The following is a 56836-nucleotide window of genomic DNA, read 5'->3' on the forward strand; positions in this document are numbered from 1 at the left end:
AGTTAAGTATAATATTTTTGCTTATCATGCCTTACTTGCTTTTGGCAAATACTCTGGTGAATTTGTCTCGTTGGTTTTATGCAAAAGTTCTAGGAGTTTGCGTGTCTATCAATCTCAAAATTGTGGTTGGGTTACTTATTCGATAGTGGAAAAACCAGGGAGGGTTGTTGACTTTATGGTTTTACATAATATAATATATGTTGTCACTGACAAGGCCAACATAGGGGTACTTAGCTTGAATTCTGCAGATATTAAATTTCTAAAACTGAAGAGTGTTCCCAACGTCCGATACCTTAGATTGGTCAACTGTGATGAGCAACTTTTGGTGGTTGATTCATCGTTGAAGGAAACAAGGAATGTATACAAGATAGACTTCTCAACCATGAATTATGTCAAACTGGAAAGTTTGGGCGACATTTCATTATTTCATGCTGCTAACAGAAACTATTATGCATTAAGCAACCCAAATAGGTGGGGATATGAAAGCAACTCTGTGCATGTCATCAATCGTCTGTATACATAATGCAGTGTGTATTCAGGCGATGATAAAAAAATTACAAAAATGTATCACGTTTCCAGCTCCTCCTTATGGAACAGATTCTCACATGTTGGATTGGTGTTTTAGACATCTACAATATGAGGTAGATTATTCTCTAGTTGAGTAACTTGCATGTTGTACACCGTGTTTTGTGTTAATTAGGAAAAACTTGCAATGTTTTGTAGTTTCATTAAGGAAGTATTGAGATTGAAGAAAGAATTGAATTCAGATGTGTATCAGAAGTGTATGTGTTGGCCATTAGTAGTTTGTTTACTTTTGATGTTTTTTATTTTTATTTTTACCGATAAAATAAATATCAGAAAATGCACTGGGGAAAACTTTGAAGCTATTAGTAGTAGAGGTGGCTCTGGTCCAACAGGTTATCAACCGTTCACATTAGAAATGGAAAGTAAACGCCATTCTTCTAATCATTCTAGGTAAGAAAGAAACTCTGCCTCTAGGATTTTGAGTTTGGATTAGGATCAGTGACGGCATGATTTGTTTGTACATTTAGATTATAGATTGTATATTTATTGAAGCTAGCATTTTCTATATTGTCATATCAAATGTACAGATTTTGATTCTTTTTTTTCTTCTTCTTGGATTTTACTTATTAGGAAGGAGAGTATCATCGTGTTTTGCCGATTTGAGTGCAGGGGTATTGTATCATTTTAAGATTCTTACGCAACAAGTGATGTTTTCACTTGTTGCAATAGTTAGCCGAGTTATGCTGGCGCTTATCTTACTATACGTTGCAACTACCGAAAAATAAACAGCATTGGTATTGTAGTTTGGTTTCGATGCTGAATGCAGTTTGGTATTGTCGAGTTAGTAGGCCATGATAGGATACGGGAAAGATAATGCATGTAAGAGTGAAACAGGTACGAATCATAGCTTATAAAGCACTGATACAAACACAAACATCGGACACGACACCATGTAGGACACTAGACAGGCCTTTAGTTTGAAGTTTCAATGTTACATAGCCATAAAACAAGAGAAATTGACGTATATTTCTGTGAAGCAAAGTGTGCATACTCACATGTTAGCTTGCGTTGTACACAAGTCCAGGCTGCCATCATTTACTATGATTGGATGCTCGTGTTCTTGATAATGTGGCATGTATAGTGACTTGATTTATTTTATAATTTTAGTATTACTAGTATTATCATGCAACTGCAACTGAACTTCTCCACTGCCATAACAAAGCTAGTTGGATTATTAATATATCAGACAGATACACAGATTACTTAAGAGATGTAGTAACAGGTAAGATTTGCATAACTCAAGACTTCTTTAATAATCCAACAATTGAAGTCTATGAAGTATTCTCGAACCAACAATTGAAGTCAACAAAACCTTAAGTGTTGTGGCTGAATTTTTTTCTTAAATTTCCAGAAATTGTAATACATCTTGTTTCAGTTGAAGTACCGGATATACTACCAGTTGTACCAGGCCTTGCCTTTGAATGGAGGGTCCTCACACTGAACTTTGTGTATCCAAAAAAAGCTCTGGACTGTGTCACAATCTTTCTCATTGAAGGTGTGTTTGATGTCCGGCATGTGTCAGTCTTGGACATTGACGCGACACCAACACATGTGATTACATTGGATTATATCATTTTCCAAATTATTATTGGTGTCGGTGTTCATGTCATGTCTGTGTTTGTCTTAGAGCTTGATAGCTCATACTTTATCCATGTTGCATCTTGTGGATAGCGGAGAAGTTTGGCCAATATCGACCAATTATCAGTCACATCATCTATATATACAAAAAGGTTTCTACACATAAAAGCAAGGTGGTGTGCTCTACCCATGCGGTCTCTCTGCCATGCAAATTAACAAATCAACTGTAAAACACCATAGAACTCAGCTTTGACAGACCCTGCCTTGATACAATCAATTGAAACAAAGTTATTGATATCACATATGGTGGCTCATATTACAGTAATTAAAGCAGTTTTATTTGTTGGTATGTTGGCTTATCTTTTTGAGTTTGTTAGTTAATTTTTTTTCCTTCTGTTTTCCTTCTCTGCTTTGTATATAAGAGGTGTTCTCGTTAATTAATATTTGTAATCAGCAATCTCAACATTTGATGAATAATAGATGTATATTCAGAAATTCCTCTCTTGGTATGGTATTCAATAGCTCATTCCATTTTTTTCACACGCCATAAAATGACAGGAACTATTTAGCTCTTTGCTTTCGATATGTATGTTGGTTTTGTCCAATCCTTTTATGGCTATGCCAGCTTTGGAACAAATTTGAAAGAGGTGACCAAACAGCACTCTAAGAAAGATAGTAACCCATAGCCATGTAACTTTTTCTATAATCATACTTCTAATGAAGCTACAGTGCAGTCATATAGTTAGTTCAACTCGCACGAGAGTCTTATAGTCGTGAAATTTGAGGTCATTGTCAAAGAAGGGTAAGTAAATCAATCTTTAGATTCTGAAATCAGTTAATCAAAACTTAAAAGCTATACATTGTCAAAGAAGGGTAAGTAAATCAATCTGTAGATTCTGAAATCAGGTAATCAAAACTTAAAAGCTATACAAATTAAAAAGAAAAGTGTCATACACATCATACTCACCCTTTTCTTTTATATTATTCTAAATCAATTTGAAGAATGCTTTATAAGATTAGGAAGCATGAACAAAACAAATACACTCATCATCTAAACTTATTTGGAACAAACTCAATATACTTCTCTGTTGTGTGTTTTCCAGATGCCTTTTGACGGATTTGAATGTGTTACTTTTACAATTTTCTGTCTATGTTGTTGTGGTTTCTTTGTCGCATTTTCTTGAGAATCGTTATTTACCTTGATCATCACATCAACTTTCACAATGTGATGATCTGATGTACCTTTGGAAGAAAGAACTGAATAGGAACCAGGAACAAACTTATACGGTGAATACGATGATGATAATATGTAATCTACCCGAGTTCCATACTTGCATGTCCCTTGCACACCTGCATAATATTAAGATTTTAGAATAAATAGTATGATACCAAAAAGTTGAAGTTCAAAATTAATAGATTATGAAGTTTCAAAATTGTATTTGTACTTTGGCCTTTGGCAATCATGACAACTGATTCATATTCCCCTGCATAGTTCTTAGCATCTGTATAGTCTTTACTCTTCAGGTGTTTCATCACTTCAACCTTTGGTGTTGGCTTTCCCATCTCTTCATAGTACTAAACACAAATGAACCAATACAAAGAAAATTGATTTCTTCTTTGTTACTTTTAAGACCAAAGAGAAAAATAAAATGAGACAAATAGGAACTGAGAATCTGTTGCGTGATGGATATATATACCTTGACAATATCTGTCCATCTTTCTTGTGAGTAATCTGATTCGTCGAGTGAATTAAGTCCCCCAGCTAAGATGTGAGGCTCGTCGTTTGATTGGATTATTGCATTTATCTGCTTCATTCGCCAATTCTCATCAAGGTGATCGAGGTGAGTGCAGTAAAAGTTTAGTTCACCTGCTTCAGGTACATCGATAGTTGCCTTCAGAACATTCCTAGGCCAAGAAATAACAAATTTTTCATGTCACATTCACTCTTGTTGTTTTCAAATGTTGAATTTTCATTAACATTTTGTTAGTTTTCTAATGGATGTTCATTACCATGAGATACCTTTGAAGTAAAGTAAGAAACTCCTTCTCAATTTAATTATTATAAACATAAAAATAAATAAAACAAGCTTTACCTGAATTACATTATACTCTTATCATTTTCAAATTATTATGGTTTATTTGTTCTTTTCAAATTTTAATGTTGTATCAACTATTTTTGGTCAATTATACTACTCCCTCAATCTCTAAATAATAGTCGTTCAAGATTGATGCACAGTTATTAAGAAAATGATTAATTGTGTTGATTTTGATGGTAAAATTAATATCATTTACTAAAACACCCTTATTAATTGTAGTTAATGGAGTAGTTAAGTTGGATGAAGTTCAATAAATAAGGGTATTATAATGGGAAAAAATAATAAATGTTGCATTGATATTCTAAAGTGACAATTATTTTGAAAAAAAGAAGAAGGTAAAAAGACAATTATTGTGAGACGGAGGGAGTATTATCTTATATATTTTCTACACATACAATAATGAAGAGATATAGAGTGAATGAAGGAATGAACCAGCAAAAAAGTTGGAAATCTTGTGTAGTATGCCACTGAAGTTGATATGTTCATCATTGAAATATTTGGGTGAGTTTTTCTTGAAATAATTAAGTTGTTAATTGCACTATAAAAAAAATAAAAATAGTATCAGTCTCAACACAAGGGAACATTTGATGAGTAAGGACAAGAAAAAATCCTTAAGGATGAGTAGGTGGTGGGGATCAATCCTGTCTCGTGGTGTACAGCTATTAGTATAGTTGGCAAGCCGTGTATCTATCATTCATTATCAATGGCATGTAGAAGAAAACAAGCAAAGAGCAAAAATATATACGTAGTAGTTTCAGGATTTCTACACTTTTGAGTAAAGTTATGCATAAAACAACATGGAAAGAACGTCATTCCTTAATCATTTTGTTTGGACTAATTAAAATAAAATTTCAATGTGACAGTTCAAAAGATATTTTTATATGGAAAAAGTTTTTCAATAATTTGTGGCTTTATGAACAGAAAAGCAATTATATTCTTCTCTTTCTCATGCAATGGATCAAGCTCAAGCACGAAGAAGCTTCCACAAGAGCAAAAAGATTTTCTCTCACGACTAAATGGAATCTAAGATGTGTAGGAAATTAAAAAGTAGACAGAAATAATGGATGTAAAAAAAGTAGACAGAAATAATGGATGTAAAAAAAGTAGACAGAAAGAAATAAGGTTCATGATTTTTTTTTTTAAATCACAAAGGTTAGTTTTTTTTTTTTAAAAAAAACTCGTATCCGATCCAAGAATCGACTAATCCGAGGGGACCAAACTCACCACCCACTTGTGGTTGTGGGGGCCCATTTAAAGTCAGAGCAAGCTCTGTATGGACTTAGCCCACATAAATTGGCACTAGAGGAAATCGAACCTGACTGAAGGAGCAAACTTCAAGATCACAAATCAACCACTAGGTCAACTCCAAATAGGTCACAAAGATAGTATGTTAATCGTTCTTTTAAAGAAAGTTAGTATATTAACTGTTTTTCGAAGGAATTCGTAAGTTAATGGTTATGTTGGTATTCATTTTCATACGAATGCGTATTCTAATATATGAATTGTTGGCTTGAGACAATGACACAAAAAAATAACTATTCAGGATAATATAAAGTGACAAAATAAACAAAATAATAAAGATGTAGCTCTATGCGAAAATAAAGAAGAGAGTAGGTGAATTATTGGCACATTTATATAAGATTAAAAGAAATTATTTGCACATTCATATAAGATTAAATAAAAGTGATTCTACTTATGAAATAAATTAATAAAAGTGATTATGAGATAAAATAATCTAAGAGATTTTTATATGAAGTAGAAGTTGACTCATGTTTGTCTACAATATTAAAAATTATTTTCTAATATTCTCTTTCATCTACCACAATGATTAAAATTCAGAAATTTCTCAAAAGCTACTACAAAAAGTTTTATTTCTTTTTCTTTCTCTAGAATAACTTGTAATAATTTGCAACAAACATGCTCATATCAAGTCCAATACATTATTTTCTTTTTACCTTTCATAAAAATGTTATTCAAACCATAATAATTAAGATATCTCACCTCAGAATTAAAATCTTTCTCCTATCTCAAATATAAACAACAATTCATTGATAAGTTATGTGAATAATATAGATGGAAACTAACCTGATATCGGTGTGATCAAAGATTTTGTTGACATTCCAACGTTTGATAGGCCATTTAGAGAAAACAGCATTACCATACTCCGGCGCCCAGCTTTCTGCAAACACATAATTCATCCCTAACGCCGCCGCTAAATCCGACAATGGTTTCATTCCATTTTCTTCTTCAGCTTTCACATCTTGCAATCCCAATATATCTGCATCAACCTCTCTCAACACTTCCACCAATGTTCTTCCACTCTTCACATGCTTATAATAATGGACCCCACTCGTTGACGCTCTTTCCTTCTCGTGTTCCGAGAAACTTGATTGTCTGCTTCTTAACATCGATATCTCGTTATCCGGTAAATTTATTGAAACCCTCGTTTTCGATTTTGTTAACTGTACGAGGTTTATGTTTTTTTGTGATTGAGTTTGTTTCAGTATGCTTTTTGGGGGTCTGTCGTTTGTTGACTTCGACCGTGAGTTTATGTCGAATGTGTTGGTTTTTCCGACAACGTTGTTTTCGTCTTCAAATGTTGTTGTTGTTGGAAGTGCTGGTGCCATTGAGAAAAGTGCGGCGTTGAAAGTTGCGACCCGGATTTGTTTTTGAGTACCCAATTGAGTGTTTGGATGAACCGTTGATGAAAAATTTGAGCTTGTTTCGTTTTGAGATTTTGGGTTGTTGATTATTGTTACTTTGGATTTTGATCGGCGATAATTTGGACACCGGAGATGGGAGAGGAGACGACGGAGGTTTTTGTTGAGGAGTTTGAGCATGATGGAGAAATGAGGGTCTTGGTTTGTGGAGATCATAAGAAAATGGTGATAATTGATTAGATTGTGAAGATGAAGAAATTGCAGAGTTGTTTTCAACTCTATTTTTGGTTTGTGTTTGGCATGGATTTTTTGTGTGTTAATTGAATAGTAGTGTGGCTTGTAAGGAAAATGTAAATTGAAATGAGATGGATTTATTGATTAGATTAGGGACTAGTTGAAAGATTGCTTTGTCTAATAAGGTAGAGTAGAAAAGGGGAAGGATCCTTCTTGGAAATGAGTTGGTGAAATTTGATATTCCTTTTTTTCTTTCTCTTGTTTGGCTTGTGAAATACTAGAATAGATTAGTGAGATTTTGAAGAAGATGCCTTATTCAATCAAAAGACAAGAAGAAAAAAATAAATAAAAGAGATGAGAGATGCTTATATGGCTAATGACATGCTCCTCAACTGCTCCCAAAAAACAAATAGTAGATGATTGCCTTCCTTTTTGGTTGTTTAATGGACAATTCTTTAAGGTTATGTATAATTAGAACTTAAAAAAGATTAAGTTAGACAAATAAAGGCAAGTGAGTGATTTGAGCTAAATTGGATGGAGAGATATTCTAGTTCTAGTTGGAAATGGAGACAAAGCAATCACATCACATAAGTGATTTGTGTTAAGTTTATAGCATTGTAGGTAAAAAAATATTCTTAATTGTTTTCCTTGTTTGACTAAAATACATAAGAAATTAAACTAATAATATTAATAGCAATAAATGAGCCAACAACTTGAGGTCCACCAAGTGAAAGTAAGATACTTGTTTGGAACTCAACATCACAAGAAATCCGCCGTACCAATCTCCAATGAACCTAACCCAGCTGCAATTACCGTTTTACTAGTTTTTGTACTACCAAATAATCTATACACTTATGAATGTTGACTGTAGAGAAATGAGAGCTTCAATTATTTATAATTTATTTATTTGATAAAAATACAATCCTATCTAAGTTGGAGTTAGGACCACATATGATATATATATATCATCAATTTGGTAAGGTGTGGAATGGATTATGGATGCAATGCTAATGCCTTGGTGAAGAGTAGGTACTAATTGTGGTGGCATGGTGGTGGGTATCTACCTCTTTTTTGTTTTGTAGTTAAAATAAAAATGTTTTATATTTATAGATTGTAAGTTTTCATAAAAAGGTGAAATAGATATTCTAGTCTATTTTCATGATAAATTATTTGACTTGTGTGTGCCTATGAATAAAAAAAGTTCATATAGTAAAACAAGAGGTATGTGCTCAAAATGTACCCTACGCACTCAACAATGAACGATCGCACCAGCTAAGGAATGTATATTTGTCAATGATAGAATTTAATAAAACATTTATTCATTACGAATTGTCACTTTCTATATGAAAAAATTCACGATAGAAAGTAAGATGAATAGTGGAAGAGAAAGACACAAGGAATGGTCTCTTCACATTGTGAGCCTAGGTCATGGCTTGTTGTATATATAATAATTGTGTGAAAATGAGTTTTTTGCTATAGAAATTAGAAAAGGGGGTAGACTTGAAGTCAAAAATTAGGTATGCACTAAATTCGACTATCTAAAAATAAACTATTTTTCACCGATTGACTAATGGTTGAATCACACGATATGAAGTAGTAGATAATTAAGGTTCAAACTCATACTTTAATATATCTGTAATTATCTTTTTAATTGTACTATGTGTTTATTTATATTAATCTTATTTTTAAGGGGGTGTTTATTTATAAAGTAATGATATTTATTCAACTATTTTGTGATAACTTATATGATAACTCTCTTTCATAATCGCATTGTATTATTACTTTCTCTCTATTGGTTCTTCGAATCAAACACAAAATTCACATGTATGGAAAAAACCACTTGAGAGCCGGAAAAAAGAAAGAAAAAGGTCATGTTTGGATTGACTTATTTTGAGCTTATCTACTCCCATAAGCTTTTTTAAAGGTGTTTGGGTAAATAAATAAAAATAATTTATCATAGTTTTATAAGCTGCTTATGTCATATTTTAATAAGCCTAAATTTTCAGTTTACCCTCCGACTTAACAAGGAGCTTATGAATTTATGTAACCTCCTTCGATTCTCTCTGAATCCACTTTTTCAAAACATATATATTAATTATAATGTTGGTTATCTTTGGCAGTACATGAGTAACAAAATTGATATATACTTATCTTATTAAATTAACACACGTAACTAAGATTTTTTTTTAAGATTTTTATTATTTTTTTGTTACGTAACAAAATGAAACTGAATATTAATATTTTTTCCTATATAAATATTTTTTTTGTTACGTAACTATATACTTATCTAATGTTAATTTTGTCTTATATGAATATTGATTTTTTTTAAGGATGAACATTGATTATACTATATATATAATTATAATTAATATATTATAATATTTTTTTTACATCTTGATTAATTTTATAAAAAAATCTTGATATTGTGGTTCGAGTCTTTGATTTTTTTGTTAAATTAAAAATATTTAAAATTTTGATAATTGCTTATGTAATGTCACTTCCAAACACTTCAATTTATGTAAGTACTTTTTTTGTGTACATATCCAAACATAAATAGCTTATCAAGTATAAGAGCTTATGATGTAAGCTCTAATGTTATAAGCCCTAATATTATAAGCATTTATATAAGTTGTTTATCCAAACGGAACCTAAATCCAAGAGCATTATCAATATAAGCACTGCTCAACACACTTAGGATGAAATTATTCGTCAATAAAATGATAAGTTACAAGTTCAAACACTATTCAAAATATTCTCTAAAAAAAATAAGTTATAAACTACTAAAATAAATTATAAGATCGTGATGAAACGACAGTTATCAAACATATCATTTTAATCATCAAATCTATTAATTATAAACCGGTCACTCTTCAACTCAATATATATTTATATGTGTATATGGTCATACACTCATTCTAGACTTGAAGATTTAGTGTTTGAGATATACCAAGTTTAAAAAAATAAATAGTTGATAAAACAAGGGATAAAATGGAAAGAAGGAGTATCGTCAAAAAAGAAAGGAATGTGAGAGAGAGAAAAAAAAACTAAGACGTCGACAGCAGGGTTCGAACCTGCGCGGGCGAAGCCCAACAGATTTCAAGTCTGTCTCCTTAACCACTCGGACATATCGACTTGATGTTATAATTCGCATACTATTATTATATATTTCGTTTTGTGTCTAATGTCTCACATTTCTAACTTTGCCGGTGGATTATCAAAACAGGATAAATTGTTCAATATTTCTTTGCATAGAAAGAAAGAAAAAAAACTTGTACATTGAATGTTTGAGGTCCCTTTAATCGTTATGAGATGATATATATTACTATGATTCAATGGTGTGAGATCGGAGAGTGAGTTTGGTTAGTGAAATACCCCTTAAAATCTAATGTAATATTAATTATGTAATATTCAACTTTACATTTATAATAAATAATAATATACTTGAATTTGTTGACTCTGAACCGGAAAAGGAGGGTTTTGTTCAAGTTGGGGAGAAACAAGTTGGTTTTACAAATTGAAAAATCAACTGAGAAAAAGTAACATGAAATTTGGTGATTGTAGCTATAAACAAAAAGTTAAATGCGTGCTTAACAAAAAAAAAAAAGAATTTTGAAAAGAGAAAAGTCATCAAGAGACCAAATCATGATATAGGAACATGTGTTCATTGAAGAGATCATCCTTAGAAACATAGATATGATCACCAGAGGCCTAACATTTGTGTCTCTTATGATAGGAGGAATACGCAAGAAAGACACACTCATGATACCTAAAATGAAGTTTATTTTAGTTGTAAGAAGAATTGAGAATATGTAAACAAAAGCAACCAAATAATTTGAGAAAGTTATAGTCAGGTTGATGAGAAAATATGTCGGTACATCAAATGAAATGTTGTAACAGGAATAGCAACCTATTTGTCTTTTCCATGCAATAGGCTTAACAAACACCAAGCTCGGTTTATTGACAAAGGGTATTTTACATTGATTTAGCACAAGTCTTTGAAGATCCATGTAACTTGTTTCTCAATTGAGCCTAAAAAAGTGGTTCTAGAAAAGGACATATTGATCCATGTAACTTAATAGGTGGAAATTGACACAAAGTGGTTCTACTTGAAGATCATCTTCTGGGAGTTTTAATATGAATACTAATAAAAGCTCTGATCTTGGAGGTGCTTCAATATGAAAGTGGTGTTGGTGTTGTTGCATTTGGTAGTGGAATTTTGATTAGTTAACAAAACAAAAATTATTTTAATCATTGACTTGTTTTGGATCCAATCAATCTTCTAGTCTTGATTCAGTTGCTAAACCTCAAAAGACTGATTCAAAAATATGATGGTTTTAGAGGTTTTTAAAATACTTCCTAACTAATCTCTGCTACATTTTCATCAAGTGATAATGAAATTGGTGTTGATTACATTAGTTCTTTGATTGAAGGTAATATTAATAATTCTAGTGTAGGAGAGACATGATAGGATTCAATAGAATTAAAAAAATTCAATTGTTGATATGGCGTGATCTATCATGAATAAGTTTAATATCAATCTATTTATGTTAAAAGTCATACTTAGTCTTGTTTTTTTTTCTTTTCTTTCTTTTCTTTCTTTGTAAGAAAAAGAAAAGAAAATATTAAATGTCTTGACATTTTTGGGATGACTCAACTCATAGTGGACCGAGTCAATGTCGGTGTTTCGCAAAAGATTTTTACGTGTATACCCTTATATTTAATAAGCATACCCCTTACATTTCCCATGTCGCCCTAAATAAATTTTGATTTCATATTTCTCTCTCTATCTCTCTCTCATCCCTAGATTCCCATCCCAATCTCACACCCTTTCCGATTTTAGTTTCTTTGCGTTTTCTTCCACTTCTCATCTTCATCTATGTTGTTCCTTCTGTATTACTCGTTTATATGTAAGTATCATCTGTCTCCTTTTATTTTTTTAGTTTTCAATGAGTGGTGTCTTCTTTCCCTATTATTCGAGATACCATGAATATATTACTCATTTTGAATTCACAAATTCATCTTAAATGTGGTTTGAAAACGAGATAGGGTTTGGAAAAAATTCAATTCTTCACCATAAATGGCTTTTTTTCTTTAGAAGAATGTTGTTCACACATTGTGTTCGGTTGAAAAACATCAGTAATTTACCAATATGACCCACCGACAGTTAACTGCCGATGAATTTTTAACCGGCTGCATTTAACTGCCAAGGGTATTTTCTTCTTTTACTTGTGTTTTTCAGCCAAACCTAAAGTGTCAACAACAATCTTCTTTCTTCAATCAAGAGGGTATAAGCCCATAAAAAAGAGATGAAAAAACGACTACCCAATAATACCAATAAGATTAGCGAAAAATAATAAACTAGTATGAGCACGAATTTGCTTGCTCGCATCACAAATTAGCCAAAATATCTATAAAACTATTCGCTTCACGAAACGAGTGACAAACCAAAGTTTCCCATGTTAGTTTACGAATATGTTGCACCAAACTTCACCCATCTAAACAAATTTTGGATCAAGATTGGTGAAGAAAAACTAAAACATCATCTTAACAATTTACCATGCATAAATTGAGCTTATTCACGATCAACAATATCATCTACAATGAAATACTTTGGAAATGTTAACTTGTGCCCATAAGACACATGTTAAGGTTCCAACGATATAAATTATGCATCGTAAATTGTGCCAATTTATTTCTCATAGAATTAAAATTTAATATTTCTCAATAAATACTTACTCTTTGTAGAAACTTTAACATGTGCCTTTTAACAATACCCAAATACTTTTTGTTTTTATTGGTATGAGTGAAGAAAAAAAATATTGGTTTCTTCACAGTAAGTAGGTCTATTTATGGTGAATAATTTCAATATTTTTACTATAAATAGATCCATCAATGATATAGAAGTTTTTTAATTTGTTTGTTATAAAACTTTACTGTTAATTTGTTCGCTATAAATTGAGCCTATCTCCAGTGTATTTATTTTAAAAATAAAACGTTTCAATGAAACTTTACCAGTATTATTTGTTTATTAATTCATATAATTTATTTTCAGTGATGAAACGAACTGCAGGAGTTGTGATTGATGATGCATCTTCTGGGCTTTGACGTCCTCTTACTGCCTCGCCACGTAAGGAGCGTGCAACTAGACATGGTCTTAAAGCAAAGTAACAAGGAGAGGAGGACAACAACGTTGATATGGAAGAGGAGGTCGTCATGACGATGGAGAATGTTGTTGCCCCTCCACCCGACATGCATGTCGCGAGAGATTCTTTTTCCAGAAGACCATAGAACTTGCCATCCCTTAGACCTTTGAGGATCATGTTGCTCATCAGCTATGACGGAAAGAGGTATGGCTAGCAATATTTTATTATGATATAGGGGGAGATTAGTGGGAAATGGGTGGGAGATAAGTAAGAAAGAGAGGTGAAAAATGCAAATGGAAGAATGAAAAATGAGAGTGAAGGTGAAGAAAGAAGAAAATAAAACTAATGGTATTTTGGGTTTAAAATGTGGGGGTATACCCGTTAAAAGTCCTCATGAAAATTAGACAAACCCACATTGGGGCCACAAATATAGGCACACTTCCTAAAACGCTGAGCCAATATCATCTATAGGATGTAGCGTGTGTTTGGTGTGGAGTTTGAAATCTGCGACAGCTGAAAAAATCACATCTCAATGCACTTTTTGGCCGTGAAATGAGAAGCTGAGAAATTCCAGCTTCACTCCAACGTGTGTTAAGCCCTTCCCACCACTAAACCAAACAGGAACGTAGTTGATTGATATCTTCTCTAATAGAACCTTTACTAAGTTGATCATCATAATATATTTCGCATGCATCCACTCATCATTCCTAGATCTGGAAGAATGTACACAAAACATCATAGAAAGACAGAAATAGATGACCACATATAAAATATTATTACTATGCACTTCAAGGTTAAGTAATATGGATCGTGGATGTCCTTGAGCCTCACATAACAACCTGAAAAGCCTGCAGAAACAAAACAGGTATAAATAGCTATTGAAAAATTAAAGAGGGTGTGAGTGTGACCCAAACAACCCAGCGAGTAAAAAGAAACAAGTTAAATATAACGGTCAAACTTGCATAATGCACTCATTTGTACATTTGCAAACATAGTATACAAAAACTAGATCCATCAAGTTTCTCTGTGCTATTGAAATCCGCTGTGATGAAATTTACACATAACTGTCTCTAAGGTCAGTTATTTCTCTGTCTATGTTGTTTCTCTTTCTGTTTTATTTCCTATTTTGGGGAGAGGGTGGGGGAATATGGACTAGGAACTGATTCAGTCTCAAAACAAACATCTTCCAAAATAAAATGTAGCAGCCATAATGGTGTAAATGACCTTCAAAATGAACCTCCTTGGAGAATCCTCTGAACTAACTGCACCACTTCACGATTCCTATCCATCAAGGAAAGTCTATATCTACTGCTGCCCAAGAAATTTGGCATGAATCCTAAATTCGATGGTGGTCCTACATGAAGGGCATTCCTTCATCCCTTGCTTCTCATGGAGCTCATTGCAATTCGGACACAAAACCTGATGCGCACATGGCAGAAAAACAACCGACCTCTCCTCTGATAGGCACATGACACACTCATGCTCCCGCTTCAATCTTCCACCAGCTGGTTTGTCTTGGGAGCCCCCTGTCATCACCGTCTCAGATTTCTTGTTTTCTTTCACCACGGATGAAGTACTTATTTTGGAACCAGATTTTAGTCTTAGCACAGCGATCTCCTTCTCTAGCTTTACCATGCTGTCCACATATTCCTGCAGTTGACTAGCTGCCTTCTTTCTGACGGCATCCTCCTCAGCTTTCATGAGTGCTTCAGACTGTTGTCTTTCTTTTCTAAAGTATGCAGCCTGTGCGAGGATTTTTTCTGTCTTAGCTCTCTCCTTTTTCACTCTACCCTGTAAAGTTTCCACCATTTAAGTAAGGAAGTAGCATAATAAGCTGTTTGAGTGTCAATTGTAAACAATTTGGCCATCATAAAAACAGAAATCATATTATTTAACAAGTAAATTGTGTAATATATGAATGTAAAAGTAAAAACAGTATGCACAGGAAGACCTGTTCCTACACTATAGCTCAATCAGATTCTAGTTTCTAACATATAAACCAATAAACTAATCAAAAAATTTAAACTGTGAAGTTATGCATATATCACCATTCGCCCTTGGAAAATCTAAAGGAATGCAAAACACTGGTTGAATTCATTTTTTTTTTTCAGCCTATGAATTAAACACTCATAGTTGGTTGAATAATTTGAATTCATATTATTTAACAAGTAAATTGTGTAATATGAATGTAAAAGTAAAAACAGTATGCACAGGAAGACCTGAGTGATAAATTACTGACTGTACCCTGTTCCTATACTTTAGCTCAATCAGATTCTAGTTTCTAACATATAAACCAATAAACTAACCAAAAAAATTTAAACTGTGAAGTTATGCATATCATCATTTGTCCTATGGAAAATCTAAAGGAATGCAAAACACTGGTTGAATTCATTTTTTTTTTTCAGCCTATGAATTAAACACTCATAGTTGGTTGAATAATTTGAATTCATATTATTTAACAAGTAAATTGTGTAATATGAATGTAAAAGTAAAAACAGTGTGCACAGGAAGACCTGAGTGATAAATTACTGACTGTACCCTGTTCCTATACTTTAGCTCAATCAGGTTCTAGTTTCTACCACATAAAACAATAAACTAATCAAAAAAAATTAAACTGTGAAGTTATGCATATACCATCATTTGTCCTATGGAAAATCTAAAGGAATGCAAAACACTGGTTGAATTCATTTTAATTGGTTGAGAAACAACAAGAAGCAACATTGAGTTGATATATGATTTGTACTTTTTAACAGTGAGACTGAAGGAACATCTTTCAGATATCAAGAGTTATCCGCTCATCTCACCTATGTTTGCAGTACATGGCTAAAATTGTCAACCATGCATATGTAAATATAAAAATAAAAAATTGACTATTCGGAAGGTCAAACTGAAGTAGCCATGTCTTTTTTAGGTGCCTATGCGTGTCCAGGGGCATGAGTCAGACCGTCAGAATAATAGAGTAGGTAGGTACTCGAGATACGTGCTAATATTAAAATTATTGAATAAAGTACACAGATTTTACTCAAATATATCTTCATATTAGTTATTATACATACTTAATTCCACATACCTCAGTATTGGCTAGAAGATTCTTCCCTTTTTCTATCTCCTGATGCAAGTTAGCTAACTTTTGTTTCTCTTTCTCCAGTTCATCTTGAAGCAAATCCAACTCCGTTTTCCACGACTGGGCTTGTTGAATAGTCGTCTGCTCTCTCTCCAGTGCTTGTTGATAACTTGCCATTGACTTTTCAGCCAACGACTTAGCAGACACCAACTCTTTCTCTAGCAAGGACTTCTTTGCCTCCAGAATGAGTATGGAAGAAGTGGCACTCTCAAGTTGCTTTTGATTATTTTCCATGGCATTCTCCACTTCAGAGATCCTCTTCTCAGCATTCTCTTCTAAAGATTTTCTTTCTTTTTTATAAACTTCAGTTTCTTTTTTCAAAGATTTAGACTCCACCTGAAGCTTGCGAAGCTTATCTGCTACCTGCATAACCTTCTTATTGGCCCAGTCATTCCAGCTTTGCACCTCATCCTGCAATTCTTGTGCTCGTGATACTAATTTCAAAACTTGTTCGTCCTTCTCATCCCGTGGGACAAACTTGCCCGAAGCCTCATCAAAAGGAATAGCAGCACAGTAATTTTGAACCTTTTGAGCGGCAGAGGAGAATGGCTTAGGTTTTGGTTTGGCTGTTTTCACTGTTGGAGAAGTAGATGTTGCATCCTTTGTGGGTAATTTTACAGCGCTACCTCCTTCGGGTAAAGCTGAATCATCATTGGTTGAAATACGGCATACTCCTGCTATACTAACTCCTTTTGTATTTGAGGAGCCACGTTTCATTTTCTGATTTGGAACTTCAGATGGTGGCTTGAGTTTTTTTTCAACAATCAAACCACTTACGCTTGTAAGCTTTCCTAATTTAACACCTGCTTTGCCACAAGCTTTAGGTTCTTTCATATGAAAGAACTTCTCCCTAAGCACTGATGTAAACTCTTTATGGTGTTTTCTGCTCTTCATCAGCTGAGAATTAGATTCTGATTTACTTTCCTGGGAGATATTTGTGAAAGTTGTCACACTCATACTTCCAATCATATCAGACTGAACATTTAACTTTGATGGGGCAGTAGAAGACTTGTCAGAGCTTTGCTCGCTAGAATCACCACCACTCAGTTGACCTTCTGGTGCAATGACTCGTGTAATACTCAAGTCATGTACCAGTAACTCCCACATTGCTTCAGTTACTGTTAAGGAGGGTTTTAGTTCCCGAAGTACACTGAGCATCTCTACCAAACTATAATGCAGTAACTGCTTTGTATTTTGAAATACAAAGTCTGCAGGAGTTTCAGTACCTTTCCCCTTCAAAGTATTCAGTGTGTTGTAAACAATATTTGTGAGAGGGTCTCCTTCTGTGTACAAGGACTTCCTTGAAACGGCCATTTCAGCCATTTCTTGACTGTAGCCTCCTAAATCAACAACCTTCTTGATAGCATTACTAAAAATTGCTTCCAAATTACTCATCAGTAAGTCCTCAAGCTGAGTTGCCATAGGATCCTTCCAATCTTCAACCTCGAGCACACCCAACTGTTGTTCTTCTGTACAACAACCTAACCCTAATTCTGTTGAATCGAAGCTTTGCGCATTTGTAAATTCATAGGGAGGGAAATCATCCTCCACACTTAAGGAACCATCTTCAGTAACCATTGAAGAAGACTCGTCATCTAATTTTCTCTTGTAATTACAACCTTGTTCAGAACCAACAGTTTTATCCATTTCTTCAGCCATTATAATACCCTTGTCTATCACCTCCATCTACAAATAAACCACAAAAGGGTCAGATCAGTGATTAAAAAAAAAAATAACAAAAATGATTACGAACAAAGGGAATAAAGAAAAAAAATATGAATACAAAAAATTGGGAGCCTCTATAGCACCGACACTTCTGATCAAATACGTGTCTAACACCGACACATGTGATTTCATTCATTTATGTCATTTTCTCAAATACTAGTCGATGTGTGAGTGTCATGGTCGGTGTTCGTGTCTATGTCAGTGCTGCATAGTTAGATTTGAGCTAAGGGACTAAAGGAGTTGGGGGGTTAAAGTCCAAGGAAAGAGAAAAATACTAACATAACAGTTAACATATTAACATTTGTCATTCAAAGAAAATCAGCAGCAATGCAAAAAACAACCTTTCATAAAAAATTGGGAACCTCTATAGCACTGACACTTCTAATCGAATACATTTCAAGTGTCCGACACAGACACATGTGATTCCATTTATTATATTGTTTTCTCAAATAAGTATCAGTGTAATGTCTAGTGTTCGTGTCTGTGTCAGTGCTGCATAGTTGGGAACACAGTATTGATGCACAAATCAACGGTAATGCAAAATACAACCTTTCAAAAAATAAAAAATTGCGAACCTCTGTAGCACCGACACTCCTAATCAAAGACGTTTCAGGTATCAGACATGTGTCAAGTGTCCGACACTGACACATGTGATTTCACTTTAATTACATCATTTTTATCAAATAATTGTCGATGTGTGTAAGTGTCATGTCCTGTGTCCATGCCAGTGCTACGTAGTTGGGAACACAGTATTGATAAAAAAAATAATAAATAAATAAGAGCAATGCAAAATACAAGCTTTCAAAAAAAACAAAAAAAAATAAGAAAAAGTAAACGAGCAAGTTGGGAATGAAAGAATAAATTGTAACCTTGAGCAAAGATCAAAGTGAAACGAGAAAAGGAGTAATGAATAACCTGTGTTGAAACTTGAAAGAGAAAGAACAAGTTAGAATCGAAAGAAAAAAAAAGAATAATAATAATAATCGAATAAAAGACAAGGAAGCTAGAAATGGGTTAAAATGAAAAAGGTAAAAAGGAATTAGGAATCGAAAATGGAGTAAGGAACGAAATGAATGTACCTGGTTGGGTTGCGATGATGGTGAAGGAATTAGCGTCACTCACATGCTGCTGTGTAAGAGTGTGAAATGTGTTTTCGTCTTTCGCAGTGGGTTTTGGGTTTTTGGGTATTACAAGGGTTAGGGGGTGCGGCTGATGGTGGTATTGGGTTTTTATTAGGCGCTAACTTTTTTGCTTGCTTCCGTGCCGTTGCTTCACTCTTAACAACCTCCGTTTCTACTCTATTTGGGCTGCCCTCCCTTGCCTTGAAATTAGGGTGGCAATGAACCGAACCAACTCGAAAATAGTTTGATATTCGATTCGATAATTGGTTCATTGGACTTGGTTCATGAATCAAATGAGTCGAACTTGAGTTGAAAATTAAGTTCGTTAAATAAATGAGTTGAACTTGAACTTAGTATGGTTCGACTCGTTTGGTTCATGAACCAGCTCGACATATATACATACACAATTTTTTATATAATATAGGATTTCTTACAAACTTCTTCTAATAATTATGCACTTTTTTCATATAAAATATCACTAATTGCTAATTTAATAAAAATCAACGATAATTGTAATACTAGAAAGAGGGAAAAAATTTAACGCTTTCACAAGGCTTTAAAACAAAGTTGTGCATAAAAATTGTCCCACATCGAGGAGTTTTGCAAAAGATTAGAGAGGAGAAGTATATATATACAAGCGGTGCATTACAAATACAACATATAAAACCAATATTGGTAGTATATATATGTCACCGGTAGTATATATAAAGTGTTGCTGCCTTTCTAAAGGTTTTGCATTATATTTTTTGTTCCTTTAAAGGTTTTGTATTTTTAGGTCAAAGACATGAATTTTTGACAAAAAAATATTTTTTTCAAAAAAAAGGTTTTGAAATGTGCAATTTGAGCAAATGAGGTGAACCTAACGAGTCGAACCGAGTGGTTCGTGAACTTTAAACGAACCGAACTCAAGTTAGAAAAAATGTTAGTTTCGAGTCGAACCAATTCTTATCGAGTCGAGCTCAGACAAATTCGACTCGACTCATTTTCAGCCCTACTTGGAATTACTTGTCCTTTTCTATAGTGTATTTTAACTCACATTCAACGCAACATTCTCACGCATGCGGACCATTTGATCATAAATTATCGATTGAGATTAAAATTGTGTGAAACTGACTGTATCAATATGAACCGTTAGATCGTATTTAAGTGGCTGAGATTATGTAATGCGTAAAACTGTGTGGAGCAGTTACAGCAGGCGATCCAGGTCGCATATTCTCGTGTTGGTTGGTCTTATTGTTATTCGATAAAATATTCCCTTCAGCATGATATTTTAGTATCACATAAAACATCTGATGACTTCTTCATTTCAACCATCAAACTTGAATTTCATAGTTTACATTTGTTTCTATCTCTCTATTGTTTGTTAATATAGATCCATGAAATTTAAATCGTCTAACTTATGGTATTATATGATCTTTAACGTTCACCTCCAAGTTGTAAACAACTTGGTTTGTACTATGTCTTCTTCTAAAGTATGTTTAAGCAATTTATTTTGCATTTAATAGTATATACACGTTTGTAAATAAGTTATTTCTATAACTTAAAGATAAAATAAAGTCTAACTATATTTTATAATGTATAAGCTATTTTCATAAGGTTCGATTGAGAGCATATATAAATTAGCTCAAAACAACTTACAAACATGTCATAATTAAGTTATTGAATTCGCAAAAATAGTGACACGGAATTTATGTCATTAAATAAGCTTGGATAAGCCAATTCAAACAAACTCTAAATCATACTATTAAATATTCCCTTCGGTCATATTTACAAGAGAAAATTGACTTTTTAAATACATTGAATAATGTATGTATCCAGTCAAAAACCTAAACCAAATACATAAATTATTTAATGTATCTAAAAAGTAAATTGTCTCTTGTAAATATACCGGAGGGAGTACTCATTTTGTTTCAAAACGAACGTTGATTATGAATTTTACACATGTATTAAAAAATATAACGAGTATAACAAAAGTAATTGTCCTTTTTATCAAATTATCTTTATTAATTATTCATGTTTCCACTATCATAAATGTAAATTGAATACAATGTTTTAGAGTAGAATATATAATATTAATTAGGAGAAATATTAAACCAATCCAAACAAACTCTAACTATGATTTTTTTTTTTAGGGAAAACTCTAACTATGGTTGACTATCATATTAACCTTAGTGACATATTAAATATTCAATTTGTTTCAAAATAAATAACGATTAAGTATTTCACAAACGTATTAAAAAATATAACAAGTATAAGAGAGAAAATATAATAGTCGTTTTATAAGATTATTCTTATTAATTATTGCCGTAAAGTTGAATATAATGTTTTAGAATTATGTATATAATATTTAAAAAAATAATAATAATAATAATATTAATTAGAAGAAATATTTGTTTCGACACAAAATTTGACATTGACGTCGTATATCTATACAACTTTTTACTTTTATATTATCTTTTATTTTATGTTGGTTCTTTTTTTTGTCTCCTTAAATCTGATTTTCACGCTCATATTCATATATGGTGTGGGATACAATGTCAATTTTGTTTAAATAACACATGTGATTAATTAAAAGGTACATTTGGACAAAAAATAATGTTAAATTGAAAAATCAAAATAATATTAATTTTAAACAATTTTATTTTAAACAAATCAATTTTGAAAAAATTTATGCTGTTAGTGCGACACTCATTATAAAGCACGAAAAATATTAATACCATTTGAAAATATTCATGCTTCTTAAAAAATTATTAGATATCGTTCAAAATAAAGTTATTAGATATATTAATTTATATAATAAAAAATTATTTACTAAATTACATTTATTGATGTAGTGACTAAAATATCTAGTCAATGCCATGCCATGGAAAATAACTCCGTCTTTACCAGTATAATAATAAATGGAATTTAAAATAAAATATTAGCATTATTAATATTACTATAATTAAAATTATGTGATTAGTATAGGTATAATTATATAAAATATAATTTATTTTGAGGAATTATATATATAACTAAAATTGACGAGAGTAAAATAAAATAATTCTACAATATTAACTAACAATAATCTATAATTTTTTGTGTGATGGTCATGGTTTGAACCCGAACCTTACAGATATTATACATTATCCCTGCTAACTGAGTTAAACTCACAGGAACACAATCGTCTATAATTTATCCATCTATCTATAACTTTAACATTTGCCAATAATCTAAAAATCTTAATTTTACAAGATAGACGATTCTAAAGTAATCCACATTATCAAAATCATACGTGGCAATCATTTTGTAAAAATATTAAATTAAAATATTAATATGTTTATAAGTAATTATTTTAATTATATTTTTTTAGGGGAATTATATTTTATGTTTTACGTCCTCGTGAGTTTAGCTCGTTGTTAGGGACCATGCATAATGTATGTAGGGTCCAGGGTTCAAACTTCGGCCACTAATAAAAAAAAAAAAATTTACTAATGTAACCAAATTGATTGATATTATCTCCTTAAAAAAATAATTGTTATTAAACTACTAGTAATTTAAGTGTAACATAAATGTATCTAACAACCATATATATATATATATATATATATATATATATATATATATATATATATATATATATATATATATATATATATATATATATATATATATATATATTTATGAATGTAAAGTAGCTCACTCAAATTGACATCGGAGAGAATCGAATATGAGATATCAAGAATGACACACTCTCAGATCCTTAGCCAAAATCACTTGGCCAATCCAAGTGGGTTATGTATCTAATCATATTAATTTTAATTTTGACCTTAATTCATTCAATGGTTTAAAAAGATATTTTTTGATAAAAGCAAAACGATATTCATTCATTCAAATTGATAGAATACATGAGATACAATAACTTAATCAACATCGCTAAAACGTAAATGGTGGGTATGCGAACAAACTCACACCCAAGTTAATAGCATACGATGGCAAAATGCCTAAAAAATATTATGATGAAAATCTAAATCACCATATTACCCATGCTTCCGGATTTGGCCCAAATCATTGATTAAATTTTTGTTTGACTGAAGCTGATCTTGCAATAGAAACCAAACAAACACCACAATAAGAGGCGAAATCAAACTGTGATTGACTGAAGCTGATCTTCCAATAGAAACCAAACAAACACCGCAACAAAACGCATAATCAAAGAATGTTGCACAAGACGACGAAGAACACAACGTCACACTGAGACGACGAAATCATGAAAAAACACAGATAAAAAATTTGATATATGTGGAAATCACTTATTTATATAGAAAGAAACAGAAAAAGGATGTGTAAAGGTGATTCTAGGTAATAAAAAAATAAAAAAAAATAAAAAAGACCTAAAATCACCCCTCCTATATGAGTGAATGAGTAAAAAAACTTAGAAAGAAGGTATAGTTTCTCTCACTAAGAAACTAAGGTCGGCTAAGTGTTTTGACCAAATTATGTCTAATCTCATGGTGTATAAAGATGAATAACACATATAAGAAAAATAAATGTATTATTCATTAAATAATAAGTGCATCAAAATAAGATGACAAAATAGGTCAACTTACATCGTCACGATCCACTACCAACAAGTCTATAATGATCTGAGTGGGTCAACTAGAGCCTAATTGAGGTAGTTGATTGAAAATCTTATCCCCTCCCCATTTTATGGCAGGTCGGCAAATTGTCGATCTATCCATTCATTAATAATTAAAAATTTAGAAAAATAATGTAAAAATAATTAAATTAAAGATCATTTTAGGCGACCAAAATTCGTAACAAACGAGGCTTTAAATATATTTCCTAAAAAAACTATAAAAATGATCATTCAAAAGTTAATGATTCATCATAAGAAAATAAAAATCCGCATAAGCCAACAAAATAAAAATTTAACGAGTTCCAAGATTGAAAGGTATTTATAAATACGAGGTTAAAATCATAAAACCAAAGATTTAATTAAATAAATTTTCTCTCTCTACTATCCGAGTTAAATACAAAACACAATCAGTTAGAAATTTGAGGATGATTTATAAATAAAGAAAAATTAATATATTATCCTTAGATCTGACGGACCAGCCCACTCTACCATCACCGCCTCTTTTTTTTTCTTGTGAACTAGGCGTAGCAAACTGACTTAAAGTGAATGATTCAAAATCTCAACTCATCCCGTAAAAATATAATGGGCTAAACAAACTGAATCGACTGGACTAACCCATATTGTCGTTGCCAGAAAAATTATTGATCAATTAAAGTTTGATTGCTATAATAATGAAGATAATTTATAATGAAAAAAATATAAAATATTTATATTATTCTAAAAAGGAAACATATTTTAATTGCAATCTATTTTTCTAGAAAAACGGAGAAAGTGGAAATTAAAGCGGGTTAATGCATGTTATACTGTGAAAGGGTATATGAAGGAGTATGTAGAAATCACTGTGGAATGAAGATCTTACCTTTTAAGGTCTTTAGATCCATCCATATACTATTGGCCGATTGACATACTGCAGATAAATCGCGCAAAAATACGATAAATGTCAAAGGTTCTCCAATCGGCCACATTAGCCACCTCAGGTGCAACATCAGGCGATAATATTATGGTTTAGGGGTTCAACATTCTTGGGTCATTCCCACCATCACCGTATATTATTTGAAAAATCGTCGATTGCATGTGTCCTCCTCCCAGATGACAAGTCAAAGGTTCTGAGAATCATGCAAGAATCTCGACGTTAAGATGAATTTTGCATCGATGTAACATCCACAAACAAATGAACATGTTGAAATGGTATACAAAAATGTCCTCAATGGATTACGTAAGAGATTGGATAAAACAAAAGATTAATGGGATGGGAGCTAATCAGAGTACTTTAGGCATGTCACATTAGCCCTAATCATCGACACATGAAACACATTTTAAGTGGAATTGATATAAGTGGAATTGACATCAACATCATTATGGGTTATCCTATTAGAAGTGTCCACTTCATACCAAAGCAGGAGAATAAGTCTCAACTTACTATAGGAAGTAAAAATACTAGCGTATATAATTGAGTATGCTACCAAACTCAAGGTTGCGAACAAGTTCAATACAAAGATCAAACCTCGAAGTTTCATGGACGGAGAACTGGTCCCACAAAAGACCAATGAGGTAAGAAAGATAAGTATGAAAAATTAGCAACTAGAAAGGAAGGACCATATTTTGTAGGAACAAGTCTTCATTTAAGTGTCATAGATTGTGTTTTGTAATAGACGAAGGCATACAAAGCACTACACATTCGTTGAACATAATTGAAATGGATGGATGAGGGCACCACGACTATTATCGTTGTTTTTGTAAATGTCAACAATTTCAAATACCCAATTATCTATCACATCTGGTCCAACTTAGATTCAAAGCTATCTCACGGCCTAAAACCCTTTCGCCCATTTTTTCCTTATAGTGTATGTTTGTTTCATGTGGAAAGAATCAACTTGATTAAAATGATTCTAAAAAATTGATTTTAAAATTGTTGTTTTTAGATTTTCAAACTGTTGTATTTGGATTACCATATTCTATTATCTACCGAAGTTGTTACTAGGTTGAGTCACGACCATGTCGCTCTCTTTAAGACGTTTCGTGGCACTGCCCAAAATTGTGCAAGGCAGACTAACAACAACGCCGCCTCTAGGATAAAACAAGCACAACTACAACTATACGATTAACTACTGCACTGTAGAAAACCGTTCGAAATTTACACATTCGAATATGGTACTAAGACCACTCTTTAATACTGAAACCACTTTAATATGATATTGTTACCACTCTCTTATGGTATTGAGACCACTCAAATATGGTGTTACCACCATTCTAACTTTAATTTCTCCAAAGTATCAATATGGCACTACGACCACTCAAATATGGTGATACCACTTTCCACTTTTTAATTTCTCCTCAATTAAAATATTGAAAGAATATTTATATACTGTTAAGATCATTCTTAATTCAGACGGAACATTATTATTTCAAAAGGGACTATGATCTTAATAGTACTTTTATTCCGAAGGGACTTATATTATCAAAGGGACTATGTTTTTAAGACCATTCTTAATTCCGAAGGTCTTAAGAACACTCTTAATTCCGAAGGGACAAAAAAATGGAGATGGAGAGAATAAAGACTCGTCAACACGAGTCAAGAAAAGGAGAAGAGAGAAAGAGTTCCCGACAACTCAATGAAACTCTTAGGTGTAATTTTTGAACTAGGTGAACTCTCCTTTTTTAGGGATAATTTATAACTAATTTGGAGAAACTTAAGAATTAAGTAAACTTAAAAATTAAGCAACCCACAGATCAGCTCAAGTAACAAATTAATCGGATCAGTTCAAAAAGAAACAAATCCACAAGATTAGATGAAACAGACTAATGAAGCAAAGATAGGATATTCAGTTGGATTCTCAAGCTTATCACAACAAACATAACCTAAAATTAGGGAAGTGATATCCATGAATAAATAATTATTATTTTTATCATTATCAGGTATTTAAAATTAAATACCACTGTTTAAACACTACTGATGTGTGTCTTCTATTTTATTTGGGACCCCTACATTCTATTTTTTCAATTCACACAATACTAGATCAAAGTTTAATAACTTGGTGTTTAATCTTCCAACCTTCCAATTTCTTTTCATCTTCACATGTTCCAACAATCCCCCACTTGAATTTAAAATAACATTTCAAGATGTAGATGTACTTGCGACGAAGATATATTATACGAGTTGAACATAAAATAAAGGGTTAATTAAGTTTTTAGTCTCTACAAAATAAAATTACACTTTTTAGTTTCTGTGACATTTTTTTTAAGCATTTTAGGGACAAAAAATGTTGATGAAATTTTTTGCCAAAGACTAAAAATATTGATGGTAAATTTTACAGGGACTTAAAACAAAATTCTTAATATTAATAAGGACCATTTACTTAATTAACCTTAAAATAAATTAAAAAATATGGCTAAAGAGAGTGTTATATAATTATATTTAATTTCTCTCAAAGACCCGTTAAAAATGTGGTGGGGACAGATAATTTAATCCTGAAGAGTTACACTCTCCTCTCTTATTAACGCCACTACCAAGAGAGAAAGAAATCAAAAACTGTTCCCTTCGGTGGTAACTCTAAACACTGTCTCAGTCAGAGCGAGAGAGAAATTTGTTTGCTGAATCAATGTCGGCCTCCAAAACTCCATCTTCTTCTAGCAAGGTACCGTTACTGCCTATTCTTTTCAAAACTCGATTTCTCCTTTTTTTTTTATATATTTTTTTTTAGGGTTTTGTCTTCCTTAATTTTCAACTATTTTTCTTGATCTATTCTTGTTAACTCTTCTGAGATGATGTTCTTTTTTCGTTTTGGGGTTTATAGTTACTTGTTAATTGAATCGAAGGGATTTAGATCCGTTAATTACATGTGCTTTTCAATTTGATTCCAAACCCTAGAGCGTAAGAGAATTTTTTTTTTTTTTTTTTTTTTTTGTGCAGATTTGTCTTTAACCTGGATCTTACGAGAAACTAGAAAAGATTATGTTATGTGTTAATTTTCTGTTTTGAATGGGCTGAATTGTTTTGTTAAACCAACATAGAATGGAATTTGCTCTATCAATCAACCCTTGTTTGTGTTTAAATTTTTGTGTTGCTGTTAAGTATGGGTGGTTAACATCAGATCTGCAGTAAAAGGAAGCTGATAGCTTTATATAACAAGAAGAAAAAATGCAAGCTTATAGAATCAATGTTGAATTGAATGAAAGTTTTCATATTTGTTGTTAAATTGTTTCTCTTCCAACCTCTCTGCTTTTCAAAGCCCTTTGATTTGTCTGAATTTCAAAATGGTACGAGTAAAAAGAGGGTTTAAGTTTTTTTTTTTTTTTGCATGTCTGGATAATCCGGTCAAATCAGAGGGGCTTTGAAAAGCGCGGGAGTTGGAAGAGAACTACCATGTTAAATTCTGCACGGATAATTCTGTGGTGACCTGACTGGATAGACTGTGGTACCATATTTGGTTTTTGTATTGAGTCTAACTCATCCCAAAACCAGCTTATAAGTAGTACAGTGTCACTCTTAATAAACTATTTTTTCAGAGCTTATCACTTTTTAACACTGGACTTTGTTTTTTCTCCGTAGTATGGATTATTAAGTCTTTCTTGGGTTTAGTCTAAGAGCTGAACTTCTGCTGCTTTATAAACTGATGGTGAATTATTGTGACAGAGACCAGCGATGACCCAGGGTTCAGTTGATATCTATGCTGCACAATGCAAACTTTGCATGAAATGGAGAGTGATTGATACGCAGGAGGAGTTTGAAGAGATTCGTCATAAGATCATCCGAGACCCTTTTGATTGTAGCAAAAAGGCTAATCGTAGCTGTGATGATCCTGCTGATATCGAATATGATTCTTCTCGGACATGGGTCATTGACAAGCCTAACATTCCAAAGACTCCACAAGGTTTCAAGAAAATCTTGGTGCTTAGAAAGGATTACTCTAAATTGGATTCTTACTACATCACACCTACAGGTAAAAAACTGAGAACCCGCAATGAGATAGCAGCATATCTTAAAGACCATCCACAACCCAGTGGTGTATCTGCTGCGGATTTTGATTTTTCATCCCCAAAGATTATGCAAGACACCATCCCAGAATTTATTGAGCAACAGAAGGATTCTGCAAACAAAAAAGCTAAGATAGCTAAAGATGAAGTTTGAGGAATGTTATCACAAGGTTGCTGCATGCTGTTGTTGTTGATGCTAATTATGGTTGGTTTGTCTGTAATATATTATTTCTAGATATTGTGTTAGGGAACACCAATTCAGTGGTATTGAAACAAATTTAATTTTAGTTCTGGTGTTCCATTGTAACCTAAACAGATATTTGCAGGCTCTATATGTTGACTGATCAGAACACCCAAAATATATTTTCTATTCTTCTATGCAACTCAATCAATTTGCGTCACACCACAACAGTCTTCTTTTTCTTCTATATTGAATTGCTAATGAATATATGAGAATATTCTCTGACGTGTTTATGAAATACATGTTGTACCCTGTCTTTATAAAAAAATACAAGTTGTATTTTTTATAAAAAAAAATTATTTTATAGTTATGTGGTGATAAATGTTAGAAATACTATAAAAAAAAAGCAGCAAATAAAATAACATTGTTTTTTATTTAACTGCATTAGTTATTCAAACATGTTTGGCAACCTCTTCTAAAAAATACATGTTTGGCAACATCAATTTTTTTTGTGCTCTTAAAAGAAAAACTAGTTTACTATTTTTATTACGAAAGTGAAAATAGGTTGGTTTGTGGGACAATTTGTTAAAGGTTAATAGGAGGTATGAAAGTTGAAAGCGTATCGAACAACTTTGAATATTATTGCGGATAATTAAAATGACTTTCATCCTTATGCAATCCTGTTCTCTGTTGTTAAGAAGCTCTCTTCTCTTTCTTGGGTGATCTTCTTTAATCATACTCTAAGAGAAGACAATGAATGTGCTAATTGGTTGACCTAGTTTGATGCCAACAATGTTGGTTCCTTGATGATATGGATGTCTCATCCCCTTTAGCAAAATACCACTCTGCTTGCTTGCAGATATCTTTGAGGTATTTGGACAACAGATTGCTTGGTCATTTTATTTTCTCCTTGATAAAAAAAAAAGAATTCGACTGTGACAATTAAAATAAAGAAAGTTGTAAACATTGGCGTTAATTAATTTACCAATATACATTGTCTAATTCTAATTATGAAAATAAAAGTAAAATTATTGAAAACTAAAGATCAATACGTACTTTCAAGACTTACTTAATCAAACTTTTGTAGGAAATTTTTTGAAAAAGAACATGAAAAGTCATTATTATGAACATTAACAGAGAAGTTCATTTGCAACTTCAACAACTGGCATAAATTTAAAGATTCTGCATGAAAGTTTGTTTTTGTTTCTTGACTGAGAATGAATTTTCGTTAATTTTTCATGACTTAAAGTTGTTATTTAATGCATACATTATAATTTACATTTGGATTTTTTTTCCCGAAAGAGGAGGGAAAATACTGTTATTTATTAAGTGTATGGGAGAAGCACTATGCCATAAATTTTCCTAGATGAAGACTTCCCTTTGAAATTACAAATCTAGGCAGTCATGCTAACACAGATCCTAATTTTGGGTTGAATTAATCTAGCTGTTTTGTGATTGAAAGGTGTGATAAATGGTAAGAGAAAATCACACTTCCTGGTTACCAACTATACATATTTGCTCGATTGCTTGATTACAACTATGGTACTGACTACATTTTACATTGTATACATGATTTTCCCAAAAAATTAGTAATTACTACAAACTTTCTGTCATGCATGTATAATTACACAATCATGAATCACGATACTGCCCCTGCCAGAGAAATGATTCATCATAATCCATATTGAACACTGCACCGAACATGTTGCAAAGCTGGTATAAACTTCTTATGCGGTCATCCACCAGCATCGTACTGCCCCGAGCTCTGACCTCGTTCTATATGCGTGGCACTCAAACCATATGTGGGCATTAAAAGCCAAGTAACATTTATGACCAGAAGATTGAGTACTCAACCCCTAACGTTTTAATCAGGTTTGGTGTATTCAAGAAGCATGTGCGGGGACCGATAGATCTTCACTAGTGTCCAGTAAAGGACCTCTTCAACTCCAAGTTCACCCTCAGCTCTTGCATTATATATATCCTCGCAAATGGCTATCAACCTACATTAGAAGCATGTAACAAGAAGTAATGTAAGTTACCACAGGATGTATCTTAAATAAGCTTCACAACATCACAGTAGAGTGACGCATGTTCAGGAGCACCATTATCAATCATTTAATTAATTGATTTGAGAAATTCTCAAGGGAGTTATTGTTTGTATTCGTTCATTTGCATGGCTTTTTCTGGAAAGAAAGCTATTATACCTATCACAGGAAGGTAGGTTCTCGTAGGGAATTCTCATCCTTAAGTCAGAGCACTGGAGTCTGATGAAGCGCCCAACAGCCAGAACAAAGGTTATGTAAAGCCCCCAGATGCTGAACTTGCTGAGTGTGTCACCAAGAATACCCTCTGAAGCAATATGACAATATTAGAAACACTATGCGAAGTATTATTATGCAATATAATTAAAATGACATTTTTCGTGGGCTTTGCCCTCTCTTGTACCAAAAAAAAAAGACATTTTTCGGAGAAAAAATGACATGGCCAACTTACGTGGTGGTGTTTCCTCAGATATTATGATTGCCATAGGTCCTGTCAAACCTCCACAAAATCTACTTAAATTTGATGGATTAATATCTTTAAAGGCCCACCACTCAAGCTGCTCACGATTTATAACTAGATCAGCACTAACAGCAGAATCCTGAAAAATTGAATTCAAAATTTTCAATAGCAATTTAGGAACAATAAAAGGCAAATATAACAGTAGTAATATGAAAAACGAACATCATCTATTACCTCCTCCAAAGGCCTAACGTCACCTGAACCAGTGACACGGAAGTATCTTGGATAAACATTATAAATCCTAAAGCTGTTCATCGAGCCATTAAGAACTTTTTGAACATCAGATTGTGTTGGAAGATATAGAGAATCAATAGGCTTTTCAAATTTCACAACTTCTTTCCCTTTTGGCCTGTCCCTTGAAAGTATCCAGGTGAAAAAAATTTCCATGTCGGAATACCATTCAAGGGACTGAATCAGTCTAGTCTGAACAACGTGTGGAACAAGCCATAATGTACTAGCATCAGCTTGACAGCATATCAACTGGATATCATTCTTATTATATGCATTCAAATAGCCATTGGGATCAGCATTGACATCCGAATCGAGTGAATCCCACTGGATTCTTTCACACAGAGTAGTTTGGTACAAATTCAACCTTCCACCCTCTGTCTTGATATCAACCTGAAAGCTAGCATCTTTAATGGGGTTTGCAATGTTTGTTGGGTTACCACTGCTATACATCTGAAAGGAAAAATAATAAAATATATACTTCAGTAAACATGTTATATGCTATTGTGGTGACTAGGAAATTGCAATGGTCAAGTATGTGAACAATTGAAGGGCATAAATACATTCAACTTCGGGGGGTAGCTAAACTAGTTTGAGCTGGGGGAAAAGGAGTTGGAGGTCCTGGGTTCAAACCAGGGCAAGGAGTAAAATATTAATCTAACAAACTATGAAATGTCTATTTAAGTTTTATCAAATCCTACAGATGCACCCCCTTGCACACATACACAAGACATGGATTGGGAGGGAAAGGGCAAATGACTAGAAATACCATATAGCTGATTAAGAGTAGGCCCTGGAATTCAAAGATAACAAATATATATGTTTTGAAAATATGCATTCATGACCGAATGCTGTTGTAACAACAGAGGAAAATTTACGTTACAAAAGTTAGATTTGTGGTAAATTAGTTGCAGAAAGCCAGAGATATCAGTCGAAATCGACCTAACTTGATAATCCCTCAAGTATCATATCATAGGGTTTTAACACAAATTCAAGGTCCATTAGGACGTTACAACTCTGATATTAAATTGAACACACTGTTTTAATGATACTAAAAGTATAGCAAAATTTGGGTGCGTTCTAATAAATTACCTAATAAAAGTAGTAAAACTAAAATGATAAATGACATGCCATTAAGTTATTAAATGTGTGGGTTTATATGCTAACAAATCTACAAAGCAGAAGTGCTAGAACTTTAAAAAATCTAGTAAATGAAATCAACAGTTTTTGTCATTTTCTTACCAGCATTGGAGCCCATATAACGCAAATTAATACAAAAAACAGGCAAATCCCGTTGCAGCATTTGGTCATTTTCGTTTGCTTCTCCCCCTGTCTGTGTGTAGCTCTATTCAAGACTGAATCACATTTGACAAGGTACAAACTTGCATTTATGTCCTCAAGCTATCAAAATGGGGAAAAAATATGCAGGTGTTAGTTACATATTAAGCAGAATTCAGAAGTAGAAAGAAAAACCAGCACAACATGAAAAGCAAGCTCTTCCAAATGAATTTTCACAGGTGGTTACTTGATAAGCTGTGATCTGAAGTGTGCTGCTAACACCAAAAATCAAATCTTTAAGATGCCCACTAATATCTCCGACAACACATTCAACAGCAGGAAAAACAAACAAGTCCCAAAGTCCTATCTAATGATATGTTGTTGTAGGCACTAATGGTAGAATGACATAAGGTGCATTTGGTAAACGCTATGAAGCACGGACTCGGACACGGACACGGGACACGACACGGACACGGCTAATCTAAAAAAACCTAGGACACGGACACGGCTATATATACTTTACATGTTAATAAAATAAAAAATTTATGATCACAATTTAACTCTAAAATGAAAAGCAAACTTTATGTTTATTTAAACTCAACACTTTGTGTAACACAATGATGAAATCAAGTTCAACTCACCCCACATTGAGAAAATACCCAACTAAAAAATACATAAAGTTGGACATATATTATAAAAATGTTACTGCTTTTTTTTTTTTTTTGAAGGAAAAAATGTTACCACTATAAACGTGTGGTGTGGTGGTCCTATGATATAAGTTCATATTATTATTATATAACTTCATCAAGGAAAAGGACAAAACGTGTGGTGATAAAAGTTCATAGTATTATATTATATGAATTCAGAAAGGACAAAGTCACAAAATGTGTGGTGGTGGTGGTCATGTTTTTGGACAAAACACGAAGCAGCAAAGCAGAGGAACAGAAACGGCGACGGCGATTACAATAAAAGCCATGAAATTAGAACCAAGAAGAAGGGAAGGAAGCAGACGGCGGCACCGGAAAAGGTGTGGTGGTGGAAAAGGGAGCAGCGAAAACACTAGCTTTCTCTACTGATTCTCTAATTCTCATTCTTTTCTTCTTTTTTTCTGTGATTGGCCGTGTCGGTTTACACCAGAGCAGTGTCGGATCCGTGTCCGACCAATTTTTGTTTTTGTTTTTGTTGGATACGGCAATATCCGCGTCTGACGCGAATCGTACGTGTGTCGTACGCGCGTCCGTGTCGGAACCGCATCAGAGACGGTGACACGGCGGATCTCTGCCGCGTCTGTGCATCAGAGGGTAAACGTCTTAATTCAGTGCTACTTATTGAATAAACACTCAACATACAAGTTCTTATGTATAAACCATTTCTATAATCAAAGAGAAAGTGTGGTCAAATTGTTTTCATATAAGATGTAAGCAATTCTTATAAGCTATCACAGCGATCTTTATTAAAATAAGCCAAATACAGTTTATAGACAGGTCATAAGCTATTTTCATAGGCTCTCAACTCACCACCCACACGTTTGATTATGCTAGTAGATAAATTCAAATAAGTTATTCATACGCCAAATAATAACACAGACTATACTCAACTAAATACTTCCATTTACATTCTAAAGACAAATTTTGGCCAACCATTTTTAAAATTTCCCTCCTTCAATTTGAAATAGGTGGGTTCTGCCAAACACATATTTAAGTTACGAACCTTCGTAAGAAAGTCTACACTGATTTATCGAAGTATAGGTTACAAAGCAAACTGGCAATCAACTATCATTTCAAAGCTAGAGGTTCAAATACATACGGGAGACAAATTTGACCCCAAAACCAACATAAGGAACAAGATAAAGACATTAAATACCAGGAATAATAGAACAAATATATACTAAAACAGCTTTTCTAACATTTCCGTATTAAAATCATTATGAATTGCAAGGAATAACATGAAAATTTATGTTCTGCATATTCAGTCTAAAACCATGTCTAGGTTGTTACACTTAACATCCTTTAAAATTAATATACTTCAGAAATGAATTTTGATACTATAAATCAATTATTTAAGTATAGCTCACAGCAACAAGGTAGCACAAAAGATGTATCAGTGAATATGGCAGTTTATCAAAGTTGTTTCTGAAAAAGAGTGTCGAATGATGGAAATTATACTTTTTGGAATAAATAAAACGATTTAAGCAAGCAATGCTATTAACATATATACCTTTAGCCAGTCATACATGGTGAGAGATGTAGTTGTGCAGGACCAGTCAAGTACGCATCGTAATTCATAAAGGAATGGCAGAGCACGATAAAGTCTATATCCTAAGTAGTTGATTCGTGAAACTTCACTTGTCAAAAACTGCCGATACAATGTGCTCTTGTTAGGAATGCCATATCGGATTTGTACAGCCTGCAATCCTAGAGAAATTGCTTTAGCAAGAAATATGGCACGGAGAGCTAACTGAGCTGCATGTTGTCGAGATGGATCCAATTGCCAATCATACTCTGTAACTGAATATGTGAAGAGAATGAAGTTGAAAATATAGAATATCACTTTCCCCGTGGCAAATGAGCAGAGGTATATTATACGATCAAGTACAATCAAGAAGAAGATGGCCTGAGTAGAAGAAGTAAATTCTGTTAGGAGCCTATATGACATGACACCTCTAGCTGATTAAATAAATGCAAAATGCAATAAATCGTCCAGTCATTCCAACACTGCATTAATCAAAGAGAGACTGAACCAAATGTTTCTTAAGCATGCCAGTTAAGCAAGAAATTATAAAAAAAGGAAAACAGTCTAAATTTTCCTTTCTATTTGAAAAACAAAAAGAACCATAAAAATAAACAGAACCATTTCAAAGGTTCTATATAAATTTCCAGCATAACGAATGCCATGAACTGACAATGCCAAAAGCTTAAGCCGCCATGAATTTTATTATTACATCTCTACCATGCTCCGTTGTGCAAGAACCATTTCAGGCGTGAAGCACGAGAAATGAACATGCCCACCTACCTTGGTCTGAAATTCAACTTTTATTGGCACAATTAGGGCTCAAGGTTCCATCCCTTAATCACATTGTATTGATAGAGTTCTGGAGGGAAGGAAAAAACTAAAAGGAGTGGTGTAGATTCAATGGGGAGGTGTTGTAGAAAGGGGAGGGTATTTGGAGACAAAAATCTTAAAACAAGGGGGAAGGGTGGTGTGTTTAGTAAAAAAGTAGCGTCACATTTATTTTTTTAAATGATGGGCCTAGCCCAAGACTATAAGCCAATTAGACTGTAATAATTCCGAATAGAAGGTGGCCCCTATTCTCTTTCTTAAGCAGCTTGTTGCATTAGTTGTGTTCTATGAAGCACAGACACGACATAGAAACCGACACGTCAACACCGATAAAATTTTGAGAAAATGACTTCATTCAATGTAATCACATGTGTCAGTGTCGTGTTGGTCTCGAACACCGGGACGCACCTTCAATCACAAGTGTCGTTTAACAAATTCTACAGAAGCACTTTAGCTGAAAATGAGTAAGAGGGTGAAGAGGAGGCACTGCACCGGTAATGAGAATACTATCAGATGCCTAATTTCAACCTTGAGTACAAGGTTGGATTCGAGGGGGTGGTATTGTTAGGATAGAAAATAAGGAAAAGCTAGTTAGTGACAATTAGAGAAGTTACTTGGTTAGTGAGACAATTAGTATACATAGCAAAATGGAAGATGCATGGGGAGTGGGGGCATTTGGATCTGCAAACATCTAGTGAGTAGAGTAAAACGCTGTTGTTGAAGGGTAAACCTTCAGAGGAGAGCCTTCTCTCCTATTCTTTCTCATTCTTTCAATACATGAATACTACAAGGAGATGTCATCCCCATCAAGTTCTTGAGAAACAGCAAAGAGCATCCCAAAGGGGGAACATGCACAATATGAAGACCAAAATGTTCTTTCTTTTCAGTTAAATTTTGGTTTCTAACATGGTACTAGTTAAACTATTTTTAGTTTAATAGTGCAACTGTGGTCAACAAACTTTTCCAGGCCTGTCAAAAGAACAAAAGGATAATGAATAAAGAAAAATTGAAGACTTACCATCAAAATAAAGACATATTCTTTTGGAAACTGGTCTTCAAGCTGGTACACTTCAAGGAACTCACTTTTGTTTTTTATGACAGACTGGTAGAAGATGGCAACAAGAAAGAATACAGTCAGATCTGCACAAAATACGTAGGCATACAGATCAACTTCTCTTTTGCCTCCACCAATTACAGAAAGAATACGGTAAGGGAATCCCACTTCTTCTACAAAACCTGCACGCTGAGCTTTGAGGATTTCCTTGGCAACATCAGCTGCTGGAGTTAAAGATTTATTCCATTCTGCTGAAGAACAATCAGTTAAAGGTGAGGCATACACAATCTCGAAGACCGCTAAGACAACACTGGAATTCTCTTTACTTCTTTCAATGCTTTGAATGTTAACCTTACTAGCAAAGGAGCAAATATTTGGGTTCTTTTCCTTGCACTTATCATTGTGGATAACTCTGAGCAACTTATTAATTCCAGACTCAATCCTCTCTGGTTGAATCCCATCCTCTGGCCAGAAGTCGACATCCATAGACACCTGAACAAAATAAGGAGGCGATTCTGCTCCCTGTGTGAGTGATTTCCAGTACCTAAAAGAGTTTCTCACTACCAGTTTCACCATGTTAGTCAACTGAGTTAGCACATCCCATGCTTTCTCTCGCCAGCTATAGCTAGTGGGATTATCTTTTGTGTGGAGATCATTCCTCTTAAATTTGAAGTCGGTAGAAGACATCCATTCACCATCTTTGGGCGTTATGGAACTTTGAATGAGGGTAAATAAATAGACAAGAAAAAGAGGTAATGAACTGACAACAAATGAAGATGTGACCTTGTGTGTTGGAAAGCCTAATTCTCTCAACAGGCTAGGATCAATACTCAACCCACAGTGCTGGATGATGATTTGGTACAGATACTGAAGTAAAATGTAAACTTCTGTATAGATCAAGATGATAACCCAGAAGATGTAACTTGGGCCTGTATTAACCCATAAAGCATACAAATAGAGAGCGCCAAGATACACCATTGATAGCAAACTGAAGTTCCATAAGAACACAAGAACAAAGCAAAAGTAACATACTACATCATTGTTGGAACGCATCTGGTACCATATATAACGAAAGATCCTTCCTAACTGCAGACTTGCAGGATCAGAACTCTTATCAGACTGCAAAGATGAAGTTCGATCCAAATATATATGCTGAGGTTTCTGACTTTCCATCTCGTCATTTATCTGATCCTCTGCATTTGTATGTTCATTTGAATCAGAATCTTCTTGTGAAATATTCAGAAAGCTCACTAAGTTATTAACTGCCTGATTTCCAATGGACTGCACCTGGGAAACACCATCACCTATTAATTGTACAGCAGATTTCAACGCGTTTTCTTTTGCTTGCCCTTTAACTTTTTCCTTTTTCTCTGAATCGCAAGAAAAAGCATCGATGTCTATTTCAGTAATTTCACAAAGAGGAGAATCAACTGAATGCTTTGCGTACTCCTCTGTTAATGGAGTTTCCACGTCCATAGAAGCAGATGATTCGCGTGATTCAGTGGGGAAAACAGCATCCTCTCTTATTGTGTGATCTAATCTCCCCAAAAGCTGGTCTTCTTTATCAGGGATTCCAATGTCATTATTTGGTATAAGAGAAGCGCCCCTCCTCCTTCTTAAACCCTCAGCGCTATGAGAAAATCCATCAATGCAATTAGTGGATGTGTTCATGCTATGGAGCTGTATTTGCAGGTTCAGCATTTCGGATTTCATCTTCTCCACTTGCATATTACGTTGTCGTTTTTTCTCCTCACTTTCACGAATTTGTTGTAATTGTGCGGTTTTCCATGCAGCCTTTTTCTCTTGCTCACGCACAATTGCACCAATTTGCTCTGCTTCCAGGTAGCGGCACACATAATCAAACTCTTGAGAGGAAAACATATACGACTGAAGTGATACCAGCACAAAAATGATAATCTCTACAATTGCAGATCTTGCAGTAATCCGAAAACCATAATCATATTTATAGAAACCAATCATCTCAAAGATGGAATTTGCTGTGTCACACTTTCCAGCACTTGGCCCCCCAACAAAAGGAGACTGGTAAGCAAGAGAAAGTATAATAACAACAAAATTGTATACACGCAAGAACTTGAATATTTTGTTCTTCTTCTTCAGTATTTCAAGTCTCATGCGAAAGAATACCAGAGCAAAGGCAAGATATCCAAGATGCAGAATATCATACTCAAGTGTTCCGGTCACCAGTATTAATATGAGCACAAGATCTAACAGATGGCAATAGCAGTAAAGCCTTAAATAATCAAGAAAGGTCCACATGCTTTTAGTTTCAAAAGAGAGATCTCTCCAAACAAATGTGTTCCTACGCTGAGACATAATCTGACGATATGTTGACGATCCTGAAAAGCTAGAGAGGCGATCAGCGCGAAGTTTGAAGCAAGCCAGCATGAATACCACAAAGTAGCTGATCAACATCCGGGGATCATCCACAGCAAGTCCTACATCAGAAAAGGCAGTGAAACAATCAGGACAATGAAGGCTTCAATGTACAAAGTTATATACTCCTCTTGTCTTAAATATAAGCAAAATGTTGGATCAAATACATTTGACTTTTTGCTTATATTTAAGACCGGAGGAAGTATTTAATAGTACATGCATATTAAATACACTGGTGGAAAACCCCTAAAAAAGTTTATAACTGATGTGATTTCAGTAGTTTCCATTTGATCCACAGAGATGTTCCAAAGATGTAAACAAAAAGACAACAGATAATTCAGGAATCTGAACAAAATTAAGGGGCCAATAATGTTTAGGGTAAAATAAAACCGTCAAATTCCCTTATAAACTTGAATCATTAGAGCCAAATATAAGGCAAGAACATGGAATTCTTTCAGGTTTATAACTGAGAAGGACAAGAGGGTCCTACCAAGCCAACATTTCTCGCAATAATGGAAATGCAGAGTTGAAGTTTTCCAGCAGTCATGGCAATGAATTTCACTTGTAGCACTGGGATTCAAAGGTGACATATCCATCCAGATGACAAAGTATTCCAGGATGAGAATGGAAGCAAACAAAAAGACAAATATGGGCCAGATTTTGCGTACAATTTGCCGATTCAGAAGAATACAAGCAGCAAGTAGTGCAATATATACCATGGATAGTGCATTTAACAAGGCAAAGCTTGCCAGTAGTAATGTGATCATGTTTATCTCAAGACCAAACAGATTAAATATATTCTCCATCCAAAATTTCATATATATTTTTAAGAGAGTCTTCTGTGTTTCAAACCGCTCCTTTCTCAAAGAAACAATACGCTTCTTGTCCCACTTGTGGCTCTCCTTGTTGCTTCCCCAGATAAACCCGAATGAATACTTTCCGCTGTTACTGTCAGTATTAGCGGATGAAGTATCATGTGCTCGAGGCAAATCAGAGGTCATAATTTTCAGTGACTTGCTAGATGCCTCTTCCTGTAATGCAGCTGGCGGGTGTGAATTACATGACGGTTTACTTTCCTCGTTACATACAGTAACATCATCAAATTCATCTTCTGTGGGAACAAACAAAGGACAAGGTTCTTCCCACTTTTCTTTGCTTAAAACTATACTTGGCATCCTTTCCAACCAACGGAATACATTGTATTGAAGAGTACAAGCCACAATAACCAGAACCTTCCCCCTCAATCCCGATTCTAGACCCCAAAACCCTGGGCTGTATACACGAAAGCCCAAAATGAGAGAAACATCAGAGTACTTTTGCCCGGGAAACATTTTAGCTTGCTCACCCCACATCTGGAAAAGATACTCAGCTGTCAGCAAAAAACCTGTGTATACTAAGAAAGATTTGGATGGGATACTGGAAGTTTTTGGTAATATGGAGCAGAAAACGAAGCCAAGAAGATACAAGAAACCAAATGCACTGATCGGGGATAAAGATGCATAAAACAAAGCAACAAACAAGATCTTCTGGCTGTGCCAGATAAGCAATCGCTTGATAAACCCAAGTGGCCCTGGTTCCAACTGATCCAAGTAAACCTGTCTGTTCTGCTTGCTCTGCCTCCTCTCATAGCTATAAAGTTGCATAACAATTAAGACTGCTAGAGACTCCCAAACATTGTCAAAAGAAGATGCTTTTGAGTCATATCCGAGATAAAAATAGAGATCTATCATTCTGGACAAATACATCTCGAGGCTTGAGAAGCTGCTCAAGCTGTATATGAAGATAAACACTAAAATTGCATATGCTTTCAATGGAAGCCAAAGCTGTTTTTTTGTTCTCTCAACAAGCTGTCTACCAATAATCCACAGAAGGAGAAGGAATATGTAACCGAATGATGTGTAATTAGGCTTCACCATGTATACTGTAAACAGAATTGTCAGGAAAGCAATGTAGGTACCACATGATCGGTATATAGATAGGAACTTCTGCCCGATTGCACTGAGGTATGATGCTATTCTTCTTTCTGTAAAAATAAAATGACATAAACATGGATCACAACCAATAAGATACCAGCTTAAAAAATTACGGCAGTACAAATACTTAGTTTCACTAGACATGGTATGAAGCACGGATACGGACACAGACACTGCTAATAATTTGAGAAAATCACATAATTCAGTGTAATTATATGTATCGGTGTCGGACACAACACGTGTCCTACACCGGGACACGCCTAATCCGAGGAGTGCTGTGCTTAAAAAAAATAGTTTTGCATGTCTACTTAAAGTGCCCTAAGCAGACTTAGATATTTTTGACTAGTAATTATTCCAAAAAAAACTATCAATTTGGCAACAAAACCGCTCATGCACAGCAATGCAGGAGAAGCCATCAATAAGATAGTGAAAATCGTGAATATTTTTGGCATTGGGATAGCCGTCCGTCCATTTCGTCAAGATAAAGAAGAAATTGTGTAACAGCATACAGGTCCTTGAATAATTTTTGGCATTACTCAACCATAATACCACCAACGGGCAATTGGCTTAGAAGGGATAATATATAAATTTATTTATATATTCCCCCCTCCGCCCGCACCTTGCTTTTGAGTAATTGGTGTAACATAAAGTTCATATGATTAGCAAATTCCTACTATTCATCTTCTGGTACAAATTAAAGATAATTAGTATATCATCAACAAGCTTGAACTAATGTCCTGTTTATATTTATCTCATTATACATATATGTATCGTGCACTATGTCAAGTAAATAAAATGAAACTACAAAGTAGCTTTTGATATGTACCATAAGAGAAAGTTTCATCACTGTTTCTCACAGAGGAGGAAGCATATACAGACAATAGAACAGATTTGTTGAGCCCAGCCTTCAAGATGCTAAATCCAATAGGAGGGCTAGGGGCATGTTGTATGATTGCAGAAAATGAAAATAACATCTCAAAACCATGGTTATGAATTGTGCAAAAGCAAGCAAGCAATGCTACTTCCAAAAAATCCCAGGCACTATCTTCTTCAAGGAAACCTGTAACAATTCACAAAACATATGGTGAATCTTCCATTTCCTTATTAGCTAACAAATGGGAAGAAATACTGATATGGCACCGCTGTAACTTAATAAGTATAAACCGGCTAAATCCATCTCATACCTAATTGCATTACAATTTCCATGCTTACAGAGCCTTTCTTCTCCAATGCAGAAGAAACCAAATTAATTTGAAGAATATACAACAGTGCAAAATGAATCTCACATAGAAGAATCAAAGCCTGTCTTAACTTTCTGCTGATACTGTGGCTCAAAAGATAAATCAAGAAGAAAATCACTGAAGAAAAAACATAGAGAAACTGATCAATAAACTAGCATATGATACTGTCTCATGATAAATTACAGTTTAATTTGATGGGTCAAAATAATCAAAGGTAAAGGATTATATTCTACAGATCAGTAAAATTGATTCAATGTAAATGACCAAGGAAGGGTTTGATGAAACGTACTATATACAGCATGGATGAAACCAGGTTTTATAGCAATGAGAAAGATCAATGCCAACATAATAGCCCGTGAGCATTTGCGCAGTCCCCATGCTATTGTTGCAACAATCAATACCTTGGTCTCTCCCTCCACTGTGGATAAGAAAGATTAAGATAACAAAACAAAGAATAAAAATAAATCTAACTTAGCAAGCCAAAACAATTTTGACAGAAAAAGAACAAGGGCCAAGAAATCACAGCACAATTAAGATGGTCAATCAAGAGTGATCACAAAATAACATCTAAAAATTGCAAAAAATTAAATAAGATTATAAATTAATTAACCATGTACAAGTGCACATTAAGTGAGCACAAATATGATACCCAAAAATATTGGGGTGAAAATGAAGAAATATGATATTCTAAGAGAAACATAGGGGGTAGTATACAATCTATCTAGGCAAGCAAATCTGAACTTAATACTGACACAGATATGAATGTTAAAATTAACAAGTAAACAACAACCGATATAATGAAAAAGTTTCTTTGCATGCTCTTGCTTTTGGATAAACTTGTTTTCTTGGCATTCATTGGTGTTCAGCGACAATTTTCAGGATTATACTTTACATGCATGTGTGCATGTCTGTGCATGCCAGGAAGTTGCACCAGTAAGGTTTGAACTTAAGCAACTTGAGGTAGGTTATTCTGTGTGCCCCCCCAAATATGATACCCAAAAATATTGGGGTGAAAATGAAGAAGTATGATATTTTAAGAGAAACATAGGGGATAGTATACAATCTATCTAGGCAAGCAAATCTGAACTTAATACTGATACAGATATAAATGTTAAAATGAATAAGTAAACAACAACCGATATAATGAAAAAGTTTCTTTGCATGCTCTTGCTTTTGGATAAACTTGTTTTCTTGGCATTAATTGGTGTTCAGCTGACAATTTTCAGGATTATACTTTACCTGCATGTGTGCATGCCAGGAAGTTGCACCAGTAAGGTTTCAACTTAAGCAGTGGCTGGTGCACTGCCAGATCCTGGTACCAACACGACAAAGTAATTTCAGGGGGTTTAATGGAAAAATATAGTGATTGCAACTTGCAAGCTCTATAGCATCCATAAATGTTGTTTATTTGTCTGTCACGTTCTTCAACAATTTTTTTATTTTTTTAAAGACAGAACTACAAAGTAATTAAGAGATGCTAAGAATAGATACCCAAGCCATAAAAATCCCAGATCAAAGGTTTTTAATCCAAAATGACTACAACATCCAAACGATATAACATAGAAGCTGTAAAAACCTAAATGTTGACTATTTTGAAGATACATGTAGCCAGCAAAGTTGAGGTTAACGCATTGTCAAAAATAGTAAGAAATCATAATGAAAAGAAAAAAAAATTGAACCCTTGTGGGCAAACATATTCGTTTGCTGCCATAGATATTGACAAATCTTTCATTAAATATAATAAATCCATAATAATTTGACCGTCCTAAATAAATTTTAGAGGAGTTAATTTAGCAAGAAAATATAAAATGGATAATTGAAGAGGGCTCAGTTTTAGAGAAACAGGTATGACACGATTACCTTTTACCGAGGAATAGTCATTTGAAGTTTGTCCTCCCTCATCGGACAAGCAGAGGAAAACAGAATTGTTCACAAGATTACCCAATGCCACCAAAATTCCAAGACAAAATTGCGCAAGCAAAAAAAATCCAGGTATTGGATAGTGCCACAGACCCACCATCTCCCAGATTTTCATGTCCTGGTAAACAAGTATCAACTATTTACAAGTATTCAAATCAAAACTTGTCTGTAATAAAATTGCAACAATGAAAGACATAATTACCCGTCCAAGTTTCAGATTAAGAAATGTAAACGCCACATTAAATATATAGGTGCTAACAGCCCACAAGAGAATGAAGACGAGAAGCAGGCCATTCAGTCGGTGCAGACGAAATAAGGAAGGGAAGGCAAAGATAATGTAACCAACGTAAGCAAGTAGCCCAAATGCACATAAGCTTGCGAAATGAAAGCTCCAAAAGGAAAGGGCAAACAAGGAGACCTGCCAAAAAAAAAATTTGGAAAATTTATAAACAAATGCTACCTCTGTCCCTACTTCAAACAACCCTTCCTCCCTCGTTCTCTTTATTTACACGTTCCTATTTTATTTTCAACAGATAGTACAAGTGGTGAGCAATATTAAGAAGATAGTTAATAGGTAAAAACAATGGGGTGATTTCTTCTAAATCTCTAAATATTTCTAGAAAATACATTGTTAGTTGCAATTATTTACAAACAGTAAAAAATTAAACACCAGCTTTCTCATAGGTTTTGTACTCATTTGGATTAACTTGTCTTGAGTTCCTAACAGCTTATGATCAAAACCTTACTGAGAGAACTTTTGAAAAGAAATAAATTGTCCTAAAAATAATCTAATCCAAACATGCAATGTGCCCAGATAAAGGAAGGACTGTGACAAAAGGAGAATAGCTCTATCAACATTTATTATCCATAACACCAAGCAGATTATAATTTATTAATATGTTTCAGGAGTATATACCGGGAAACCATACGTGAAAAAGTTGATACTAAAGCTTCGAAAAACAGCTCCTCTGAGTAAAACATTTGTGTGCCTCACACCAGATCTGCACATAAAATTCAGGCAACACAGTTGGATTTAGAGCCACATTCCATAATCCCCAAAAATAATCTGGTTACAGAAGTGAAGCAGCAAATTCAAAGTAAGAAAGATTGTATTTTTTTTCAACCACGTTTTTGTAACATCGTCCATCTTAAAGAAGAACATCATAACAATAATCAACAATGTGATGCAACCAAAAGTGAAAAGATGGAAATTGTGGACAGGAGAATTGTGCCTGAAAGGAAAAAAAAGATCTAAAAAAGACATGGAGAAGCATAACTAATTGGGAAATTTCCCATTCAATTTGGTCTTCCAAAATTTTACACGAGACATTACTGGTTGAAATACAAGGGAATACCAACCACCTTACTAAGGAAGTACGAGGGGATAAAAATACATACCATATTATTTTCTCTCTGTCTTCATATTATTCTGAATAAGATTGATTACAAAGTTTGTTTAAAATTCAAATATATAGACTACCTACCACCTAATTAAGGAAACACAAGGGAATAAAAATGTACAAATCAAATCTGCAAAATCCATCTTCGTTATAAAATAAACAATTCTTAATAATTTATTTTAGTTATGTTACACAACATTATCATCCTTCCAAAAAATCAGACTTAAGATAGTGTAGGTGTAGCCTTGAGAGATAAAATCTCATGAGCTAAGGATAGCCATGTAGATATCCCACTAACTTTTTCTATACCATACGTTAGATAAACTAAACAATACTTATTTTCATCTGCTTACCTTGATTCACGAATGAAAAATGAATGCTTAGAGGGAAGAAGTTGCTCGGTTAAGCTACAATCTGACCCGGAAATAATAACACCCATCTCCTCCAGATCAGATTTAATGAAAGACATCTGCATCACAACAAAATGATTATAAAACAAAACAGTGTTAGAAACAGCAAAAGTTTGGTGCACAATTGAAGACCAATAAAGGAATAAAAAAGAGCTTCTGTCACATTATTTTGTATAGAATAGACAGATATTAATTGTTCTCCATGTTGAAAGAAGAATGGAAATAATTCATAGTTCTTCTTAAAGGAGTACGGAATGACAGTGTGAATTATTTCATCTTCCAACTATATTCAGTTTGACAAAAACAAATACTTACCATTATATAGTAAAGTATGAGAGAAAGACTGGAACAAATTTTGGTCCACTCAGTATTCGCAGATATTTTGTAAAGACCAATTAAGTCAGCAATCCAACGGATCATACTCGGATATTCCACAGGAAGTTGATAAATGTAAAGCACAAAAATATTAAAACAGGCATACAGCTGAAGAAGCCTCCACCACCTTTAGAGCCATATACACAGACATAAGCCCGAAGTGCGTTAAAAAGGGTGTCAAATACCGCCTAAAGAGATGATGAATGAGCATGAAAGAAACATCCATATAAAATCACCTGAAAAGCCCAAGAAAGTTGCTTGTTAAAGACCAATCCACGAGACCAACACAGCTACCAACGAAAAAAGGTAGTGAGGCCCATGAAGGATGGCTAATTCCAACAACTAGCTGAATGGCAGGCAACAACAAGCAAGATGCCACCCGAAGATGAGAACCTAAAACAGAGAAGAAAACAACATTATTAGCATCAAGTAACATTATTAAGAAATTAATATGGGGATGGATAAAGTACAGAAAAATATATAAGGAATGTTATATATATATATATATATATATATATATATATATATATATATATGTATGTATGTATATAGGCTTAATTGATCTGACGGTCCTTTCACTTATTTCTTTTATTCAATTTGGTCCCATAAGTCTTAACTTTATCAAACATGTCCTTAACTTATTTCTTTTACTCAATTTGGTCCAATTTTTATAATTTTAATCCCCTAAAAAAAGAGACCGTTGGATTACGGAGGTCTATCAGATTTTATCGTGTATCACCAACACCTAAACCCTGCAAATTTAATCATCTTCTTCTCAAATCTTCATCTTCATACAACATTCATCAATCTTCATCTTCTTCATAAAATATCCAATATTTTTCTTTCAAAAATTATCATTTCAACTTCAACAAAAACCACATAATTAAACACTTACTTAAATCTAGAATTAACACCACCACCATCATATAACTCACAATCAAAATTAACACTCATTTATCAAATTCATCACCTTCAACCACAAATCCAATTCATCTTCAACGACAAACTCAATTTAAATCAAATTCATCACCTTCAACCACAAATTCAATTCATCTTCAACTACAAACTCAATTCAAATATGACAATATTCATATCTTCTTCTCTCAAAGACCAAAAAAATCATCAAAATTGGCCCAGCAACATATAACTTTTTCAGATCTGAGTTTGCATCACTTTCTCTCCATTATTTTTTTTGAATCAGCATATATATGTATAAGAAAAGCCACGCACGGTACTAAAAATTGCTAGCTGTTACAACCCAAAAAACACCCCTGGATACTGATAATAAGTTTTGGTCAATCATCACCCCATGAGCTAGCTTTTGAGGTTGAGTTAAACGCAGTCAAAACTATAAGTGTGTGTATCGATGACTTGAAGGATGTTACTACAGAAAACCTTTGGAAGCAAAATTATCTCGGTTAATATGTGAAAAACCAATGCTTGTTCTTTCTCTCTCTTTTTCTCTACTCCCTTGCTAGTGGGTTCCTAAAAGTTAATCTTTGCAGCAAGACAATTCTTCACTTTATTACTGAATCTAATGTGCAACCCTCAACACACACCCTCGGTTCAAGAATGGACATCTATAGCCTGACCGAAGTGGTCGGATCACCCCAACGAATCTTGGATAGGCTCTGACACCATCTTAAAATTTGGGTTGGCACTAACTTAACTCTGCAAAACAAGCTTGTAAGGTGAGGGGTGTCACTTGTTTATAAACTTTTTTCATACCTTATCTCTTTTCAGTGTTGAGATAACTACATTGGCTGAGATGTTTTAAAGTGTGCTTATAAGTGGGAGGCATCTCTTACCTTACAAGGTAGTTTTCCAAAGATGAGCTAGGCCCAATATAAAAATCTTATTATGATTTTAGAGTCTATCCATTCGGGCCACCCACCAACTTATCCACGAACCAAGCTCGATAGTGTTGGGCGTTCTTAGAATTTGTGGTTGGGCCTGACACAACCCCACAAAACCGACTTGTGAGTTGAGGACTTCCCCTACTTATAAACATATCTTTCGGACATCTTTCATGCAATGTGGAACTCTCAACACACACCCTCACATCCAACACTATTGGGCTTGGTGCGTGGATATAAATGGTGGATGGCCTATAGCGGAAACTTGATAGCATGTGGCCCAACGGAGCTTGTGACGTGAGAATTGTCCCCACTTATAAACATATCTTCCGGTCTCTCATCCAATGTGGGACTCTTAACAAGCATGATGGGTTGTATTTGAAAAAATACAAGCCCCGCATTGAAAAGAAACAAGGCCTGAAAAAAGTTTATAAAGAGTGGCATCCCTAACCTTACAAGTCGGTTTTGTAAGGTAGGTCCAACAACAAATTTGAAGAATTGGGAAGGCAACTCAAGGATGCCAGAGAAGTCGGAGAGAATGACCATAATGATGGCTTAGCCAGATAGCTGGAATGATCATTAGCTAGAAAGAAATTTCATGCCAAGCAATCAAACAAAGAAAGGTCTGCCTTTCTCAATACCATATCAGGAAGCTTCAAACCAATAATACCGTAAACCAAAAAATATTTAAACTTGAAACTAAGTTTAACAATGGTTTCTGGGACAAAGACAAGGCAAATGCATCTGGAACGAAGACGAGGGCTAGTGCATCTAAAATGAAATGCTAGGCTAGAACTACCGAGGGAAGGAGACAACTTCACCTTAAAGAGTTTCCGGAACAATGGCCGCACGTGTTGGTGACGAGATCTCTGCATGAACTTGTAGTCACATATATAGGCGTATGGGAAGGTTGTTAGCAGTGAGCTTTCATGGATCGTCGAATCTCGAGGACGCAATCATTGTGATTGGGTCAATTTTCTAAAAAGCAGCAATGAATGACAATAGTTGCGGTTGAGGAGGCCGGAAAGATTGAGAGCACGTCAAAAGAAAGGATGACATACAAAAATTGGTTGAAACAACGAAGAAATAAAAGAGGGTTCAGTACAATAAATTATGAATGTAACTAATAACACATTCCCAAAGATTTAGCAAGTCAACTGCGGAATGGTGACGACACAAGTCACGGAAGATCAAACCAGACTCTAGATACTATGTTTAAGTTATGGGTTATAAACAAAAAGGAGGAGAGAAATAATAAGAACTTCAAATATTATCGTTGGTAATAATTGGATACCAACTAGAGTAAAAAGACTAAGCACTAATCTTTACTTATAGGGACACAAGACTCTTAATTTAGAGTCCTAAATAAATAGGGAAATTAGGAAACAAAATCATGATGATAACTACGAAATATGAAAACAACCCTATGAAATAATCCATAAGATACTCTATTATTAGAAAATGATCATAGGAGGTAAACCAAGATATTTTGGGTTATTGTTTTATATTCTAACAAAGACAATCATGCGAAAAGCCAAAAACCAGACATTTAATATTGCGAATTTACAAACACCATGTCGTTAAAAAATCAAACATAGCAATCAAAAGAGAAGAGAAAAAATAAACAAGAGGGTAGAAATGAACTACTTACAAACCTAAATGTTCGACAATTGATATTAAACGACCCCAATATGAATCTTTCCATGTATTCAAAAACTGTCTCTTCCCATATATATCAAGTAAAGCAACGAGAAAAGCTAGCAGTTGTGTAACCAAGAAATAAATTACAATAGGAGATTTCCAGGACTGAACTCTGCAAGAGAACACCTCAAAAATCAAGAAATCAGCATATTACATTAAAAAAAAAAAAAAAAACAATAAATGAAAAGGAAATTAATCTCACGTCATAAACCCAATCAGTTTTGCCCACCAAGCATCTCTCATCCATGACATTGGCTTAATAGCCCATAGTACCAGATAAGTCACTTGAGAGAGTATTACAACTACAGAAAAGATAATAATTGGCCATAGCAACAACAACCTCCTTCGGAAATGAAATCCTACAGCAAGAAAAACAACCTTAGTAATAGTGGAGAATGAAGAAAAGTCAATCCATATGAATAACTTCTAAGGATTCAAATATTACTATATCAACTTCTCCATTAATAAAACGCTTTATGACAATCAAAACGCCACTTCTTTGGCTCGCAATCTAGTTATGCATGCACACACGAAGGACACGAAGTTGGATTTTTATTCTTTTTTTTTTTTACAAAAAAGTTGGGTTTTTATTCTTGAAAGCTTGTTGTTGTCTATGTTCCAGCTCAGGACCAGTGGGCTGATCTGACCACCATGGCATTGCCACCATCGAGAAATCCTCTTCTGCGAGACAAGCTTAATGTGGTCGAACTTCCTTCAGCTTCTGACCCAACTTAAGCTTGTTCAGAGGTGTATGGGAATAGTAATGTTATTGTAGTTAGGCTAACAAGCCCAGTTAGTCAGTTAGTTAGTTCTGTTAGCTCGCTACATGATCAACAGTTCATAAATCATAAACACTATCTGTATCCTCTCAACTCTTGAACCCGCATATAGTACAATGCTTTACTCAAAAATAACTTAAAACCAAACAGAAAGAACTAAGAAGCTTACCGAATTGTGATACATTGTACAAAATTAGAAGAAATGCTATCAAATCAATAAGAGAGATCAAACTCCAGTTGATCAAAGAAGCTGCAAGAAAACAGGGTGAATATAATCAGCAACAAACAGCAACAAAATGAAGTAATATCCATACATGTTTCTACCAATATTGTCAATCACATATAGCAGAAAACACCGGATTGTTAAAATTCTGCTACACTATAGCTGTATAGCGCAACAGAACAGTAGCAGTTTGTTCAAACAGAAATATAAAAAAGGCAATCGAAAACAATTTTAAAATAAAATTGAAGTCTCTAGTAAATAAAATCACACATTAAAATCAATTACTAACTTACAAATTACAATATTTTATGATGATTCTAGTTTTTTATTATGCCATAAATTTCTTATTCTTAGTTTGAAATTAATAGAAATATAAACTCAAATTAATCAGTAACTACGAACAACTAATACTATAAGGAAAGTATAATCAGTAACTACGAACAACTAATACTATAAGGAAAGTATCAATTCAATATATGATAAGATTTAACAATTAAAACTGAATAATTGAACCTAGTAAACAGACTCTGTTACTTCTTTTCAAAAACACAAATTGCAGTGTATCGTACTCGTACCTGTTAGAAGCAACGAAGGAAGCACGAAACCAGCTAGAAACTTTCCCATTGGATTTTCGGTAGCAGCACGAAGCAATCACATCGAGATTCAAATTGAATCGGTGAATTGAGTTGATTGAATCACAGAGAAAGTACTTCCGACGGAGAAAGAGAACACCTCGCCGGAAACTACCGCAACTCGCCGGCAACGGCTTTTCGTTGTTCTGCGCTATGCAGTTTCAGTTTGCGCCAAATAAAATAAAATTATGATGATGAAATTGATCGATATTTTCTTTTTTAAACCAAAGCCAACGAAAATAAATGTTGAAATAAATTAAAAGGTTTTCAAAATTTCTCAAAGCATTTTTTGGATCGTTCGTATTAAAATGACACCTGAGTCTCGATGATACGTTTGTCTTCGCCAACACGAATGCTACGTTTGTCCAATAGGAATTTTCTTTTAATTAAAAAGTAAAATGAGATTTGATTTTATGTTATTTTATTTTCGTTATTCATTCTGGGTCGTCGGAATCATGTCGACTCGCTTGTGTCATCTGGTACCGCACGTTTGATGGCGTAAGATAGTTGTTTTGGACATGTGCAGCACATCTACATGTCCGAGTATGATGCCATGTGAGTATCATACCATTTTTGAAATTGATAGTTATTTTCATACGAGGATGTGCAACTACAATGATTATGAATGTATCGAAATTTTAAAATAATTTTTGATTATGTATCCATTGACGTTATAATAATATCTCAATTCCGATATTAATTCATTTCGTATAGCAATTTATGTGACAGTAAATAAATGTTTATAAAGACTGAAATGATAAAAAGTGAATATATCGAACGACTGATATGAAAATATTAACGAAACATTTTAATGTAAAAAAATTATTTTGACTAACATAGTGCGCAATCAAAAACTATTTTAAAATTTCGACGAAGTTTATATTCTTTTGTTATGTAATTGTAGTTTAGTTGATAACTATCGACATTAAAATTTAAAATGTAAGGGTTGAGTTCAAAGTTTAAATCTCAAATTCCTTGCTCCTTTACACTTACAATGTGTGAGTTTAGTTATTATGTTACTTGATCGTAAGTAAATTAATTGAAAATGTTAACCGGAACATTGGTTAATAAAGCAAATATAATAGGTATAACATTGAAATTGTGTGGTCAATTGTTCAAAAGTCAAAAAAGTGTTTTTTTCAATTTTTTTTTTTTTTTTAGTTTTCTTAACTAGTATTTTGTGGTCATCGATTAGCATGACCTTAAATTAATTATATTCTTGTAAAATAGTTGAATATGGAATATCCATGGAATATTTTTTTATTAATTTATAAATATAAAGATCAAAATCAATTAAGGTTGACTAGATTGATAATAAATTAACTCACTTGCAAAGTTATGAGTTTAATTTTGATTACTGATGTGACAAATTCATTGAACGGTAATATGGTAAGTACCATTGTAGTTTGTAGATACCCTCCGAGTCTTAAGATCAACCGACCCTGATGAGCCACTAAACTAAACTCGTATAAACTTTTTTCTATAAAAGAAAGATAAAGATCAAATTTATAAAATAATAATAATAATAATAATAATAGTCGTGCTCGAATTGCCTATATAATACACGTTAATAATTTGTAAAAAAAATAAAATAAAAAAAAATACATATTATATCCTTACAATCTGACATTCTTCTCATTTTTGTCCTACAACAACCTAGTTACGCATGAGGCACCGACGTGGTTGAGAATCTTTTCATATGGATGTTGCCATGCGATTTCTTTTTATGACATGGCAATTTTTTGTCTCATTTTTTTTAACTAACATTAGTTGAGGAGCTCCAATAAAGAAAAAATATATGTGTAGACATAAAGACTAAAAAAGTTACCTAGAGGTTTAATTTTTTTTCAATATTTGTTGCTTATGTGTTTAGACACTAAAATAAAGTCTCCCACATAAAACTACAATTGTTTGGTAAAGGACAAATTAATTATGAACTTTTAAAAGCGTCAAAAATATATAGAAAGGGTCTACAAAGTTTCATAGCATTTCGAAGACGTTTCAAATTATTTTGATTTTTCAACTAAGACGTACAATATTGCAATTTTATTTTGAGTAAGCATATTTATACTCGGAGTCCAATTTCGTTCGCCAATTTTGCAGGCATGTTTATAACATCATATACTCACAATTTTGTTTAGAGTAAACATACATCAAAAGTTTTATATTATATTAGGGTTAATTGCTCAAATTAGGTTGCACTTTGCATTGAAATTAGAATTGGAATTAAGTTGAAAATGGATTGAACCAACAAAGCGTGACATAAGTGGTAGTTGTTTGGGGCCCTAAATCATTTAGTATGGGGTTCAATTCCTGACCAATACGTATAAATAAAAATGTTGGAAGATATCAACCTCTTAAATAAATCTCAGATACTTCAAGGGAATAAAATCTTCGTAGTTGTGCGCAAACAATCTTGAAATTAGTATAAAATTGATCAAACTTCTCCGAAATATTAGGCCAACAATGTAACTAAGAATATATTTATTCTGATTGTAATAAAATAAAATTATTATTATATTGAGCTCAGTCATGAATTGTTGAATTCTTAGACGTTTTGCCACTCAAAATTCCATCAGCGTTGCCTATGAGGCAGTACATCCAACATGCCGTTGACTTTGTCCATGGAGCTTCCATTCACAATGGAAGAAAAAAATGATGATCCCAATAGAGCATGTTGGGGTACAACATAGAGTTGAAGAGTTGTTTAAGAATCGTTTGATTCGTGAGAGTGTTAGTCCTTGTGATGTAACTGCATTCTTAGTACCAAAGAAGAAAATATGCAAGTTGAGCAGTCAACATGATCAGAGTTAAGCATTGATTCCTAATATCCAAGCTCGGCGATATGTTTGAACAATATCATTTCTAAGGTTGACATGTATAATGGGTACTAGTAATATTTAAAATTCACAGTAACGCGCTATGACTTGTACAGACATACAATTATGTCTTTCGGGTTGTCAAATGCTCCAAATACGTTTATGCACCAATGAATTAAGTACTTCGACTCCTTATTAGTAAGCATTTTTTTTTTCTTTTTTAAACCGCAAAATTTATTAAGCCAAGAAGGTGAAAAAATCACCAAAACTTGGACCATGAAGGAAAATTACAATGCGGAACACCTATCCTCCGTATACATGTGGAACCTAAACCAAGAACCTCCCAACAACTTTTGGCCTATCCACCTGCAGACAAGAGAACAGAAGCAAGCAAAAACCCCAGCCAACAGGCTGCTGCCGAGCCAAAACAACAAGCACTACCTGCTGCTGCCACAAACAGCAGAAATCAGCAGGCTGAACTGGCCAAAAAACCAGAAGAAGAAAAAAAACAGCAGCCACGACAGGCTCCCTCAGGCAAGCAAAACCAAAAAAAACTACTGTCAAACCACTACAAAACCCTTAAAACCCAAACAGCCAATTATCGCAAAAGACAATCCTTCGGGTTCCACTTCCATTCTTAAAACATACAAATCGAAGATTTAAAACGAGCCAACAACTAACGCCAAGATAAAACTTTAATTTCTTCCATAATTTCCCCTACCTCCCAAATTGAGTTATTGAAAATCTTATTATTTCTAAACCTCCAAATGAGTATGCCAAACAAGCCAAAGGCCCTTGGGAACCTTTTTATTTCTTTCCATTCCACTCCAACACTCCCATGAATGAAGAAATTCGGAGGGATTGGGAAAGAACAACCAAACCATCTCATAACCTCCAACCATACTTCCCTCGCCACCTCACAATGAAGGAAAAGATGATGAGCCGACTCTTCCTCCCTCTCACATAACGCACAAAAGGTAGGGGCATCCACAAGTAACACATTCCTCAATCTAAGATTATCTCTCGTTGGAATCCGGTTAAGAAATAACTTCCAAGAGAAAGCAATAACCTTAGAGGGAGCCGGACTCTTCCATAAACAAGCGAGCACCCGTTTATGATCTCCACTCCAAGAATCATCCATCAATAACAACCGTTCCAATTTCAAATAGGCCGATTTAGCGGAGAAAGTTCCTATCTCCTCTAAATTCCACCTCCACCTATCCTCTTCATTTCGCCAAGTCACTCCCTCCAAATCTTCCAATAAATCCGTCACAAGTTGCTCCTCCCAAACAAAAAAGTTGTCTTCTCCAAGCAAAGGTCCATTAAGGAATAATACCTCCTAAAACAAACAGTTCTCCCACACTAGCATCTTTTTGAGTTGATAAAGAGAATAATCTAGGATAGTTGAGCTTAAAATTAGTGTTTATCCCATTACCCACCCTTCTAAAAATTTCTGAAGTGAACCACCCATGCACACCAAAATCATCAAGTCTTGCTATGTCCTTCCACCACTATGAAGCATTATTAGGGACCAACACCTCCCCCCTCTAAAACACTCTGGAGACTCGGGCCATATTTCGTTTTTAAAACATCTTTCCAAAGAATTTTTTGATCATCTAACAATCTTCACCGCCACTTCGCCAAAAGACTCACATTAACCACTATAACATCTTTAACTCCTAGACCACCGTTCTTCTTTTGTTGACAAACTGAATTCCACTTAACCCAACTAATCTTCTTACCCCCACCCACTCCACCCCAAAGAAATTAATGAAATTGGGGGCCTAACTCATCCTTAAAAACCAGTTTCTAAAGTGAGGATTGTCTCCTCTATATAAACTCTTATCAAGAGTCTTATCTATATGTCCCAATTTCATTAGAAATTCTCTTTG

At 33.9% G+C, this 56836-nt stretch overlaps 5 protein-coding genes and 1 non-coding gene across 15 annotated transcripts in view; 2 read left to right on the top strand and 4 right to left on the bottom strand.

Annotated features, from left to right (window-relative positions):
• LOC25484797 (uncharacterized) overlaps positions 1-1090 on the top strand; it is a 5828-nt gene extending 4738 nt beyond the window's left edge. The window contains exon 3 of the transcript XR_003012313.2: positions 1-1090. This exon is cut by the window's left edge and continues 376 nt beyond it. The gene's annotated coding sequence lies outside the window, so the exon portion shown is untranslated.
• A 1947-nt stretch (positions 1091-3037) lies between these two features.
• Positions 3038-7645, bottom strand: LOC25484798 (uncharacterized). The gene is made up of 4 exons (XM_013613788.3): positions 6345-7645; positions 3861-4068; positions 3609-3738; positions 3038-3513 (listed from the first exon to the last, which is right to left on the bottom strand). The coding sequence occupies exons 1-4, from the start codon at positions 7133-7135 to the stop codon at positions 3236-3238; spliced, it is 1407 nt and encodes a 468-aa protein (XP_013469242.2). The 5' UTR covers positions 7136-7645; the 3' UTR covers positions 3038-3235.
• A 2558-nt stretch (positions 7646-10203) lies between these two features.
• TRNAS-UGA (transfer RNA serine (anticodon UGA)) lies at positions 10204-10285 on the bottom strand. Its single transcript has one exon. It is a non-coding gene; the product is annotated as a tRNA-Ser (tRNA).
• Positions 10286-14221: 3936 nt separating this feature from the next.
• LOC11427665 (putative E3 ubiquitin-protein ligase RF4) lies at positions 14222-19543 on the bottom strand. 5 transcript variants are annotated; one of them, XM_039829837.1, is made up of 4 exons: positions 19225-19543; positions 19061-19071; positions 16367-18106; positions 14222-15087 (listed from the first exon to the last, which is right to left on the bottom strand). In XM_039829837.1, the coding sequence occupies exons 3-4, from the start codon at positions 18104-18106 to the stop codon at positions 14602-14604; spliced, it is 2226 nt and encodes a 741-aa protein (XP_039685771.1). In that variant the 5' UTR covers positions 19061-19071; positions 19225-19543; the 3' UTR covers positions 14222-14601. The 5 variants fall into 5 exon arrangements, with proteins under 5 accessions (XP_039685771.1, XP_013469244.1, XP_024639828.1 ...); XM_013613790.3 differs by having other exon boundaries at positions 19015-19071; XM_024784060.2 differs by lacking the exon at positions 19061-19071 and adding an exon at positions 19015-19060 and having other exon boundaries at positions 19225-19542.
• A 7797-nt stretch (positions 19544-27340) lies between these two features.
• LOC11413915 (methyl-CpG-binding domain-containing protein 4) lies at positions 27341-29261 on the top strand. 2 transcript variants are annotated; one of them, XM_013613792.3, is made up of 3 exons: positions 27353-27519; positions 28209-28299; positions 28518-29261. In XM_013613792.3, the coding sequence occupies exon 3, from the start codon at positions 28527-28529 to the stop codon at positions 29010-29012; it is 486 nt and encodes a 161-aa protein (XP_013469246.1). In that variant the 5' UTR covers positions 27353-27519; positions 28209-28299; positions 28518-28526; the 3' UTR covers positions 29013-29261. The 2 variants fall into 2 exon arrangements, with proteins under 2 accessions (XP_003591612.1, XP_013469246.1); XM_003591564.4 differs by lacking the exon at positions 28209-28299 and having other exon boundaries at positions 27341-27519.
• Positions 29262-30462: 1201 nt separating this feature from the next.
• On the bottom strand, positions 30463-52561 carry LOC25484802 (piezo-type mechanosensitive ion channel homolog). Of its 5 annotated transcripts, XM_024784086.2 has the most exons (22): positions 52441-52561; positions 52069-52271; positions 51440-51520; positions 50694-50850; positions 50446-50603; positions 47171-47327; positions 46875-47061; positions 46503-46618; positions 45666-45750; positions 44952-45167; positions 44690-44867; positions 43119-43247; positions 42773-42946; positions 42415-42648; positions 40106-41638; positions 37186-39677; positions 35325-35720; positions 33072-33230; positions 31776-32282; positions 31533-31680; positions 31244-31388; positions 30463-31039 (listed from the first exon to the last, which is right to left on the bottom strand). In XM_024784086.2, exons 2-22 carry the CDS (start codon positions 52115-52117, stop codon positions 30904-30906), a joined length of 7437 nt encoding a protein of 2478 aa, XP_024639854.1. In that variant the 5' UTR covers positions 52118-52271; positions 52441-52561; the 3' UTR covers positions 30463-30903. The 5 variants fall into 5 exon arrangements, with proteins under 5 accessions (XP_024639854.1, XP_024639852.1, XP_013469247.2 ...); XM_024784084.2 differs by lacking the exon at positions 52441-52561 and having other exon boundaries at positions 52069-52410; XM_013613793.3 differs by lacking the exons at positions 50694-50850; positions 51440-51520; positions 52069-52271; positions 52441-52561 and having other exon boundaries at positions 50442-50579.
• Positions 52562-56836: the final 4275 nt, after the last annotated feature.

This window comes from Medicago truncatula, chromosome 1, assembly GCF_003473485.1.
Source record: "Medicago truncatula cultivar Jemalong A17 chromosome 1, MtrunA17r5.0-ANR, whole genome shotgun sequence".
Taxonomy (NCBI): Eukaryota; Viridiplantae; Streptophyta; class Magnoliopsida; order Fabales; family Fabaceae; genus Medicago; species Medicago truncatula.

Coding starts and splice junctions, on each gene's coding strand:
- LOC25484798 (XM_013613788.3), bottom strand. CDS start 7,135: ATGATCTCCACAAACCAAGACCCTCATTTCTCCATCATGCTCAAACTC. Junction 4,069..6,344: donor TTTGATCACACCGATATCAG/GTTAGTTTCCAT, acceptor TTCTTGGCCTAG/GAATGTTCTGAAGGCAACTA. Junction 3,514..3,608: donor CATGATTGCCAAAGGCCAAA/GTACAAATACAA, acceptor AATATTATGCAG/GTGTGCAAGGGACATGCAAG.
- LOC11427665 (XM_039829836.1), bottom strand. CDS start 18,795: ATGTGTCAGTGTCGGACACTTGACACATGTCTGATACCTGAAACGTCT. Junction 18,107..18,720: donor GGAGTGTCGGTGCTACAGAG/GTTCGCAATTTT, acceptor GTTTATTTGTAG/ATGGAGGTGATAGACAAGGG. Junction 15,088..16,366: donor ATCTTCTAGCCAATACTGAG/GTATGTGGAATT, acceptor GAAACTTTACAG/GGTAGAGTGAAAAAGGAGAG.
- LOC11413915 (XM_003591564.4), top strand. CDS start 27,484: ATGTCGGCCTCCAAAACTCCATCTTCTTCTAGCAAG. Junction 27,520..28,517: donor CTCCATCTTCTTCTAGCAAG/GTACCGTTACTG, acceptor TTATTGTGACAG/AGACCAGCGATGACCCAGGG.
- LOC25484802 (XM_024784086.2), bottom strand. CDS start 52,117: ATGGGAAAGTTTCTAGCTGGTTTCGTGCTTCCTTCGTTGCTTCTAACA. Junction 51,521..52,068: donor TCCTTCGTTGCTTCTAACAG/GTACGAGTACGA, acceptor GTTTTCTTGCAG/CTTCTTTGATCAACTGGAGT. Junction 42,947..43,118: donor TTTCATCCATGCTGTATATA/GTACGTTTCATC, acceptor TTTTTTCTTCAG/TGATTTTCTTCTTGATTTAT.